The 66831-nt window shown below is 32.7% G+C and overlaps 4 protein-coding genes, 1 long non-coding RNA gene and 2 pseudogenes across 5 annotated transcripts; 5 read left to right on the top strand and 2 right to left on the bottom strand.

The window, feature by feature from the left end:
- Nucleotides 1-1646: 1646 nt before the first annotated feature.
- Nucleotides 1647-3250, top strand: LOC120191844 (geraniol 8-hydroxylase-like). The gene is made up of 2 exons (XM_039194736.1): nucleotides 1647-2566; nucleotides 2639-3250. The coding sequence occupies exons 1-2, from the start codon at nucleotides 1679-1681 to the stop codon at nucleotides 3248-3250; spliced, it is 1500 nt and encodes a 499-aa protein (XP_039050667.1). The 5' UTR covers nucleotides 1647-1678.
- Nucleotides 3251-10322: 7072 nt separating this feature from the next.
- Nucleotides 10323-12366, top strand: LOC120191982. The gene is made up of 3 exons (XR_005522746.1): nucleotides 10323-10376; nucleotides 11235-11341; nucleotides 12179-12366. It is a non-coding gene; the product is annotated as an uncharacterized LOC120191982 (long non-coding RNA).
- Nucleotides 12367-36990: 24624 nt separating this feature from the next.
- Nucleotides 36991-43145, top strand: LOC120191843 (annotated as a pseudogene).
- A 1243-nt stretch (nucleotides 43146-44388) lies between these two features.
- Nucleotides 44389-45249, top strand: LOC120191665 (zinc finger A20 and AN1 domain-containing stress-associated protein 1-like). The gene has a single exon (XM_039194573.1). It carries the CDS (start codon nucleotides 44474-44476, stop codon nucleotides 44984-44986), a length of 513 nt encoding a protein of 170 aa, XP_039050504.1. The 5' UTR covers nucleotides 44389-44473; the 3' UTR covers nucleotides 44987-45249.
- A 3334-nt stretch (nucleotides 45250-48583) lies between these two features.
- On the bottom strand, nucleotides 48584-50320 carry LOC120191930 (annotated as a pseudogene).
- A 5955-nt stretch (nucleotides 50321-56275) lies between these two features.
- Nucleotides 56276-63315, top strand: LOC120192079 (kinesin-like protein KIN-UA). The gene is made up of 19 exons (XM_039194932.1): nucleotides 56276-56652; nucleotides 57472-57572; nucleotides 57733-57855; nucleotides 58088-58273; nucleotides 58424-58645; nucleotides 58720-58876; nucleotides 58967-59116; nucleotides 59249-59337; nucleotides 59552-59755; nucleotides 60209-60304; nucleotides 60478-60612; nucleotides 60715-60846; nucleotides 61140-61275; nucleotides 61366-61458; nucleotides 61731-61856; nucleotides 61947-62072; nucleotides 62403-62546; nucleotides 62671-62799; nucleotides 62887-63315. Exons 1-19 carry the CDS (start codon nucleotides 56430-56432, stop codon nucleotides 63045-63047), a joined length of 2733 nt encoding a protein of 910 aa, XP_039050863.1. The 5' UTR covers nucleotides 56276-56429; the 3' UTR covers nucleotides 63048-63315.
- Nucleotides 63316-65250: 1935 nt separating this feature from the next.
- LOC120191729 (AT-hook motif nuclear-localized protein 24-like) lies at nucleotides 65251-66471 on the bottom strand. Its single transcript, XM_039194648.1, has one exon. The coding sequence runs from the start codon at nucleotides 66346-66348 to the stop codon at nucleotides 65455-65457; it is 894 nt and encodes a 297-aa protein (XP_039050579.1). The 5' UTR covers nucleotides 66349-66471; the 3' UTR covers nucleotides 65251-65454.
- Nucleotides 66472-66831: the final 360 nt, after the last annotated feature.

Below are 66831 nucleotides of genomic sequence, written 5' to 3'. Positions count from 1 at the left end.
GGTCGCTCCGGTGTTTGAACTCAAAATCTCAAGAGAAAATTACACTCCTTTTTAGTTTTTACTATTAAGATCATTCAATGAGTTTAAAAAATTATATTTTTAAATATTAGTATGAGGGGACATTTGGTTCACGGAAAAGATAATTACTATGGAGAATAACCTTTTTTCGGAATCACATACACACGTTTGATTTAAGAGCGTTCCCTGGGTAATGAACCTAACAAGGTAGTACATTATTCATAGTAATATGTCAAGTAATGTTACATTTTGATAATTTTATTCCCAAAAGTAATCTTACAATCCATAAACCAAATGATCTCTAAGGATCAAAGTTAGAAATTTTTATTCGAGGTCAAAATTAAATTATAAATTTTTAATAAATTAATGTCAAAAAATTAATATTAAACAGACTAAATTGAATTAATGATTTCCAAGGGGATAAAATAATAATCTTGTCATTTTATCTAAGAGGGCCAAGGTCTCTCTATGCTTCCTTTAGACTCATCATTCTTGTTTCCTAATTTTAAATAATAATTTTTCATTAATTTTTTTTTATTAATTATAAGGGTTGTCATTTTTAATTTCAGTCTATATAATTTTTTTAATCCCCAAATTTAAAAAATAATGATTGATATTTGATCATTTATAATATCAACTCATCTTGTTTTAATCATTGAGGGGATATATCCTCTCCTTAATTTGATGATAAAGTCTCCAACTTTAATAAAAAATGTGAGATACAACAATGATAACACAACCTAATATAAAAATCTAAGGATGTGAAGAAAATAAAATAAAAACCTTACCATTATATGCTTAACCATACCAAAAAAATTATTAATAATCTTCATGTCTTCATTCAAAACTAGATGCAATATAATCAATCAGACGTATTATTTCATAAATTATTATGAATGTATTGACAAACTGCAGTGAAACGATATAACTATGAAAGACCGTCGACTTTTCCTGATTAAAAAGCACATCATAAATACAACACGAAACTAAGGAGGGGCATGGGTTGGGTTTTGGCCAACCCTACCTAACCAAAAAATTTTACATCCTTCACTCGACCCGACCCGATCCGAAAAATATATACCCTTCTCCCAACCCGAACCCGACCCGACTTTTTGAGATAAAATCTGAACCCGATCCAACTCGACCCGAAATAATAAAAAATATTATTTTTATTCAATAAAAATAGTTATTTAATTGAAAAAAAATTATATATAGAGGGTATTATTGTAATTATTTCTAAATATATATGGTAAAATTATATTTTTTTAGGTGGAGTTTTTCACCCTAAACCTGAATTCAACCCAACCCAAATATCATATTTAAAATATCCGATCTGAACCCAATTTTTTTAAAAAAACTCGACCCAATCGATCGGAACCAGCCGGGTTCGAGTCTCATGCCCATCCCAAAACCCTAAATTTTAATAATTGGTCCCATTTGGAATAACCGTGTATGACTAATTTTTACCAACCTTACCAAGCCTATTAAAAATCATTAATACCATAGGTAATTAGTACATCAAACATCAATGCTACTTTTTTCTTGTGAATTACCATTGGGTAGGAAAAAAATCAACATAACTTGTTTCTGTTAGCTTTGGATCGCAGACACACATTTACGTCACTCACATAGCTTTCAAACAGAGACGAACTTTGGAGAAATGGACTTGTTTACAAGTTCTTTGCTATGTCTGCTTTTCACATGGCTCCTTCTTCAAGCTTTCAACTCATTTAGAATTGGAAGAGAAAGCAAGCTCCCACCCGGTCCAAGGCGGCTGCCAATTGTCGGCAATCTCTTCGATCTCGGCGATAAACCCCACAGGTCTTTTTCTAAGCTTGCTCAGATTCATGGCCCCGTTATGAGTCTCAAACTCGGCACCTTGTTCACCGTCGTCGTTTCATCGAAAGCAATGGCCAAAGAGATCCTTCAGAAACAGGACCTCAACTTCTGTAACCGAACCATCGTGGATGCTGTTCGAGCCAGCCAACACTATGAATTCGCGCTGCCATGGATACCCGTGTCGCCGCTTTGGAGAACTCTTCGCAAGGTATGTAATACTCATATTTTCAGTAACCAGAAACTCGATGGCAATCAGTACCTGCGTCGGAACAAGATCCAACAACTGATTGCTCATGTTCGCGAAAGTTGTCTTAAAGGTGAAGCCGTTAACATAGGCCAAGCTGCTTTCGATACTACGATTAATTTGATGTCCAACACTATTTTCTCTACGGATTTGGTTGATCCAAATTCATCTATTGCTCGAGAATTCAGGGAAACAATTTGTAGTAGCATGGTAGAGGCCGGGAAGCCTAATTTGGCTGATTATTTCCCTTTGCTTCGAAAGATTGATCCTCAAGGTATACGACACCATATGACTGTTTATTTAGACAAGTTACTTAATATTTTGGGTAAAATGTTCGACGAAAGATCAGAATTAAGAAAATCCCAGGATTCTACTGCATCAAATGATGTTTTGGATACTCTTCTTGACGTTGTTGAAGAAGGAATCGAGGAGCTTAATAAAACTCACGTCACACACTTACTTTTGGTAATCTTTTCATCTTCTTCCTCTTTATAAATCAACATGTTTCTTGTGTCGTTTAACCATGTTAGATGACAGGTTTTATTTGTTGCCGGAACTGATACAACATCAAGCACATTAGAGTGGGCAATGGCAGAACTAATTCAAAACCCACATGTTTTACTTGAAGCCAAAAAAGAATTAGAGCAAACAATCGGCAAAGGGCATCCAGTCGAGGAATGTGATATACATCGTTTACCATATTTACAAGCAATCATTAAGGAAACATTTCGACTTCACCCGACTGTCCCACTATTACTCCCTCGCCGAGCCGGCTCCGATATCCACCTTTGTGGTTTCAAAATTCCCGAGGGTTCACAAATGTTGATTAATGTATGGGCTATCGGTAGAGATCCAAGAATTTGGGAGAATCCTAACAAGTTCATACCAGAGAGATTTTTGGGATGTGAAATTGATGTGAAAGGTAGGGACTTTGAGTTGATTCCATTCGGAGGTGGACGACGACTGTGCCCAGGGTTGCCTTTGGCGAATAGAATGTTGAACTTGATGTTGGGATCTCTTCTAAACTGCTTTGACTGGAAACTTGAAGGTGGAATCTCATCAAATGAAATGAACATGGAAGAAAAATTTGGACTCTCAGTTCATATGGCAGAACCTTTACGGGTAATTCCTGTTCTTGTCTTGGAGTAATATTTAAAATCATAGTAAAAATCTTCAAAAGAATTTGCTTATGTTATAACAGTATTGTTAATTTCCATTCAAATGATAAAAAAACTTGTCTACTATTAAAAATGAAATACTAAATAATAATGAATCAAAATCAAATATTTAGAATTGCTTGAATCTCTTCTTCACTGTAGATTCTCTTTTCATCTATCATATACATGTTTTGGAGGTTGTTGATACAACATAAAGGGTTACGTCGGCCGAAACGATTCACCCTTTTTAGTTAGAACCAAAAATCGCATTCGATTGTTGGTCGACCGATAATGTTACATTCCTTTCATATAAGTTGGGTCATTGCATTAATAAGTGAGTTGATCGAATGGTGAAGACTGATAAATGCATCGTAACACTTTATGATATCGTAAACAATATTAAAAGATATATTAATTATTTAAACTTATATATTATTAAAAATACTATATACTTATAATAAAAACAATAGAATTATACATAAAACATATATTAATTTAAAATATTAATCATTTAAACTTATATAATATTAAAAATATTATATACTCATAATAATACTAAATTAAAATAATTAATATTAAATAAAAAATATATCGATATTTATCGAAACTCAAACGACTCCTCGATTTTCTTCCGTATAAAGTAAAGGGTAAGATAATCTGTTTAATTGTTTGCCTGTTTTGTACTAGGATGGGATGATTTTATAGGCGGAGAGGGAGAGACGAGAAAACGCGAGAAAATGTTATTTAACCGTTAAAAAGTTAACGATAATGCTCACATATCAACATAAAATAATGTTACATCATTATTTAAAAAATAAAAAATGACACACCAGTGGTTTTATTAATCTTTTAACGTCTAATGAACAAAATAAATCAAAACATAACGTTATATATGATTTTTTAAAGAAGAAAAAAAATCAAAATTAAATGACCAAAACGAAACAAAAGTGATAGTTTGGTACTAAATTTTTTAGTTTACCCTAATATTTAAGTAAAAATATCAAACTAATTTTAATTTTTTGGGTAAACTACACGGTTAGCACCTAAACTTTCACTTTTGATCCGATTTAGTACCTAAACTTCCAATTATTTTAAAAATGTACCTAACATTTAGTTTTAATTTCATTTTAGTACCCCGTCATTAAAAATTTAACGACATAGCTGACTTGGTATTTTTGTAATTATTTTCTTAATTTTTAGATTAAAAAATAATTTAAAAAATGTCACGTTAGCTCTGCCGTTAATTTTTAATGGGAGTTACTAAATTGAAATTAAAACTAAATGTTAGGTATGATTTTAAAATTATTGAAAGTTCAAGTACTAAATCGAATCAAAAGTAAAAGCTTAGGTACTAACCTCGTAATTTACCCTTATTTTTTAAAATTTAAATATATTCTTTAAAATTTCTATTGATAGTCGTGAAAGACATTTTTGGTATTACTTGTAAAAGCTTCTTAACTTATAATGGAGTTGCTGACTAAATATCAAATGCATTAAAACCGTTGTTTAACAATCAATTTATTTCTTCAACTATACCTTCTTTTTTATATTTAATTTTTTCTTAATATAGTTTATAATTTATACCGTCAAACGATATTATTGATAAAAATAAGGGTCCGTTAGTTTCATTGAAAACATTTTTCAGAAAATGTTTTCCGTAAAAATGAATTACATCTTCTGGAAAATATTTTATGGTGTTTGGAAAATGTTGTGCAAATCATTTTTCACTTGTTGATAATTTTTTTAAAAATTATTTATTGCAAATATAAAATATAATAAATAATATTATTTATTATTAAAATATTATTTCTATACTTTTATAAATAAAATATTAACTTTAGTATATTCTATTAAAATAAAAATATGATAAATTATATTGAATATCTATAAAAATAAAAATATTATATTATATTTTAAAATTATTAATAAATATATTTTAAGGAATTTTATAATATTATTAGGCTATTATATTAATATTAAATAAATAAATAAAAGAGTTCACTATTAATAATTCAATAATATTATTTTTAAGAAATTAATAAATAATATAACTTTTATTAATAATTTATTATATATATTATTAAAATAAGAATATAATAGTATCATATATTATTATAATATAATTGAGTATATTATTGTAATAATAATATTATTATATTATATTATTAAAAAATATTAATAAATATATTTTAAATATGTTAATAATTAATATTTTTATTAAAACGATATTGAAATATCATATTAATATTAAATTTATAAAATAATATTATTTTGAGTATTTATGTTTTGAAGTGAAAAGTTTGGAAAATGACTTACGGAAAATTAAACCGTAAGTCATTTCCCATAAAATGCAAAGGAAATTTTGTTGATCAGAAAAATGTTTTATATTGATCAATCTGTTTTCCTCCAACCAAACACTGAAAAGTGAGGAAAACGTTTTTCGGAAAATATTTTACGTGAAACAAACAGACCCTAATTATTGATTTTCTTAAATGTTTTAAGTTTGAACAACTACGTCTATATGATTTTTGAGAATTGTTAATAGATTAAGAGAGCTCTAGAAAAATATTATCTTATAATCATCTCGGTCTATTAAAAAAAATTAATTCAAATGATTTATACCCTAATTTTGTCTAAGCAATTCAAATTAGATTGAGAGCGATGGAAGAGGAATTTGAAGATTGTTCATGAGTTGATACTGGACCACATCAAGCGGCATTGATGGCATAAGCGAAAGTAGTTCGTGGAAGTATGCATGTAATGGGAGCGCAGAAGAAATTTGGTTGTGAATGATGAATTTAAGTGTTTGCTTATTTAGGCTTGGTTGGACTTGGAACCATACATGATCGTCATGGGCATAAACCCTAAATTAAACCAAAAACTCAAATGATTAAATTCATTCCAAGTTAAATGTCTATTTATAACCAAAAGCCCAAATCATTCATTTCATATCCAATACTCATTACAAATTAAATTCAAATATCCACCCAATATCCAAACCCATTTACAACCTAAGACCAATTACATCAGGCTCGAAATATTAACCAAAGCCCTAAAACTGATCAGCCCAAATGCCGCTCCATCTTCCACGCCAGCAGTTCCCCACCAGCAACTCAGTCACGCACACAACAACCTCAACAGTCCACGTGAGCAGCACCAGCGACCCCTCATGGTCCAAGTAGCCACGACAACCACCACGCATGCAACCGAGTGGTCCCAAGCCATGAATCTGACCTCCAAATCAGCCTCCTCATCACCCATGCAGCAACCACACGTGAAAGACAAAAACAAAAGCAATGTAAATTTTATTTTTCATTGTAACAGCAGGGTTACAAAAACCCAAAAAATAATGAAAAGTGGTTCCTCCCCTTCGAAAAAAACGATTGTTCTTCCCCCGATTAGGGCTTCTTCTTCTCTCGAAAACAAAAAGAGTGTAACAATTCCGAAGCAAAGAACAAATCAATAGCAAAGAAAAAGTTCCTCTTTTACCTTCATTTTCCATGTTTTTTTGGTGTTATTTTCAAACTAAAAAACAGAGTAAAAAGAAGAGAGCAAAGCGTTAGCCTTCGCCTTATCGGCAGGAGGTCGCGCGGGAGTTGGGTGTCGTGGGTGAGGAGTCGGGTAGTCGGTCTCCCTTAGGCGTTCGTAGTGGCTTGCATGAGCTTTAGTCTCGTCGTTTGGGTTAGATAAAGAAAAAACGCTGACCTACAGCGTTTCGTGGTGGCCGGTGTCGATTTTGGGCTCCTTTTGGGGCTTGGTTGAAGGAGATGAAATGGGAGAAAGGAGGCGAAGAATTTATGGTCACTTAGACCTTGGTTTGGGGTGTCTTTGATCGGGTTTTAACACCGGTCAGTGACAGAAGGACACCAGGTCCGGTGGACGGCGATGGGGGCCTGGAGACCTTTGTATGAGCGCCCGCGTGTATGAAGGCGAAGGGAGAGAGTTAAGAGAGTTTTTCCTTTTTTTTCTTAGGTTTTGGTTTAGGTTTAAACATACTAAATCTTTTACTAAACCTATCATTTTTTTATCATTATATTTTTTCTATTTTTTATTAAAGCTTTTTAGACAAGTATAATGATTATGTAATGATTATTTTTTTTATTAAAATTTTTTTATTATTAAAATTTTTTATTAAATTATTTTTCATTTTTTTGATAACGTAGGACCTCCTAATGTTAGGTTAAAGAATCCAACCCTACAAGGCAACCTCCGGAGGGACTCAAAGAACCTACCACTCTGTCTCCCCTTTTTTTTCAGCATTCCAAGCCAACGCGGTTTGAACCTAGTACATGAGACCAGCTCATAATCCCAAGAGCCATTACTTTGCCAACTGGGCCTCGCCTGCGGTGGTAAGTATTTTTCATTTAGGGTTATTCTAAATATATCAAATCTTTTATTAAACCAATTATTTTTTTATCATTATGTTTTTTCTATTTTTTTATTAAAACTTTTTAAATATGAGTAATGATTATGTATTTACTTTTTTATTAAAGTTTTCTTTTTTTATTATTAAAGTTTTTTATTAAAGTATTTTTCATTTATTTTTTCAACATGGTAATAACTGTTCAAATTTATTTTCTCTGATCCGTTTGATTTTTCAGTATGTTGTTTATGTTGGACTTGCGCAACTTTTCACCGTTCGAAACGTTGATCGTAGATCCCGATCTCCATAAAGAGACCAAAAACTGTTCAGATTTATTTTTTCTGATCCGTCGCTTTCCAGCGAACGATCGTCCTGATTTTTCAGTATATTGTTCGTGTTGACCTTACGCAACTTTTCACCGTTCGAAACGTTGATCGGAGATCCCGATCGTCGGTGAAAATCCGACAGAATGCAAGAAATATTTTTTTTTCTCTTTTTTCTCTTCAATTCTTCTCTCTCCTATATGCTCCTCCTTATTCTCTTTGATTTTCATGATGAATTTTAGTATAATGTAGTTGATGATTTAAAATAATAGGTAATGAATTTTTTAGTGGAGTTTTATTTAATGGGTAGTGGGATTTATTTATGATGAATTTTAGTGTAGTGGATGATTTAAAATTTTAAGTAGTGAGGTTTGACTTGGTAAGTTTAATAGAGTGGGGGTTGACTTGGTAGTTTTAGTAGTACTTTTTTTTAACCTAAAATGATTAAGTATTAGCATTTATTAGAATTTAGTGGTTTAATCCTCCTTAGGCCCCCGAAACTTAGAAGATTTTTTACAAAACATACACCTTTTTATCCTCTTTTTCTATTTGTTTCGATTTTGACCTAATGATTTTATTTTTTTTATTTTGGTCATTTTTTGATGCTTTCATATTTTGGATTGATCTGCTGTTTTTACTTATTTATATTTTGGTCATTGATTCATGTTTTGTTTATTTTAATTTTGATATGTATCTTTTGTCAATTTATATTTTAGTCACTTTTAATTACGTTATTTCATTTATTTCTAATTTGGTATGGTTTTTTTCTTTATTTTATTTTAGTCCCTTATTTTAAAATGTTATTATTCGAATGTTAATATGACCTTGTGGTGACTCTCCCTGGGGTATGATGCATATTATTTATGGTCCAGGTAAAATTCTAACTTAACCGCTAACTACTAATTTACTAACCCCTAAATTTTTATAAAAATATATTCGAATCATCTTACGACCTCGCAACGATCCACCCTGGGGTATGACTTACGTTATTTATGATCCGGGTAACAATTAAAAATTAACCTTTAACTTATAATTTTATTCGATTGATTTATTTTCTGTTATTTATATTTTCCCCTTTAAATTTCTATTATTTTAATTTATGCCTTTACTTTTCAGCACTTACATTTTAGTTCGTTAATTTTTTTTAATAATTATTTTGACTTTATTTTCTATTTTATTTTGTTTTAGTCACTATGCTTGCTCTATGATTCTAACTATTCACTTTTAAATTATTTTAGTTTAGTCCTTTTATGCATTTTAATTGCTTTCAATTTTTAGTTGATAATTTAAATTTCTTTAAATTTAGTCCTAGAATCTTTTATTTTAATTTAAATCCCAAAATATATAATATTTTTTAATTTAGTCCTTGATATATCACTTTTTCTTTTAGATTTAATCCTTAAAAGTTAGACTCTTTAAGTTTAGTCCCTAATTTCATAATTATTCGATTTGTAGTTAGTCTTTAATTTAGGGAATTTTTAATTTGGTTCTCGCTTTTGCTTGAGGTTTTATTTTAATTATTCGATTCAGTAGTCAATTAAAATTAACTAGGTTAATAATTAGGGCCTCCATTTTAGGCTTAATTTCAAACTTAGTCCTTAAAATTAGAGAAATTGTTAATTTGGATCTCGTTTTTTCTCGAGTTCCATTTTAATTATTCGAATCAAATGATTGGTTAAAATTAATTAGGTTAATAATTAGAGCCTTCACTTTTGGCCTAATTTCATATTTAGTCCTTTAATTTAGGAGAATTTGTGATTTGGTCCTCACTTATACTCGAGGTTCCTGTAATATCTCAAATTTTAGACTGGTGGTTGGAATGTATAATTTGAAAGTTTAGAGACTAAAGTGTAATGTTTTAAAATTTTAAGGGCTAAAAATGTATATTTTCAAAAGTTAAATTTTGGATTTTTAAATTAGTAGTTAGCTCAAGACAATTATTTTAGTGGGTTTAAGAATTTTGATCTGGATTTTGTATAAAAGCCTATTAAAGGATAAAGTTCGATATATTATTCGGAAAATCAGATCGAATCAGAAGTTTATAAAAATTTCAAGGAAGGTATATTTGGGTTGGAAAAATTATATGGATATTTTTAAAATTTTAAATTTAAGTTGGATCAGTGGAATTTGGTGAGAATTGCACTATAAAGTGAGATAGTGCTATTTAGTGACGAAAATGAAGTTTTGGAAAGTTGGAGTGTCAAAAAGAAAAATTGAGAAATGAGAATTATACAGTTATTTAATAATATTAAAATATAGATGAAGGAGTGGCATGGAGGTAATTTTGGGAATTCATTAAGGGTAATTTTGACTTTTGAGCTAAAATGAATTTTTTAATTAATTTTAAGGTGGGTTTTTAAAAAGATATTTTGTGAGAATATCAAGAAGTCTCGGATCATCTTCTCCATTCTGTCGTGACTCCATAGCCAAAGGTGAGTAAGTTTTTATTTTTCATTTTTGGTACATTTTAATTAAGATTTGGACTAAAGTGTGAAAAATAAAAATAATCACTATTAAATTCTCTTTCATTTGGTAGTAAAATTACATGGTTTCATGCTTGTGTTGTGGAGTTTGTGAATTTTATGGATGAAGGAAAGATATGGATTCAATGAAATTAAGCTTGATTTTGGTGCTAGGAGTGTTATGGAGTAAAATACAAGCTTGAAAGTTGAATAAAATTTTTAGAGGGACTTGTTTAGCGAGTCGGCCATAAGGGAATTCATAGAGGAAATATTAGTTTTGGTTGTTTTGACGTGGGATTGATGGAATCAATTAAGATTTGTTGAGCAAAAATAATGGGTTTTTGTATCTGTTGCTCAATTACCTGCGTTTGCAATGGTATATTTCGATTTGTATTTTTTTTAGCTTTTGTAATAAAAAAAATGCAAGGAAATCATGGAAATTGGAGAAGCTGTTAGGGCGCACCACTTATTGCAATGATGAAACAATTCTTAACATACTAATATTGATCACAAACGAGAATCATGAATTGATTGGGTAAGTTTGAGTAGATCGGTGATAATGTTTAGTGGTAGAAGCGTTGGTGTCTGTGGGATTGAGCTTCTTGTATTCGATTATTGTGTGACTAAGATTGTTGTTGTTGGGTAAGCACATCTTTGTTGTTATTGAGGCGAGTTTGTTGATTAAATTGATGAAGTTCAAGTTAGCTTTTAGTAGGGTGATAGAATCTTTATCGAATGTGTTTTTATGGTAATTTTGGAATTTTATTTGGATGTGAATCTATTATATTAGTTAAAGTACTAATTCGTATTCGAAATTGTTTATGTTAGAAAATTGATGATATGAAGATCGTGATTGAAAACAAATCGAACCAAAAGAAAAGGATTAAGTTCGAGGGTGCAAGGAAGATAGTAATTAAAGTGCAGTGAGGCAACATGTGAGTGCAACTTATTTATTTTATATTCGATATGAGGACGGCTTGCGATGATCCTACCTCGAAGATTTTCGATTGAAAAAAATTTGAATTATTTTATGAATATCTTTGTAATGATTTACTGAATGGGTTTTATATATGATTTTGGGTTTGAATGACCTAATACTGATTATTATGAGATTTTTATTTGTTTTATATTCGACTATATGAATGATTTATATGGAGAACAATATATGATTTTGAATTACGCCCATTGTATGAGATTGAGAGTTAGTGGTACAAATGACATGTCATGAGGTGGAGTGATTACTGATTATTGTTCATTGATTACTGATACTGTTACTATATATGCACCGTGGGTTCACGATGTTGTGACATTGTGAAATACGTATCGGATTACTGGTACAATGATGTTGTGTTTTACAGTTCCTGTACATTATTGTTACTGGCACTGGAAGTGCAAACTGTTAATGATAATAAAATTGCAAATAGCAGCGCACACACTCGTTTACTGACTCGCATATTTTATATTCTCATAATGATATAGTGGGTAATAATATGAATTGAAATAGAGTAGTACAAAATTGATGTGACACAGTACTGTTGATTGTCAGACTCTTAAGTAAAATTTTTATTACGAGTTTTGAGCTGATAGTTAAATTTATAACTGCCAGTATATGTAAATAATTTTATTGATCGCAATTGGATTCATAAATGTTTAATTTTCATAATATTTTCTTTATATATGATATCACATGTTCTACATATTAAAGGTTTTGTTTGTTTTATTATGTTGCTTCACTAAGTAGAAAACTCAGTGTGTGATTATTTTACATGTAGGTAAAGGGAAATCAACAGAGGAGTACGGAGCCAGGTAAAGCATCTCATATTTTGAAATGCAGTTTAGACGACAAGAATCAATATGACATTTTTATGATATATTGATATTTCTTAGTTGACATGTACATATTTATATTTTGATTCTCTAATTTGATATGTTTGAACTGCTTTTGATTTAAACTCTATATACGCTAGTTTATTAAATGAAAATTATCAGATATCAATCGTATTTTATTTTAGTTTAGATGAATATTAACTTGACTAGTTATTTTTCTTATTTTATTTATATTAGTTGACTTTAAAAAAAACATATTTTTTCTAATTTTCTAACAATATTTGTTTTGTATGACTATGTGACATTTTTGACTCGTATACGGGTACGTATATGAGTTAAGGGTGTTACAGTTCCATTTTGACTATTCTACTCAATAACTTATTAAAAATGATTTGGATTAACATTAGATCCTATATTTTAGGTTTAATCCCCATCGGTTTTTTAAATCTCATAATTTGACACTTTAAGTTAGAGAGAAGCTCTTGATTAACTCATTTAGATAATTCTGTTCAATAATAGATTGTTTGATTGCATTTTGATTTAAAAATAAGACAATGTACATTTATTGGGGGTTAATAGTGTATCTCCCACTTTTGCCTGGAGGTGGCCGTTATTGATTATCGAAATAGATTAACATCCTTTTAAAAAAACTCACATCATGATTTTTAAATTATTAAGGCAATGTTCATTTATTGGGGTTAATAATAAAGCTTTTTCTTGGGGTGGTTGTTATTGATTTTGGTAAATCGACATCCTCTTCAAACTTTGCATACATAATGATTTTTAAGTTAAATAAAATTTCGAACTCAAAATTCTCAATTTTAAAATATAGGCTAATTGATTGGGTACTAATTTTGGGTGTTGTGAGGATGCTAATCTCTCCCCACAAGTAATTGACTCCCGAACTTGATTTATGATTTTATTAAATTACCTGATTTTAGATATTCAAATATTACCTTAAAAAATGATTGTTGACGACTTCCATCTTTTCATAAATTTATATTTTTTTCAAAACATCAGATTTGTTTTCCCGCCAAAAATCGATTACGACAATAATGTTTATACTTTAACAATAATAAAATATGTTTAAACAAATATCACCTTTTAATTATATCATATTATTAGGGGAAAAAGTTACATGAGAAAGTGAGTGGAACTTATAGGGGTGTTCATTTTTCGGTTTTAATCGAATTAATCGATCGAACTGAATTAGTTTGATTAATTCGGTCAGCCACCGAATTAGTTCGGTTAATTCGGTCGGCCACCGAATTAGTTCAGTCGGGGAACGATTAATAAATTTTTTAGAATTTGATTAACGGTTAATTCGGTTCAAAATGGGTTAATTAACCGAATAATCGAAATTAAATTTTAAATTTTAAATATTTTATATATAACATATGGGATTAGTCCAAACCATTTAAAATCGAATTAATAATTTAAGATACAATAATTTTTAAACATAAATAAATATTAATTAATTAAAAAATCTGTATAAAAAATTTATTTTATAATTATATATTTTTTAAATTAATTGTAAATTATTTTTTTTAATTAAAAAATATTCAATTTTTATATAAATTAGAATTTTTTAAAAAAAAATCGGTTAATTCGAAAATTAATCAAATTAACCGAAATTTATTCGGTTCGGTTAATATTTTCAAAAAAATATTTGGTTCGATTAACGGTTAAAGAAAGAAAAAAAAATCGGTTAATTTGGTTAATGGTAATTCGATTCGGTCGGCCACCGTTTTAACTAAATGAACACCCCTGAGAACTTACATCCCTTTCCTGCTTGTGATGTAGACTTGTAATTAGGGATGTGTATGTGACTCGAGCCCGATTAGATCGGGTCGGGTTTTTTTTTAATTTGGGTTTGGGTCGGTTTTTAAAAAAAATAGGGTTCAGATCGCTTTTTTTTAAAAGGTGATGCTCGGGTCGGGTTGGATTCGGGTTTAGGGTGAAAATACCTGATCCGACCCGACCCAAAAAAAATATAATTTTACCTTATATATTTATGAATAATTACAATAATAATCTTCTATATATTATTATTTTAATTAAATTACTGTTTTTATTGAATAAAAATAATATTATTATTATTATTTCGGATTGAATTTATATTTTTTTCTTAAAAAATTGAGTTGGATTCAGGTCAGGTGGAGAATATGTATTTTTCGAGTCAAGTTGAGTGAATGATATAAAATTTTCGTGTCGGGTCGGATTGGTCAAAACCGACCTATGCCTATCCATACTTGTAACTTTGTAAGTAACAAATCTTAGAATAAAGACTGATGGTGACGTTGACAAGTTACATTTCGCCAAACAGCAAATGCATTAAAACATTGTTTAATTAATATTCAATTTAGTTATTAAATTATTAAATAATTACACGTTTCGTTACACATTTAGTATCTAAATTATTATTTGTATTCTATTTTGATATCTAAACGTTTTTCAAAATCACATCTAACGTTTTATTTAAGTTTTATTTGTTGTACCCATTGTATCAATACCAGGGATGGGATCAAAGCTTGGTATATAACGTTTAGTTTCTAAATTATTATTTCTATTCTATTTTTTGTACCCATTGTATCAATACCAGGGACTGAATTATATATTTTTAAAATTCAAAGCTTGGTATTAATACCAGGGATGGGATCTGATTTCAAAATGGGACACCCAATATCAATACCATTGGTTTTGGTACCAAAATCCATTTTGAAATCACCAATTTTGACATCGAAGATTGGATTTCTATATTAAACCCCCAAAACCTTACAAATCAATTTTTTTTTTTAAATTTGAGGACACCTCAAATCACTTACCATCAAGATTCGTGCTTTTAAAACCACTCCCCCATTAGAAAATGTACTCATAAAATTGCACAAACATACCATAGATATTCCAACGTATTAAAATCCATATAAAATAGGAAAAAAATATTAGTAATACATAAAATTTAAATAAATTCATAACAATTTCAGATGCACAAAAGTACATTTTAAACAAACAATTTCATATACACGAAAAACCGAAATCGAGAGGAAATGATGGGAATACTTACAGTGGGTTCCTTGAAAAACAACAAAGAGAGCAACGACTAATGGTGATCACGAACAGTTCGAATCGTAAGCCTCCACGAAAACATGTCTTGGCCTCTACTTAGTTCACCCGATTGAGAGCAAAAATTTACTTTTCCAAAAAACAGTTTTGAGAAAAACAACTAAGATAAATGGCTGTTAGACCTTACACCACTTTAAATATCCGAGTTACCCTAACATATTAGGGATTTTTTTATTTCGAATTAATTACATTCTTATTTAATTAATTCAAATTAAATATGCATTAAATACTTATAATCTGAATTACACTCTTTAACGTTTATTCAATCTCTTATTTAATTATTACGAATTAAATATTCATTAAAAGAGTTGTAATCAGAATTATATTCTTTTAATGTTTACTTACTATGTTCGGGATAATTAAAATCATATGTATATCAAATATACTTATATTAACTCTAGATATATTTTAGTAACGTACAACAAATTGTACATCTTTGCTCATTTCAATCCTAGGCACAAGTCAGCCCATATATATATTGTTTCTTGATATCTAGAGTAGACTATAATTAATGAATAATTTGTGATATCTCATATTAACTTATTCGAGCATGACCATGAATTTATAGTCTCACTAAATTAAGTGGTCTGTGATATATTTATTATTATGTAGAAAGGACAAATCCTATATTAATCATATACACCCCACTACATATATCGAGATATATTCAATATCAGTCTTTATAGTACAACAAGTTACGGAGCATGTTTAACTATATCAAAACATACAACAATATATGTTGGGATAACATTGATCTCAAGTCTGAGGGTCATACATATAGTCATCGCCATGAGCAATGTTATGACCGTCATATAATAATCAAAGACATATGCTAATGGTGGGTCAATCCAATATATTATTATTTAACAATATAATAATGTATCAATTCTGACATCTCTATGTCAATGACAACTCGTTGTCATCAATCAATAACATGCTAGTCTTAAGCATATTATTATTGTCCATGCCCATAATAATACTTGACTATGGATCTTTTAATAATAATAATAATATGTTATTATACAAACTTTATTATCTTTCAGTTTATGTTAAACACATATATATAACTGAAAATAATAGTGACAATGTCTTTATTCAATAAAATCGATAAATAAAATGTATCATTACAATCATCATATGATTGATCTTTGGACATACTCTAACAAAATTACTATAAAAATTATATAAAATGTGATGAAATATACAATTCATACACTTCAAATACAATTAAAAATGAATAGAATCTAATTTAAAATTATATAACAAAAAGAAACTGTTCATACAATATTTTTTATTAAATAAATGTATTATATTAAAATTTGAACCTACATAATAAGATGAAATAATGTGAATATTGTTTAACTATTCAGTCAATTAACTAATTTATATTCTTATAACATTTTAATATATCTATAAGGCATAAACCCAAAAAAAAAACCTTATAAAAATTTAAACGAATTTATTTTCTCTGTTTAAAAATTTTCAGAATAAAATTAATAAATTTTCTAAAAGAAATTATACACACGTTATTTATCGAAAATATGTGTTAAAAAGAAAATAATCAGATAACAACAACGATATAAATGTGTGTTAGACCTTCACTCCATTATTCATTGAGAGAGAAAAAATATATTTAAATTCCTTAAAAGCGTTTTATCTTTGGGTAAACTATAAGTTTAGACTTAAACTATTATTTTTGTTCTGTTTTGGTACTTTAAACTTTATTTATTTTTTCATAATTATACCCTATGTTTTATTTATGTTTCATTTTGATACTCACCGTTAAAAACTTAAGGGTGATGTTAACTTGTCACCGTAAGATAATGCCACATCGTCAGTTCTTTTAATTTTTTAATTGCATGATACCAAATTGAACGTAAACTAAACGTTAAATTTGATTTTAGAAAAAATAAAACTTAAATATTAAAATGGAATAAAAATAATAATTTAAATATTAAATGTGTAGGTTATCCTTAGATTTATTGGATTAATTGTACCCCACTAAGATTATTAAAGTTTCATTTCCACATCATCCTCACACTTTTCTCACCTTTTTCTTTTCTCTGGAAACTTGCTGATTAAATGTTTTTCATGGGAAAAAAATTAAGAAAATATTTGTTGAATTAAGTGAGATACATAAATTAAAAAATAGGAGTCTAAAATTTTAATATTCATTTTCTTTAACAAAATGAGTATACAAATTTCTTTATTTTTTCTACTTCCCTTAACATATTGAACTAAATTTAATAATTTATCAAACAGGGCCAAGTGAATCCGCCCCTAATTGAATTCATTGAAAAGTCTCGGTTATAAAGTTGATTATCATTTTCTTTTGATGATTTTGGTTTGAGCAGTTGCGTGTATGTTATCAATGACTAAGAAATATTTTAAACAAATATTACCTTGTAATCACTCAAATGATTTAGAAAGAAAAAGAGTTTATTTCAAGATTAATTTTGGAGAATAATACTTGTTTTATGTTTATTCATCAGATTAATATCTAAATTATATTATTGATTAATATGACACTCAAATAATATTATTGATCACAATGATATTTGGCAAAGACACATTATGACACTCAAACTTGACGATGTAGGGTTGTGAGGCAAAAATCCATATTCAAGACCTCTTGGATTTAATATCCTTAGGGCAGGAGGTTTGCTCTGCGATTAACAAGGCCAAGTCCTTCAAAGAGGAATGCACTGAGGTAAGGAAGTTGGTGAATCAACTTGGCCGTTAACATAGGCCAAGATGCTTCCGATACTACGATTAATTTGTTGTCCAACACTATTTTCTCTAAGGATTTGGTTGATCCAAACTCATCTATTGCTCGAGAGTTCATGTTGAGTTAATCGATCGATGGAATCGGCTAAGAGGGGGTGAATTGGCAATTAAAATTTCGGTGGAAGCTTTTACAGAAAATTGAAAGTAATTGCACAGCGATTTAGAGTGGTTCGATTTTCTTAACCAAAGTCTACGTCCACTACCTTAGCTATCCACACTAAGGATTTTCCAACAAATTCACTAATTTTTTCTTTCTTTTGAGGCCAAAGAGATAACCTTACAACTCCCTCAAGAATATACCACAATTCTTGAGAACACTCTTTCTCAAAGAGAAGATTACAAATTCGCTAACTTAATGAAAAATCTCACAAGGTAAATGTGTTTGCACAATTCTAGAACAAAGAAAAGAACACTAAAAAATGAATACAATTGAGTACAAGTAGTGTTCTTGAAAGCAAAATGAATATTGAATGAAAAATTGGCTTGAAATGCTCAAACTTGAGGTTTGATGCTTTCTCTTTGATTCTCTCTTAATTCTTGATTCTTGTTGTTTCTTGTTAATGATCAATGCTTCTAAGCTTGTTTAAATACTACTTCAATTGATTCTGAACGTTGGGGATGATTAATGGAGTCAATGGAACCGTTTAAGTGTGAAAACAGCTAATAAAATAGTTGGGAGCGTCTGGTGCATCGATGCATAAGGCTAGTGCATCGGTACACTATGTGTAAAATTCAAATATTTCAACCGTTGGACCCTTAGTGCATCGGTGCACTAAGAGTGCATCGATGCATGAAGTGCATTCGATGTTTCAAAATAGCCTGAGTGCATCGATGCATGGCTTGTGCATCGATGCATAAAATGCATTCGATGTTTTCATAAAAACCTGAGTGCATCGATGCATGGTATGTGCATCGATGCATAAAATATATTCGATGTCCAATTTATTCAATGGTGCATCGATGCATGGATTGGTGCATCGGTACCCTCTTTTGAAAATTTGATTTTAGGCTTATTTTTTGTTCGAAATACTTTGTGAAAATTATTTCAAAAATATTTTAAGATTAAAACACAATTTTACACTTGAGTAAGGATTGAATTTGATCTTTGAAAGACTTGGAGTAATATTTTGATATTCGAGTAATTAAATCGAATATACTTAGAAAATCATTTGTAAAATCTTAAAATTCATTTATACTTAATTTGTTATATCGAAACATCAAAATGTTTTCAACAATCTCCCCCTTTTTGATATAACAAAACATTTGAGTAATTTTAAGATTTTCTTTGAACATAATTTTTGTAAACAATTTTGAAAATTGAATTTACTCCCCCTTAATATATTCTCCCCCTTTTTGTTAAATCAAAAAGACTCTAAAACGCTTTTAAACAATATTTTTTTTAAAAATAAGCCAATTTTTTCTGTATAAAATTAAAGCTTAAGCTGCTAAGATCAGAAACAAAAGAGAGATTAACAATTACTTTTCATAATAAATATTCATAAACATGTAATGGATAATTAGTCATATATGTCTAATGATGCAAAAATAAGTATTAATATCAAAAAGAAAAATTCAAACCAAACATATATATATATATATATATATATATATATATATATATATATATATATATATATATATATATATATATATAGATTTAATATCCAAAGCAACCAAAATATAAATCCAAACAAATTCAAACATCCAACAATCAAAGTAAAACAATCCAAAAGCATTCAAAATGTTTTAACAATTAAAGTTCTAAGTAGATCCAAAACAAAAACAAAGTAAGGTCTACTCGTCCATAGAAGGATCGGGAGGAGGAGGAAATCATGTTTGCATCTCAAGAGTAAGAGCATCCATACGTGCAAGCATCTCTCTTTGAAACTCCATTTGTTGAGCTTCCAAAGTGTCTAAGCGATGATTCACCGCTTCGTTGTGTACAGTTAAATGAGATTCGATGGAAGCAAACCGTAGATCAAATGTCTCAAAAAACGAACAGAAATATGGAGGCACTTGATCCTCTTGTTGTTCCGGCGCATTGTCAGGATCGTCAATATCATGGAATAGCCCTTGAAGCTCGGGATCATCGTCTGCAGCCGGTGCCAGTGGAGGTTGAGTATGAGAGGAGCTAGGAGCAAGAGGTTCTCGTGAAGAACTCGCTCCCGAAGTTTGCTTAGAGGGTCGATAAACCCATTGACCAGTTTCCTCATCATGTTTCCAATCAGCTTTCTTCAAGGAGGTGAGATTGATTTGGTTTTGAAGATGAATGGGATTGTCAAGAGAGACGTTAAAACTGAGTTTGATAAAAAGATTACTAAGTAGACACCCATAAACTAAAGTTTCGACATGTTTAGAAGGGACAACATTTATGGTATCTACTAGTTCACTGAAAATGATTTGTGGCAAATTGATTTTCCTATTATGTTGGATACAATGTATCCACCATAAATCCCTAATACGAAGAGTTGAGTACCTACCTCCGGATGGTCTAAACCACCAAGAGATCATCAAATGGAGAAATTGATCGTGATGAGATCGTAGAGTACTAACACTAGCATTAGGAAGATAGGGATATGCCATAGTTTCTTTTTCATTATATAAACCATTGTCATCTAGCCCAAATTGCCTAGTGATAGACTCGGAGTCAATATGAATATATTATCCTAAAAGGTAGGATCTAATTCCTATAGTCCCACATTGAGTCTGGTTTTGAATACATACCGCATTAGAGTAGAAAATGCGGACTAACTGATGATAGATGATTGGTTTTAGGTGAAACAATTTATCAAACTTCCAGGATTTGAGAGTTGGAAGATATTCGAAGTTAATATCTGTCATGGCTTGAACAGAAGGAATACGCTCTTCCCGGATTTTATAAGATTGAAAAGAATTTATGTACCTATGGTAGAGTTCGTCTCTACGACGTTCAGGCATATTAAAACATGAACTTATAATGGTCATATCAGGATTGTTTGGATTTGAAGGTTGAGGAGGAATGAGAGGTTGGTTTGAATGACTCGATGAAGTCCTAGGCATTTAGGGTTTGATATGGTTTAAGGAATTGGCATTAGGAATGTAACGTGCAATTATAAAACACATGTATGCAATATAATCAATCCCAAAACTCAATTGAGTCTGTAATAATTCAAGGTTCTCTAAATCGAATCCTAATGGGCAAAGTTTTTGAAAATAACATTTAGAAATATCATAATTCATATAGTTTTCATAATTTTTGAAAATAGCATTTTTTTTAATTTCAAAAATTCAAAGACAAAAAAATTGTTTGTTTTTGACGAAATTGATTGTAAAATCTAGTTTAGAATCATAATATAATCAATGACCGATATAATGTTCATCATAGAACTAATAAAAAATAGTTCTAAGTTCAAAAATCAATAAAACAGAGGTTTTGAAATATTACCTTGAAAATTTCAGATTGAGAGGAATGTGATGTTTAGCACGATTTGATGATGAAAGCAGGATTATGAGTTGAAGAATGAAAGATTTTCGATTAAAAACTAAGGATTTGGAGCAATTTTGAGAGTGAAGAGAGGGATATGAGAGGCGGCAGTGAGAGTGTTTTAAGAGAGTTTTGAGAAAATGAAGAAGAAATAAGGTTTTTATCCAAAAACCTGATGGATGCATCGGTGCATGGCCTTGTGCATCGATGTACATTCAAGGAGTGCATCGGTACATCTTCATGATGTATCGATGCACATTCAAGGGGATGCATCGATGCACTATTCAGTGTATCGATGCATTATGCACAAAAATGTCAAAAATCCATTTTAAACACTCAACATGCTAAATTAATTAGCTCTAGTGGTATTGGAAACTCATATATTGAAAATTAATCATATTCAATCAATCAATTTAATTCTTAAACTACATTTGAACATAAAATTAATTTTCACCAAAGAACATAAACTCCTCCTAACTAATAGCAAATAATGCAATCAAAAATTATTATTATAAGCATTTTTCATTTATTTTTTAAAGTGCTAAAATTAATTTAAACACTAAGTGAAGATATGTCAGTTAAACCTAATTCTCTTCTAAGTTTCTAAAATCTTTCTTTGTCTAAAGGTTTTGTAAAGATATCCGCTAATTGGTGCAAAGTATCAACAAATTCTAGAACTATATATTCCTTAGTGACATGGTCTCTAATGAAGTGATGTCTAATTTCAATGTGCTAAGTTATAGAGTGTTGGATGGGATTTTTAGTGAGACAAATAACACTAGTATTATCACACTTGATTGGAATGTGTTAGGATTTTCGGAAGCTCGAATCGACAACCGAAACGGTTTGCAAAGAGGGGTCTGAACGGTTTTGTGTTTAGGGAGTAAGGAGATTGAAAGATAGAAAATTGCACAGCGATTTAGAGTGGTTCGACTTTCTCAATCAAAGTCTACGTCCACTACCTTAGCTCCTCACCAAGGATTTTCCAACAAATTCACTAATTTGTTCTTTCTTTTGAGGATAAAGAGTAACCTTACAAACTCCCTAGTTTTTCCGGGCTAAACTAGAACCTTTCCCTAGCTTTTACACGGGCTAAGCTAGAACCTTTCCCCTTTACAAAAGGATAAGAAATGTAAACAAGAAAACCTCTCTAAGGTAGGTGTTTACAAGATTGAGCTCTCAAGAACAAAATATTTACAAGAGAAAGATGAAATAAGATTGAAAAACTCTTCTCTTGTGTTTGATTGCTTGGATAATTGTTCTCTTTCTTCTTCAAGTGTCCTCAGCTTGTATTTATAGCTTGGAATGAGTTTGAAGTCGTATATAGCCGTTGGGGATGTTTTGGAGCCGTTTGGGGATGATTTTTTATACTCAAAAAGGTTGCCCAGAATAGAGGGAATCGGTACCTCTTCATAGGGAATCGATACCCCTTCATAATATTCAAATATTATGACCGTTGGGCTGTTGAACAGGGGGGAATCGGTACCCTCTGGGGGGGAATCGGTACCCCCTGGACATTCTGTTTTTCTCGGAGGCAAAAACCTGCAGGGGGGTATCTGTACCCCCTGGGGGGGTATCTGTACCCGGGGTATCTGTACCCCTGGGGGGGAATCTATACCCCCTGGGCAATCTTGAAACCCCTTAAAATATTTTTGGCTCAAATCCAAATTTTAATTGATTTTGAATTATTTTTGAAACCTTTTAAAAACTTTGAATAAATTCAATTAAGTCCAAAAACATTTTGTAAATTCAATTCAAGTCCAAAAACCATTTTGCCTTAAATTGTTATATCGAAACATAGTTCAACAATCTCCCCCTTTTTGATATAACAAAACATTTGAAAAATTGTTTTTGACAAAACTCCCCCTTAGTAAAATGTTTAATGAAAAAGATACTAGTTGTTGGAAAACATATTAAAATGTTAAGCTCCCCCTTTTCTCCTTTTTCATTAAGAAATTGAATTTTTCAAACCATAACCTCTTCCCCTTTTTGTTATATCAAAAATAATTCAATCTTTGAAGTTCAAAATAACTTTGGAGAGTAAGTAGTAAATTTGACATTTTAAAAATCATTTGAAAAATCAAAACTCCCCCTGAATAAATGCATTCCAAATAAAATTAAGCTTTTAAGTTCATGACACTTAAACAAAAATATTGAATTTCTACAAATAATAACAAACATGTTAGAGGCACATGAAATTCAATATATCCAAGTCTAAAATACTTTATGTAATACCAATTGTTGAAATTTGATATTAATACCAATTGTTAAAATTAAGTGCATATGCATAAAGTTTTCCAAAAATGTTATGCATTTGAAAATTTTGATATCAATTGTTAAAGAGATATCATTTTCATTTAATCCACATGCATAAACATTCAAATTTAGGTCAAAAATTTTTAAAATTTGTAAAATCAAAGTATTTGAAAAATTGATATCAATTGTTAGAGAGATATCAATTGCATTACAACCAATTTTGACCAAAATTTTATTATGATGAACTAAAAATTTTGAAAAATTATTAAGACATTAAAATGTTCATCATAATTTCTTTTTAACATACATGAGATTAAAAATAATACATAATTACTTAAAATCAAAACTCATGCATGCATAAAATTAAATGAGCAACCAAACAACCAAAATTAAAAGCATTAAGCTTAGAGGTTACCCATTCCTTTTTCATGTGTGGCTAGAGCATCTTGAATATCATCATCTTCATCACCATTGCTCACACACACCTACAAGAGACATTCATTTCGATTTTGGTATCCAAATTGCTTTGGATCCTTGGACGTTAGTTTCAATGCCCCTTGTTCCTTTTGGAACCCATACTTGTCTAATTTTAAAATGTTTTCCTTTCTTCAAAGGACAAGTATGTTCCAAATGACCATGAAAATGGCAATGTGAGCATTTTGCCATTTTTACACATAATAGGTTATTTTTAGAAATTAATTCCTTTTCTTTTGTTAAGCCTTCAAGCTTAACTTCTAACTCAAAATTTTTCTTTTCTAAATCATTTATTTTGATTTTTGAAAGCTCTAAATCATTTTTCAAAATTTGATTTTGATTTTCAAAATCAACTTTTGCTTTCAAAATCAAATTATCTTTAATTTTGAGTTTTGAAATTAATTTCGTATATTTGGAATTCATGGTCTCAAATCCAAAATACAACCTATTATAAGCATCTTGTAACTCATCAAAAGTAAATGAATTAAATTCATTTGAGTTAGAAGATACCTCAACTTCTTCATGAGTGGCCATGAGGCATAGGTTAACTACTTCATCTTCATCATTGGAATCATCTTCATCACTCCAAGATGCAACAAATGTCTTCTTCCCCTTTTTCTTTAGAAGAGGACATTCATACATGACATGCCCCTTTCTTTGACAATCGAAACAAACCGGGGGACTCTTATTCTTGGTTGATTCATGTTTCACTTCCTTGGAAATCATGAATCTCTTGAGTTCCTTCAAGAGCTTGACCATTTCTTCTTTTTGTTCATCATCGTCTTCATCAACCTCATCACTTGAATCTTGATAGCTTTCATTGATGCCTACGTCCTCATTCTTCTTCTTCTTCTTCTTGTTTTTCTTCTCTTCCCTTTCTTCATCTTCCTTCACCATCATCTCATGAGTGAGAAGGGAACCAATTAGCTCGTCGATAGTGAGAGACTTTAGGTTTCTTGCTTCGATAATGGTCGTCTTCTTTGATTGTCACTCCTTTGGAAGAGAGTAAATCATCTTCCTCACAAGCTTCTCATTTGGGATTACTTCTCCATATCCCTTGAGACCGTTGACAATCATAGAAAATCTATCCGTCATAGCTTTGATGTCTTCATCGGGTTTCATCTTGAAGTTCTCGTAGCTATGGTTGAGAAGACTTTTCTTTAATTCCCTCACTTCGTCGGTTCCTTCATGAGTGACTTGGAGCTTATCCCAAATTTCTTTGGCACTGGAACAAGATGAGACTCTTCCATATTCATTTGGGCCTAAAGCACAAAATATAATATGTATAGCCTTAGAATTAAGCTGAAAATTTTTCTGCTCTTCTCTACTCCAATCGTTGTACTTGCCGGGTAGAAAGGAGTAACCGTCCATGATTGAGTACCAAGCTCCTAGATTGTATGATTGAATGAAGTACATCATCTTATTCTTCCAATGTGCATAATTTGCTCCATTGAAGAAAGGTGGCTTGTTGACCGGTTGTGAATCCATAATAGGATATTCTTCAAGATAATAAGCACCGGAGGTGGAAGCCATCTTCTCGGTCGTATCGGGAATTGGTAGAGCTTCTTCGAGGATCGTCTCAAGGTGGTTAAACCTTCTTAATGAGTTAGGCTCTGATACCAATTGTTAGGATTTTCGGAAGCTCGAATCGACAACCAGAACAGTTTGCAAAGAGGGGTTGGAACGGTTTTGTGTTTAGGGAGTAAGGAGATTGAAAGATAGAAAATTGCACAGCGATTTAGAGTGGTTCGACTTTCTCAATCAAAGTCTACGTCCACTACCTTAGCTCCTCACCAAGGATTTTTCAACAAATTCACTAATTTGTTCTTTCTTTTGAGGATAAAGAGTAACCTTACAAACTCCCTAGTTTTTCCGGGCTAAACTAGAACATTTCCCTAGCTTTTACACGGGCTAAGCTAGAACCTTTCCCCTTTACAAAAGGATAAGAAATGTAAACAAGAAAACCTCTCTAAGGTAGGTGTTTACAAGATTGAGCTCTCAAGAACAAAATATTTACAAGAGAAAGATGAAATAAGATTGAAAAACTCTTCTCTTGTGTTTGATTGCTTGGATAATTGTTCTCTTGCTTCTTCAAGTGTCCTCAGCTTGTATTTATAGCTTGGAATGAGTTTGAAGTCGTATATAGCCGTTGGGGATGTTTTGGAGCCGTTTGGGGATGATTTTTATACTCAAAAAGGTTGCCCAGAATAGAGGGAATTGGTACCTCTTCATAGGGAATCGATACCCCTTCATAATATTCAAATATTATGATCGTTGGGCTGTTGAACAGGGGGGGGAATCGGTACCCCCTGGGGGGGAATCGGTACCCCCTGGACATTCTGTTTTTCTCGGAGGCAAAAACCTGCAGGGGGTATCTGTACCCCCTGGGGGGTATCTGTACCCCCTGGGGGGGAATCTATACCCCCTGGGCAATCTTGAAACCCCTTAAAATATTTTTAGCTCAAATCCGAATTTTAATTGATTTTGAATTATTTTTGAAACCTTTTAAAAACTTTGAATAAATTCAATTAAGTCCAAAAACATTTTGTAAATTCAATTCAAGTCCAAAAACCATTTTGCCTTAAATTGTTATATCGAAACATAGTTCAACAGAATGGTACCTACTTCAATTCCATAATCAAAAAGTTGTTGTTTCATCCATAAAACTTGTGCACAACAACTACCAGCTGAAATGTTTTTTCGCTTCAGTGGTAGATAATGCAACACAATTTTGTTTCTTTGAAAACCAAGAAATCAGCATATTTCCAAGGAATTGGAAAGTATCGGATGTGCTTTTCCAATCTGATTTGTATCCACCATAATCTATATCAGAGAAGGCATGCAAGCTAAACCTAGAGTCTCTAGGATACCAAAGTCCTAAACTAGGAGTGTCCTTAAGGTATCTAAAGATTCTCTTAACAGCTAGTAAATGTGATTCCTTAGGACATGATTGAAATCTAGCACATAAGCAAACACTAAACATAATATCCGGTCTACTTGCAGTTAGATAAAGCAAAGAGCCAATCATTGACCTATATAATTTAACATCCACACATTTACCTCTTTCATCTATGTCAAGCTTTGTTGATGAGCTTATTGGAGTGTCATGAGGTTTCCCATTTTCCAGTCCAAACTTCTTGATCATATCTTTGACGTACTTAGCTTGATTGATGAAGATGTTATCTTTTCTTTGCTTGATTTGGAGTCCTAAAAAAATGAGAGCTCCCCCATCATGCTCATCTCGAATTCACTTTGCATTAGCTTAGAAAATTCTTGGCAAAGAACATCATTAGTAGAACTAAAAATTATATCATCAACATAAATTTGAACTACTAATAAATCTATACCTTTATGCTTTAAAAAAAATGTAGTGTCAACCTTCCCTTTTCAAAAACCTTTTTTGATTAAAAAGTTTGACAATCTTTAATACCAAGCTCTAGGAGCTTGTTTTAAACCATATAAAGCTTTTGCCAATTTAAAAACATGATCTGGAAATTTTGAATCTTCAAAACAAGGAGGTTGTTCTACATACACTTCTTCTTTTATAAAACCATTTAAAAATGCATTTTTAACATCCATTTGATATAATTTAAATTCATGAAAACATGCAAATGCTAATAACATTCTAATTGCTTCCATCCTAGCTACGGGAGCGTATGTTTCATCATAGTCTATGCCCTCTTCTTGAGTATAGCCTTGAGCAACAAGTCTAGCCTTATTTCTCACTATATTACCACTTTCATTAAGCATATTCCTAAATACCCATCTAGTACCTACAGTAGATTTATTACTAGGTCTTTCAACTAATGTCCATACTTTACTTCTCTCAAATTGATTTAACTCTTCTTGCATAGCCATAATCCAATGTTCATCTTTTAATGCTTCTTTAATATTCTTAGGCTCTATGCATGAAATAAATGCAACATAATTACAAATATTTCTAAGAGAAGATCGAGTAGTTACCCCTTTTGATGGATCACCTATAATTTCACCATCCTTGACATAGTTGTACTCTCTTAGATAAGATATTTCCCTTTTTTCAATGGTTGAATTCTCGAGAGGATCATACGTTTCCTCATATTTTGTTTCTTCTTTTGATGATGATTCTCCAACGTCATATCTACGTCATTTGCTTGTATAATACCTACATCATCATCAACACAAGAATCATTCCTCGGAAGGGGATTATCATTGAAAACAACATGTATAGACTCTTCTACAACTAAAGTTCTTTTATTAAATACTCGATAAGCTTTAGAATTTAAGGAATAACCCAGAAAAATTCCTTCATCACTTTTAGCATCAAATTGACCAAGGTTTTCTTTACCGTTGTTTAAAACAAAATATTTTCATCCAAAAGAATGAAAATAGCTAATGTTAGGCTTTTTATTTTTGAAAATTTCATATGGAGTTTTCTTTAAAATTGGCCTAATCATTACTCGATTTACAACACAACAAGCGGTATTTATGGCTTCCGCCCAAAAATATTTTGGCAAATTATTTTCACAAAGCATGGTTCTAGCCATTTCCTCTAAAGTTCAATTTTTCCTCTCAACAACTCCATTTTGTTGAGGGGTTCTAGGTGCTGAAAAATTATGACTAATACCATTAGAATTACAAAACTCAGTAAATCCAAGATTTTCAAATTCAATTCCATGATCACTCCTAACACTAGTGATAGAGTAACATTTTTTGTTTTGGATTACTTTTGAAAATGTGATGAAATGTTCTAATGCTTCATCTTTAGTACTTAAAAATAGAACCCAAGTATATCTAGAATAATCATCTACCAAGACAAATGCATATTGTTTTCCACCCAATCTAGTAGTTCTAGTTGACCCAAAAAGATCTATATGGATCAATTGTAGTACTCTACTAGTTGATACGTCATTAATGGGTTTAAAAGAAACTCGCTTTTGTTTTCCTTTAGCACAAGCATCACAGATTTTATCATTATCAAATTTTAGTTTAGGCAACCCTCTTACTAAATCTCCTTGAATTAACCATTGCAAAACACTCATACTAGCATGTCCTAGTCTCCTATGCCATAACCAACTATCATGTTCATCCTTAGCAACTAGGCATAAATTAGTCATATTAATAGAGTCTAAATGTACCATGTATATGTTTCCTATTCTATGACCAACAATCATAATCCGATTAGATGCAATGTCAATGACTTTACAACCATTAATATCAAACATGACATTGAATCACTTATCACATAATTGACTAATACTCAATAGATTATGTTTTAATCCATTCACATATAAAACATTCTTAATTTGTATGGAAGAGGTATTATCTATAGTACATATACCTTCAATGTGACCTTTTGAATCATCACCAAAAATCACTTCTCCTTCATTTTTAGCGTTAAGCTCAATGAACCGGCTTTTTTCTCCGGTCATGTGTCTCGAGCATCCACTATCAAGGTACCATGAATTTGAATTTGTTTCCCGTGCCTTGTAGCAATGCTCCTTTTCCTACAAACATATATTAATTTCTAATTTTTGGCACCCAAATTCTTTTGGGTTCATATTCATTAGTTTCCAAAATCCTAGTCCCCTTAGGTATCCATTTGTATAGGATATCCTTATCTTTAGTAGTAATGAGTTCTTTAGGAACCCATATACTTCTAATGATTTTTCCATTTAAGGTTTGTTGAGGACCTCTATGATTGTAGTTTCTAAAAATTTTTCTAACAAAGTTGGTTTTTGAATTCTCCTTTTTCAAAATGTTTTGATCCAACTTTATCAAAAGAAGCTTTAAGATCATCAATTTTCTTTTGATGGTCATCATTGACCTTTGAAAGTAAATTATGCAAATCAGAGTTTTTCTTTTCAAACTCTTCTAATTTGATTTGCAAATTTTTTATTTTACTTTCAAGATCATTGTTGGTATTGGATATGAGATTATTTTCATTTTTCAATTTTGAAATATCATTTTTATATTTTAAAAACAATTTCTCATAATCTGAAGCCAACCCATTATATTCCTCTAATAACTCATCATAAGATAAATCATCTAAATCAATTGAGTTAGAGGTTACCTTAGAATCTTCCTCGAATGCCATCAAGCACAAGTTTGCTACTTCTTGTTCCTCTTCATCGGAACCTTCTTCATCGCTCCATGTAACCACATGAGCCTTGTGTTTATTCTTTGATTGACATTTTCTCTTCAATTATGGGCAATCATATTTGACATGCCCTGGCTTTTTGCATTCATAGAAAATGATCGAGTCCTTTTCTTTTGGTTCATTTTTAAAGCCTTCATTTCATTTGAATTTTCTTCCTCGGCAAGGTCTCATCATTTTTCTGAATCATTTGGCAAACAATGTCATTTCCTCTTCATCGTCATCTTCATCTAAATCACTCTCATCTTTTGTGGATTTGAGAGCAACTCCAATATTTTTCTTCTTCTCCTTCTCCTTTGGTGTCTCGTCAATCTTATCGAGGTCCACCTCATCTTCAAGCATCATTTCATGAGTGAGGAGAGAACCGATTAGCTCTTCAAGAGTTAAGGACTTTAGGTTCTTAGCCTCGATGATTGTCGTCTTCTTTGATTGTCACAATTTTGGAAGTGAGTAAACTAACTTCCTCACAAGCTTTTCATTTGAAATGATCTCTCCATATGATTTGAGACCATTAACAATCGTTGAAAATTGATCCGTCATAGCTTTGATATCTTCAATTGGTTTCAACCTGAAATTTTCATAGCTATGTGTTAGAAGACTAATTTTAGATTCTTTTACCTAGTCGGTGCCTTCATGAGTGACTTATAGTTTATCCCATATTTCTTTGGCGGTTGTACAAGATGAAACTCTTCCATATTCATCTAGTCCAAGAGCACAAAAATGATATGGATGATGAACAAATTTAGAAAGAAGAAAAGACTCTTATTTCTTCGAATAGGAGTACACCCTTTTTAACATAGCAGAAAAAAATAAAAAAGGAAATAATCACTAATATTTACAAGGAAATAATCTCTAATAATAAACATATCCCTAAAAATAAGTAATTAGATTATGACTAATATTTACAAGGAAATTCCTAGAACTAAGGTAGAGAATCTCCTTAATTTAAGGATTTCTAACACTCCCCCTCAAGTTGGAGTGTAGATGTCAATCGAACCTAGCTTGCCCATAATTTCTTCGAACCTTTTTCTGCTCAACCTCTTGGTTAACACAAATGCTACTTGTTGTCGAGTAGGTAGATATGAAACACAAACTTCCCCTTTGTTAATTTTCTCTGTAATAAAGTGGCGATCGATTTCCACATGCTTGGTGTGGTCATGGTGTACAGGGTTGTGAGCTATATTAACTGTTGTCTGGTTGTCACTGTTCAGTATTATAGGTGTTGTATAGGATAATTTTAGTTCTCCCATTAGCCGTTGTAGCCACATTCCTTCACATATACCTTGGGACAAAGCTCGATACTTAGCTTCAGCACTGCTGCGTGCCACAACCGACTGCTTTTTACTCCTCCATGTCACAAGATTACCCCAAACATAGCTACAATAACCACTTATGGAGCGCCTATCATTAATAGAACCTACCTAGTCTGCATCAGTGTATACTTTTATGCTTCGATTTACATTTTTCTTGAAATGCAACCCCTTTCCCGGAGTCTCTTTTAAATATCTCAATATCCTGTAGCTAGCTTCCAAATGTTTCTCCCTAGGAGCATGCATAAATTGACTAATAACACTTACTCCAAACGCTATGTCTAGATGAGTATGAGAAAGAAAGATAAATTTTCCCACTAACCTTTGATATCTCCCCCTGTATACCTCTTCTCCATCCTTATCAGTTCCTAATTTAAGGTTGGGTTCCATGGGAGTCTCGGTTGGTTTGCAACCCAACAGTCCAACTTTAGAAAGTAGATCAAGAACATACTTTCTTTGATAGATTGAAATACATGCCTTTGACCTTGCTATCTCCATTCTAAGAAAATATCTAAGATTCCCCAAGTCTTTTAGTTGAAACTCAAGACTTAAGAATTCTTTTAGTCTTTCAATTTCAATAGAGTCATCTCATATCAATATTATGTCATCAACATATACAATGAGAATACAACACATCCCATTAGCTGAGTGTTTGTAGAATAAGGTGTGATCAGCTTGACCTTGAATATGTTGTCTACTCGTCATGGCTTTGGCAAAACAATTAAACCAAGCCCTGGGGGATTGTTTTAGTCCATACAAAGACTTCTTCAACTTGCATACTTGGCCCTTGCTTCCTTCGAATCTGGGCGGAAAATCCATGTAGACTTCTTCATTTAATTCTCTATTGAGAAAAGCATTCTTTACATCCAATTGGATCAAAGGCTAGTCTAAATTGACAGCAATTGAGAACAACACTCGAATAGTATTTAGCTTGGTCACTGGTGCAAATGTTTCCTCGTAGTCTAATCCCTATGTTTGAGTGAGACCCCTGGCCACAAGTCTAGCCTTGTATCGATCAATGCTCTAATCTGGTTTAACTTTCGTAGTGAAAATCCACTTACAACCCACAGTCTTCTTTCCAGTAGGTAGTTTAGATATTTCCCACGTTCCATTATCTTCAAGAGCCTTTATTTTTTACAACACGGCTTGCTTCCATTTGGTTGACGTAAGAGCCTCTTCTATGTTCTTTGGAGTTTCTACAGAGTCAATATTAGAAATAAAGGCATTGCACGATTTAGACAAGTTCCCATAGGATACAAACCGAGAAATGGGATGTTGAGTGCAGCTTCTCGTGCCCTTTCTGATTGCAATTGGAAGATAGATGAAAGGCGAAGGAGGTGAGACTTCTTCCTCAGGACAGTCTTTGGGTAAAGATGGCATTGGCACTGCTATTTTAGTTTCTGGCAGCTGATGTTTTCGAGATTATACACGAAGTTGCTGAGTTTTTTCTTGTTGTTTTTCAGAAGGAGAGGGTTGTTTTTCTTTATTTGTATGATTAATCGCCCTTGTTTCTTGTTGCTGTACAGTAGAGTCGAGTAAAACGGGGTCCAAATCAGGAATTATAATGGCTGTAGGAATTTTAGCAGTGGCTGTAGGATTTTCAGTAGTGGCTATAGGATTTTCAGCAGGTTTTATAGTGGTAGTAGGATTGATAGAGTCTTGAGGTATAATGAGAAGGTTGTTCAATGCCTCATCTTCACTAAATATCTCCCCCTGAAGATGAGAGGCTAAAAAATATGGCTCGTTTTCGAAGAAAGTAACATCAAGGGACACAAACATCCGGTGTAGGGTTGGAGAATAACACTTGTACCCCTTTTGTGTAGGTGAGTATCCAAGAAATACACAAGTGTGGGCTCTAGGATCAAGTTTAGATTGGTTAGGTTGATGATTGTGGACAAATGCTTTACAACCGAAAGTTTTGGTTGGGAGATTAAGAACACGAAACAAGGGAAATATTTTTTGAAGAGTATGTAAAGGTGTTTGAAAGTTTAATACCTTTGATAGGAGTCAGTTTATAAGATAAAAAGTAGTGAGAACAACTTCTCCCCATAAATACTTCGGTATACCCATAGTAAACATAAGAGCACGAGCCAAGACTAAAATGTTCATGTCTTTCCTCTCAAAAACCCCATTTTATTGATGGGTGTCAGGACAAGAACTCTGATGTATGATTCCTTGCTCAAAAAGATAAGGGCTTAGGATAGAATTGAAGTACTCTCTCCCATTATCAGTTCTAACGGTATGAATTTTGGAATTGAACTGAGTTTGAATCATTGAATGAAAACTTTGGAAGACTCTAGAGACTTCGGTTTTTTCTTTGAGAAGATAGATCCAACAATCTCTAGCGTGGTCATCAATGAATGTTATGAACCACCTAGCCCCTATGACATTTTTTACTCGACTGTCTCCCCATAGATCACTGTGGATTAAAAAGAAAGGTTGAGATTGAACATAAGGTTTCAAAGGATAAGGGACACGAGTATGTTTAGACAGTTGACAAACTTCACAATTCAAGGAACTTATTTTCTTATTTAGAAATAGTAGACGAAATAGTTTTTTCAAGTACGTAAAATTAGGGTGTCCTAGTCTACGGTGCCATAGCATTATAGATTCTTCTTTCGATGTAGATAAGGTCATACCTTCTTGTGAACTTTTTTTATTCCAAATATATAAGCCATCATCAACTTTAGTAGTGCCAATCATCTTCCCCGATTCCTGTTCCTGAACCACACAACCGAAAGTAAAAAATTCAACAAGTACTTTCTCATCCTTGGTAAGCTTGCTAATTGAGAGTAAATTACAAGAAAGATTTGGAACATATAAAACTTTATCAATGGAAAAATTTTCAGTAAGTCTGATCGTTCCAATTCCAGCCACCGGGGAGTAAGATCCATCAGCTATGCGAATTCGGGAGTGATCATGACAAGGTAAATATGTGTGAAACAAACTTATATTACCTGTCATGTGGTTGGATGCACCCGAATCTAGTATCCAGATTGGTTCATGTGTAGTATTTAAGGCAGTACCTTGAATAGCTAGTGATCCAATGGTTGTAGGAGTCCCGAGAAGTTTATGAAGAGCCTCAAGTTGAGTTTTGGTGAGCCGAACATCCTGGGCATCTTCTTCAGTAGTAGATATCATTGTGTCCTTGTTTTCTTTATGATATTTTTTAGGATAACCATGGAGTTTAAAGCATTTCTCATTGGTATGTCTAACCCGGTTACAGTGGCTACACCATGGCCTATTTGAACCGAAATTAGAGAGGGTTTCATTTATATCACCCATGAGAGAAGAAAAAAAGAAAAAAATGTTTAGGAAGAGAGATGAGAGACAAATGAGTAGGATCGAATGAATCCTATGGCTCTCGATACCATGAACAAATTTAGGAAGAAAAAAAGTCTCTTATTTCTTCGAATAGGAGTACACCCTTTTTAACATAGCAGAAAAAAATAAAAAATGAAATAATCTCTAATATTTACAAGGAAATAATCTCTAATAATAAACCTATCCCTAAAAATCAATAATTAGATTATGACTAATATTTACAAGGAAATTCCTAGAACTAAGGTAGAGAATCTCCTTAATTTAAGGATTTCCAACAGATGACTTTGGAGTTGAGCTGGAACATTCTTGTCTCTCATTCACTCCTCAATCTTGGATGAGTGAGAGGCTTGATATATCCGTCTTCTACAATATTGCATGCTCCCATGTCACTTGCTTGAATGAAATACATCATCTTATTCTTCCAATAGGCATAGTTAGCTCCATTGAAGAAAGGAGGCTTGTTGACGAGCATCGAATCGAAACCGGAGTCGACATTTGAAGTAGAGGTCATTGATGACTTGATAATCGATGTAATTCTTCCCGAATCAACTCAAGAGGCGATTAAACCTTCAAATGAGTGAGGCTCTAATACCAACTGTTGAGTTAATCGATCGATGGAATCGGCCAAGAGGTGGTGAATTGGCAATTAAAATTTCGGTGGAAGCTTTTACAGAAAATTGAAAGTAATTGCACAACGATTTATAGTGGTTCGACTTTCTTAACCAAAGTCTACGTCCACTATCTTAGCTATCCACACTAAGGATTTTCCAACAAATTCACTAATTTTTTCTTTCTTTTGAGGCCAAAGATATAACCTTACAACTCCCTCAAGAATATACCCCAATTCTTAAGAACACACTTTCTCAAAGAGAATATTACAAATTCGCAAACTTAATGAAAAACCTCACAAGGTAAATGTGTTTGCACAATTATAAAACAAAGAAAAGAACACTCAAAAATGAATATAATTTAATACAAGTAGTGTTCTTGAAAACAAAATAAATATTGAATGAAAAATAGGCTTGCAATGCTCAAACTTGAGGTTTGAGGCTTTCTCTTTGATTCTCTCTTAATTCTTGATTCTTGTTGTTTCTTGGTATTGATCAACGGCTTCTAAGCTTGTTTAAATACTCCTTCAATTGATTTTGAACGTTGGGGATGATTAGTGGAGTTAATGGAACCGTTTAAGTGTGAAAACAATTAATAAAATAGTTGGGGGCGTCAGGTGCATTGATGCATAAGGCTAGTGCATCGGTACACTATATGTACAATTCAAATATTTCGACTGTTGGACCCTTAGTGCATCGGTGCACTAAGAGTGCAACGATGCATGAAGTGCATTCGATGTTTCAAAATAGCCTGAGTGCATCGATGCATGGCTTGTGCATCGATACATGGCTTGTGCATCGATGCATAAAATGCATTCGATGTTCAATTTATTCAATGGTGCATCGATGCATGGATTGGTACATCGATACACTCTTTTTAAAAATTGATTTTAGGCTTATTTTTTGTTCGAAATACTTTGTGAAAATTGTTTCAAAAATATTTTAAGATTAAAAAATAATTTTACACTTTAGTAAGGATTGAATTTGATCTTTGAAAGACTTGGAGTAATATTTTGATATTCGAGTAATTAAATCAAATATACTTAGAAAATAATTTGTAAAATCTTAAAATTCATTTATACTTAATTTGTTATATCGAAACATCAAAATGTTTTCAACAGTTCAGGAAAACAGTTAAGGGGATCATGATAGACGCAAGGAAGCCTAATTTGGCTGATTATTTTCCTTTCCTTCACAAGATTGATAATCAAGGCCAAGTCTTTCAAAGAGGAATGCACTGAGGTAGGGAAGCTGGTGAATCAGCTTGGTCGTTAACATAGGCCAAGTTGTTTCTGATACTACGATTAATTTATTGTCCAACCCTATATTCTCTAAGGATTTGGTTGATCCAAACTCATCTATTGCTCAAGAGTTCATGGAAACAGTTAGGGGGTCATGATAGACGCATGGAAGCCTAATTTGGCTGATTATTTTCCTTTCCTTCACTGTTGCGAAATACGACTATCGGATATAGAAAAATCGCAACTGATAATTTGAGAAAATAAAAAATAGAGATAAAGAATACACAAATTTTACGTGGAAAACCCCTAAATAATATAGGATAAAAACCACGGGCAACGGTAGAAGAATTTTACTATGAGAAAATAGGAATTACAACCTCTCTCGATCTACCAAGGAGAAAACAATGATAATTCTCTCTTGATAAAAAGGAGAAAATAACTCTCAAGAAAACTCTCTAGTATTGGGAGAAAGCTAGAATGATTTGGGATGGTTTTGAAGTTAAATGGGTTAGGGTATTTATAGTTGAAGCTTAAGGACTAATCTTATAAATATCCTAAAGTTTAGTGACTAAAGTTTGTAATTTTACCATTTTAGTTTCAACTATTGCTGCCACCGAAAGTTTTGGATTTTCAACAATTTTGCAACAAAATTGTTGGCCACCATTATTAACTTTTCAACAATCTCACACTTGAAGATTTGATTGGAACAATCATATCTTCACATCATTCTTTCTACCTTGTACCTTTATGTTGCTTACGTTTCTGACAGGCCACAAGAGGATTGACACCAGGTAAATTTATCAGCATTGATCGCCTTCGTCATGAAATTTGTTATGCTGTCTTTGGTATGGATCTTCTGCAAATCTACCATCCATTCTTCCACATTTTCACGAATGAAATGGTACTAAACTTGTATGTGCTTTGTTCTTGAATGAAATGTTGGATTCCTTACTAAATGCAAGGTGATTTGACTGTCACAAAACAGAGAGACATACACTTAATTGTGCTCAAGCTCCTCCAATAGCATCTTCAACCAAACTGCTTCTTTACTGGCTTGTGTAGTTGCTACATATTCTGCTTCTGTTGTGGATGTAGCCACAACTGATTGCAATTTTGAAACCCAGCTTACAGCTCCACCAGTAACTTTGAACACATATCCTGTAGTAGATTTGCTTTTATCCAAATCCCCTGCACAGTCAGAATCGACATACCCATTGATAAGTAAGTTTGATCATCCGTAACATAATGCAACATTTGAGGTCCCTTTGATGTATCTCAGGATCCTCTTTACTGTATTCTAATGCTCTTTTCCTGGATTCACCATGTACCGACTAACCACTCCCACTGCTTGTGCAATGTCTAGTCTTGTGCATATCATAGCGAACATTAAACTTCCCACTATCGATGCATACGGTACTCGAGACGTATTCATCCTCTCTTCTTCACTGCTAGGACTCATACTGGAGGATAATTTGAAGTTAATTGGAAGAGGGGTAGAAATTGGCTTACAATCTTGCATATTGAATCTTGACAAGATCTTCTTCAAGTAATTCTTTTGTGAAAGCCAAACATTCCTATTACTTTTGTATCGGTGAATTTATATACCTAGAATCTTGTTTGCTGATCCCAAGTCGTTCATTTCAAATTCCCTAGCCAGTTGTGCCATCAATTCGTCAATTGATCTTTGTTGGGTCCTGCAACCAACATGTCATCCACATACAACAACAATATAACAAAATCATTATCACCAAACCTCTTGAAATAAGCACAAGGGTTTGTATTAAGTCTGTTGTATCCAAGACACATAATAAAGGAATCAAATCTCTTATACCAACACCTCGGCGCCTGCTTTAGACCATACATAGATTTTTTCAACCTGCAAACCAAGTTCTTTTTTTCTTCTTCTTCAAAACCTTCAGGCTAGAGCATATAAATCTCTTCTTCAAGATTTCCATGAAGAAAAGTTGTTTTAACATCTAGCCACTCTAGTAATAAGTTCAATGTAGCACACATTGCCAAAACTACTCGAACTGTTGTTAGTCGAACCACAGGAGAAAAGATTTTATTGAAATTAGTACCTTCTTTTTGAGTATGTCCTTTGACCACCAGTCTTGCACGATACCTCTCAACTTGATAGTCACCATTTTGCTTGGTTTTGAAGACCCATTTGTTACCAATTGGCTTCCTTCCTTGTGGTAGTGGCACAAGGTCCTATTTATTATTTTTATGAATGGCTTCAATTTCTTCTTGCATCGCCATCATCCACAGTAAAGCATCTGAGTTGTTGATTGCCTCTTGGTATGTTGATGGCTCACCGTCCTCTGTTAAAAGACAATATGCAATATTACCTTCTATAACATAATCTGAGTGCCAATTGGGATGTATTCTTACATGATCTGATTGACGAGTTGTTGGAGATTCAGAACTCTCTGGTTCTTGTTCATCATGTGCTGGTTTTGCTTCAAAAGAATCTCCTTGTTCAAACTCCTTTTCCACATGTATCTGTGTAGTCTCTGACTTTTCAGCGATATCATCGTCTTCTTTTCTTTGTAGTTTATCTTCTACAAATATAACATCCCTGCTGATGATCACTTTGCGGGCAGTGGGATCCCATAAGCGATACCCCTTTACTCCATCAGCATACCCCAAGAATTTGCATTTCCTGGATTTTGGATCCAGGTTTGAAATTTCTTGGGAGTTGTACATCACTTACACAATACTTCCAAATACATGGAGGTTTGAATAATCAGTTGGTTTACCAATTCACATATTCATTGTTGTCTTCAGCTCTATTTCAGTTGATGGAGCTCGATTCACCAAATAACAGGCGATATTGATTGCTTCTGTCCAGAATGATTTTTCTAGGCCTGCATCCCTCAATATTTCTCTTGTTCTTTCTAACAAGGTTCTGTTCATCTAATCTACCACTCTATTTTGTTGAGAAGTGTTCGCCACTGTGAACTATCTTTTGATGCATTCTTTCCTACAAAAGTCATTAAATCTTTCACTTGTGTATTATCCTCCATTATCTATTCCGAAACACTTGATCTTATTTCCAGAATCAAGTTCCACTCGCGCTTTGAAGTTTTTTTAAAGTTGAAAACACATCTAACTTCTTCTTAATAGGGTACACCCAACATCTCCTGGAGTAGTCATCTATAAATGAGACAAAATATTTTGCTACGCCTAGGGATGTAACTGGTGCTTGTCATACGTCAGAGTGAACCAATTCTATAACACTTTTGCTTCTAGAATTTGATGTGTTGAATTTCAACCGGTACTGCAATGCTTACACAAAGTAAGTGATACATTTGTTAAGTCTGGAAGTAGCTTTTGCTCCACAAGGACTTTCATTCCTTGTTCTGATATGTGTCCAAGTTTCTGATGCCATAGCATTGCAGAATCTGAACTACATGAGGCAACAGAGGCTCTGCTTCTACCAAAGCCTCTCATTTCAGCATGTACAAGTTTGCTGCTATCTTTTCTCCTTTCAACACCACAAGCGCTCCACAGAATACCTTCATGATTCCTTTCCGTGTTTCAATCTTGCATGCATTATTATCCAACAATCCATAGGATAATAAATTTTTCTTCAAGCCTTTCACGTGCCACACATCTCGAACAACTTTAATTGTTTCATCATACATCTTCAATTTGATGGTTCTCATGCCAACGATCTCTAAGGCATGATCATTGCAACTATACACAGATCCTCTTGAGACAGGTTCATAATGATGGAATCATTCTCTTCTTGAGGTCATGTGATATGTTGCTCCCGAATTAATGAGCCATATATCTGTATATCTCTTTCTACCTTCCACGGTGGTTGACGCTTCACAGCATAGAGCATCTCCATCATCTAAAGTGTTTGCAGTATTGCCTTGTGGATTGGAGTTTTTATTTAGACTCCAACAATCCTTCTTCAAGTGACCATTCTTTCTACAGTTGTAGCACTTTAAATTCTTCTTGCTTCTCGACTTTGATCTACCATGTTTATGACTGCTGCTTTGGCCACGTTCTGTTGATCTCCCTCTCATCGTTGTCAATGATTCTGCTTGTTGCAGATTTACTTGTATGTCTTCCTTATTCTTGCGCCGATTTGCTTCTTGTAGAACAGCAGCTACAATGTCATCGAAGACTAGACTGATGACATTATTGTTTGTCAAGTTGATGATGAGTTGATCATATGAATCAGGTATACTTTGAAGTAGAAGTTCAACATGTTCTTGTTCTCTTATTGTACATCTTAGGGATGTAAGCTGATAAAATAAAGTATTCAGCGTGTTTAAGTGCTCCGTCATTGAAGTAGATTCTGGCATCCGGAGAGTGTATAATTTCCTCTTAAGGAAAATTTTATTGTGCAATGATGTGGCCTCCTACAATTTGGTGAGATGATCTTATATCTCCTTAGTTGTCTTCTTCTCCTCGATGCTTGACAATACTTCATCTGCTAATGCTAGATGAAAGTTTGTCATAGCATTTCCGTCCATTTCGATCCATTTGTTATCATCTGTGAAATATACCGTCCTTTCACTGATAGCTGCTAGACAACCGTCTTTCCTCAGGATAGCCTTCATCTTCAATTTTCACAATGAGAAATTTCTCCCATTGAATTTTTCAATATCAAATTATATTGTCATAGCTTCTATTACGGATAGCTCTCATTATTTCACTATCGTGAATAGTTCTCTGGAACCTTCAAAGAATGGGTAATACATTCTTACTTTCTTATGTTGGAGGATCCACCTTTTGGTGGCAACCACAAAGACAATAAGTAGATATTACACACTCTAATCTGGCTCAAATACCAATTGTTACGGAATACGGCTATCGGATAGAGCAAAATCGCAACTGATAATTTGAGAAAATAAAAAATAGAGATAAATAAGACACAAATTTTACGTGGAAAATCCCTAAATAATATAGGGTAAAAACCACGGGAAACGGTAGAAGAATTTCACTATGAGAAAATAGGAATTACAACCTCTCTCGATCTATCAAAGAGAAAACAATGATAATTCTCTCTTGATAAAAAGGAGAAAACAACTCTCAAGAAAACTCTCTAAATTCTCTAATATTGGGAGAAAGCTAGAATGATTTGGGATGGTTTTGAAGTTAAATGGGTTAGGGTATTTATAGTTGAAGCTTAAGGACTAATCTTGTAAATACCCTAAAATTTAGTAACTAAATTTTATAATTTTACCATTTCATTTTCAACCATTGTTGTCACCGAAAGTTTGGTGGCTGTTGAAAACTAATAAACCACCGAAAGTTTTGGATTTTCAACAATTTTGCAACAAAATTGTTGGCCACCATTATTAACTTTTCAACATTCACAAGATTGATACTCAAGGTACACGTGGTCGGATGACTGTTCATTTCGAGAAAATGCTTAATCTTTTCGATAAAATGCTCGATGAAAGGCTGCAAGCAAGAAAATCTCGAGCATTTATTTCTACTTGACATTCTTGAAGGCGGATTCGAGGAGTTTAATAAAACGCATGTCTCACATTTGTTATTGGTAATCTTTTTATCTTTCCATTTGTTTAGATAAATGTTGGATCTTTGGATTAATCATGCTACATGTCAGGTTTTATTTGTTGCTGGAACTGATACAACGTCAAGCACATTAGAATGGGCAATGACAGAATTACTTCGCAACCCACAAGTTTTACTTAAAGCTAAGAAAGAGTTAGAACAAGCGATCGGTAAAGGAAATCCAATCGAGGAATATGGCATACATCGTTTACCATATCTGCAAGCAATCATAAAGGAAACCTTTCGAATGCACCCGACTGTCCCACTATTACTCCCTCGTCGAGCCGGCTCTGATGTCGACCTTTGTGGTTTCGAAATTCCAGAGGGTTCACAAGGTTGGTTTGGGCCATCGGTAAGGACCCAAGCATTTGGGAGGATCCGAATAGGTTCATGCCGGAGAGAGTTTTGGGGTCTGAAATTGATGTCAAAGGTAATGATTTTGGACTCATCCCGTTCGGAGGTGGACGACGAATATGTCCAGGACTACCTTTGGCAAATAGGATGTTGCATTTGATGTTAGGGTCTCTTTCAAAACTCCTTTGATTGGAAACTATAGAGTGGAATCTTATCAGATGAAATAAACATGGAAGAGAAGTCCGGGCTCGCACTTCAAATGGCAGAACCTTTACGAGCAATCCCTATTCTTATCTAAAAATTGAAGTAAGAACGTTCCTTGATTGTGATGTATCTTTTAGTAAAAGACTACTGCAGAATAGTTAATAATTTTGATAAAAATAACATAATAAAATTATTGTTTCGTGTAATGGTTTCTTTGAAATAATAAAATATAATATCGATAACATATGATCGAGGTGTGTGGTTGAATTTTAAATTCAATTGGAGATAACAACAGAGTATTATTAACTTATAATATCTATAATATTATAAAATTAAAATTAAAATTAAATGTTAAGTATGGTTTTGAAAAAAAAATTAGATACCAAAATAGAATAAAAGTAATAATTTAGATACTAAACATATATTTTATTTTCAAAGTGTTTTCAACTTTAGTTTAAAAATTAATTTTTAAAAGTTAAAATTTCTAATTTCTAGCTTTTTTAATTATTTTCAAAAATGATATTTAAAATAAATATTTATCTACTTAAAATCTCTTTCAACAAAAATACCAAATATTCAAATTTAAACTAAATAATTCAAAAACAAATCTCATACATACTTCTTAAAATACTTTTTTTACTATATATTCTAAGAATAATATCAGACTGACTTTAATCTCAATTAATTTTGTTTTAGGCTTATTTAAGCAACTTATTTAATAAAAACAACCACCAAATTCTAATTACTTCTTTACTTTTCTATTAAAAAGTACTCATTTCAAATAATTTATTTAATTTATAAAGATTTTAATATATTTAAATTCTTACTCATACCATAGATTACAATATCTTAAATTTACAACAATTTTTTTTAAATTCTATATTTATCTACATAAAAGTTAAATGTGATATAAAATTTTAATTTTGATAGAAATTAAAGTCTTATAATAAAATATATTATCAGAAGTATTATCTTAATAAACTATATGCAAAACAAGAACAAATATTTGTATTTAAAATATTATATACATAATTTTCAAATTTTAAAGAAACATAAATTTTCTCCTAATAAAAATTATCCAAATATCTTACGTTTCTTTCCATACAAGTTCAATTGAAATCTTGTATATAAATTCTCTCTCCAAAAAAAAAATCTTATATGTGAAGTAAAGGTCCAGAGTACCCTTCTAGTCGGTTTAGGCCGTATTCAATAACATAGTAGGTAGAGGTTATATTCGTCAATATAAATAAGGAGATTAATAGAAAAATCTATATATTTTGATTCGAAGTTCGCTAATTCTACTCGGACTGTTTCAGATTTTCCGTGAAAATCAAGAAGAAAATTGAAAACAAAACCCTAATCCCTAATCCTGTCTCTTCGTCTTTGACCGTTGAAATCAAAGCAAACGCTCATCTGGACGACATGGGTTCTGAACAGAATCAAGGAACCAGCTTTACCCAATCGGAGCCGAAGCTTTGCGCCAACGGTTGCGGGTTTTTCGGCACAGCGGCGAATATGAACCTCTGCTCCAAGTGTTACCGCGACCTCCGTGCCGGGGAGGAGCAAGCGGCGAAGGCGAAAGCCGCCATGGAGAAATCTCTTGGTGTTCAAGCGAAAGATGAGGTCATCGTTGAAGCGATTAGGCCTGTGGAGGAGCTGCCTCACGAGGGTTCCTCATCGACTGAGGTTGAGGAACAACCGGTCGTGGCCCTCGCCGGAGACGAAAACCCAGAGCCGAAGTTGTCGAACAGGTGCTTCATCTGCAGAAAGAAGGTGGGGTTGACTGGGTTCAAGTGTCGCTGTGGGAGTACATTCTGCGGAGAGCATCGGTACCCGGAAAAACATGAGTGCTCCTTCGATTTCAAGGGCACCGGGCGTGATGCGATCGCCAATGCGAATCCCATCATTAAAGCCGACAAAGTGGAGAGGTTCTGAAAGTTTGCCTTCATTTCTTTCCCTCACAGCCTTTTGAGAGTTCTATTAGGGTTTAAAGTCAGTAGAAAATTGAGTGTTTTTAATGTTCTTGCTAGTGTTCTGTGAGGGGGTCGAAATGATTTGAGACAGTATTGGGGTTGGCTTAGGTTGATTCATAATAAAAAAAATGGGTCAATGAATGTTTCTGGTTTGATCTTCATTATATCCATATTTGTTAAATATATATAATATATATTGAAGCTATCTATTTTATATGCTTGTTGAATACTTGTAGTGAAATCTGATCAAAATATCTATTACTTGATTGATATAAGGTTGTAGTTCTTATGAACAGCTTGCCATGCTTGTCCTCTGGTTATGTATATTTGTGTCTACTACTCTTCAAATGCATAAATTTGTGGATGTTGTTTCGTTCAATGTATGTTTGTTGCTCTGTCATTTGAGTCCAATGCATATACGAACATGATTATGGGAACATATGTTGGAAGGAATATCGCATACTACACTTGCACATGAACCCGAGTAACATAAGTTTTTCATTTCCTTTTTGGAATCTTTTACTGTTCCATGTTTCTGTACTGGAATCTGCATTTTGTTGTGTTCCTATTGTAATCCTAGTGGATGTTGTTTTGTTCAATGTTTGTTCGTTGTTTCTGTCAGTCGAATCTGATGCATATAAAACTTGATTATGATTTATGAGAACATATGTTGGACAGATATCACATCCTACACATGCAAATGAATCCGAGTAACATAGGTTTTTCATTTCCTTTTTGGAATCTCCTTTTAATGTTCTATGTTTCTGTACTGGAACCTGCATTTTGTTGTGTGCCTATTGTAATCCTAGTGGATGTTTTGTTCAATGTATGTTTGTTGCTTTGTCATTCGAGTTCGATGCATTTACGAACATGATTGTGAGAACATATGTTGGACAGATATTTGCATCCTACACTTGCTCATGAATCCGAGTATCATGGGTTTCTCATTTCCTTTTTGGACTCTCCTTTTACTGTTCTATGTTTCTGTATTGGAACCTTCATTTTGTTGTGTGCCTATTGTAATTTCTTGATTCATGAATCAAGTTCTGAATTTTTACTCTATAAATTAATGGAATGGAATTGGATTTTCCAACATTCATTTCTAGAATCACCTATTTCTCTTTGTTATATAAGGTTCTTGCAGTTAGAGCTATAAACAAGCTGAGTCGAGCCTAAAATTTTCAAGTTCGAGTCGAATTCAGAATCATGAATTGAAGTTCAAAAAAAGTTTGAAATCAATATATATATATATAAACCTAATTCGATTAAAGCTCAATATCAAACTTGAACTTGAATTTTAAGTACATGAAAATCTTATCAATATGTATAAAAAAATCAACACTTATGTGTTAATATTATTAATAATTTTATTTTTTTCAAAAATAAAATCTTAATATTTTATTATTTTTTAGTTGTATTAAGTTTTTAGAGTCAAGTATAAGTAGATTGTTTTTGTTTGTTTAACTCGAGTTTGAGTTGAGTCCACTTGAGTATTTATTAAATTTTAATCGAATGGAACTTGAATAATTCACGATCTATCTCATCTTATTTATAGTCCTACTTGCAGTTAGACTGTCAGTTTAACATAGGGATGTACTACAAGAGGCTCAAGTTTGAATCAAAGCTTAATTCAAGTTCAATTCAAAGTTCGACATTCGAATTCGAACTTAAATATTATAAGCTATTCATGGCACACCACGTGCTCGCTGCACGAAAATCCTGCAACTTGGTCTACTTGAATATACCCAAAATGTTAGACACCAATATATTGAATTAAAATCACAAAAACAGTAATCATAACACCGCGTTGCAATCGTCCCGGTTTCCATCCATTATTTTGATTAAAACATGGATGGAATAATATTTCGGTGTTCATGTGGAATGCAGTGCATCCCATTACGAGTTTTACTCCATTCGAGGGGTTCAGGACCACCATTTGTGTGAGCTTTCCGTTGAAGAGTCTAAATCAGAAGGGGTTGGGGGGACGATTGAATCAGGCCCCCGCCGTAAGGCCTGCAGTGGTGGAGCATACAAGATGTTTGAATGTAAGATTACCAGTGGGAATGTAAGATTACCAGTGGGAATGTAAGATTACCAGTGAGAATGTAAGATTACTAGGGAATAGGATTACTGGAATGTTACATTATTGTGTTTGGTTTGTTTGGCAGGAATGTATGATTACAGTGTTTGGTTGAATGAATATGAGATTACTGGAATATATATTTTACCAAATTGTCATTGTGCTATATGTGTTAACAAGTGGAATTCTAAATATTTAAATTAAAATATTCATATAAAAAAGCATAAAAATATATTACTTTATTATTTTAAATTTATATACTTTTTAATAAAATTTATATATAATTTTTTATAAAATTTAAAAGATAAATGGGTAGAATAAAAGAGTAAATATATCATGTCTTATTTTAATTATAAATAATATTATTTTTTACATTAATTATCTAAAAATATATTAAAATTTTATATAATGATTTAACTAAATAAGCATATGAAATTTTTAATAGATGAACTATTTTACTCCTAAAGATAACAAAAGCTAAATTTTATAATTTAAACATTTTTTAAAATCAGAACAAAAGCTAAAATTTATATTTATTCATTCAATAATTTCAGCATTTTATTTTGAAGTTTTTGATTGAGGTTGTTATTATCATTCTCTCCTAGAGTGGTCTTCATTGTTGTTTAAAATTTGCTCTAGTTTGTGGTGTCGCATAGTGGATTTGGAATTCCCGAAGATTGAAGTTCGATTCGAAAATCTGACTATTGAATATTTTGTCCATGTTTGAAGCAGAGCATTAGCAACCATTCCCAATTTTATTTTTAACATTGCCGAGGTAACAATTAATCCCTTTTTTAGGAATGCCCTGCCATACCAATATAGTAAAACAATTTAAACCAGGCTTACATGGAATAAGGATCAACCCGGTATAAAGAATTAAATTGAGAAGTAAATAGGTGTTCGGAACATAATTAAGGGATAGTTTTCTCCTATCCACTTAGTTATTCTAATGTTGAACAAAAATATCTTACAAGTATGGAGTTAAATTTCCCATGGAAGCTTCAAACTTTCATAAATACCCCATAACTCAACATCCAATATCGAGCAACAACCTATTGACTTTGCAAGACCCTTTTTATTACAACACATCAGATTCATTTTATTTTGCAGACAAGGCTAGATGAACACAAAACATGTGGTATTCTTGATACCCATTACGATGCAACATTTATGAGAAACACTGGGAAGCAACAACAATGTTCTAAAGTCAAAATGAATAGTAAAAGTGCAAACTGAAGGATAAGAGATAAGCTTACGTTCTTTGTTTAGCTTGCATAACAAAAATAAGTATAACATTAACCATCAAAAGCAACAACAATGTTCAGACTTACAAAAGATAATAGCCATGACATTCTAAACTTAATCATATATGTTGGCTATATTATATACACAAAAAATTCTTCAGTGAAAGAGCATTAAGAAATTCATTAAAGGAGGGTAGCACCCAATACAACAAAGATGTAGCAACAATTGAGTTTGACCTTAAAGAAGCTCTCCTTTTTTTATACGATAATTTCTTGAGATCTACAACGGTTGCTCTAAGAATCTTGAGAACTTCAACACCTTTTGAAGCAATTACAGATTCTTCAACAAACTTATGAAGTATAGAAGAAAAGACATTATAGATTTTTGTGACGTGCTGTCTCTGCATATGCGAACTTCACAAGCAGATGAACTCAGAGAGTTTGTCCCAAATTATGATCTTTGCAATGCGCCATTGCTTATCCCCACTTTGTCTCCCAGGTAAAGAGATCGGAGCATCATCAGTAGAAAGTAAATCTCTATCTAGAGCTTCCCTTTCAATTTTGTCACGATCTTCCAATACTGAAAGAATTTGAGATATAAAGTTATTTCGGTATTCTTTGGTCATTGAAGTGAGAGCATACACCAGAGAGGACTCTCTGGTAATGGTTCGTCGAGACAAAACCTGAAAAAATGGTAATGAACAAAAAGATGAGTTTGGGGAAGAGAATCATGTTTCTTCATAACAATGCATAGATAAGCAATACCAATAATAAGAAGAAATAAGCATTAGAGGCAATAAAGTGCTATTTTTTTTTATCATAATTACCTCATTACAATTCCGTGTGTAACGTTTAGTGACATCATAAACTCCATCTTTTGCAATAGCAATTACATAATTTATTTTCTTTTTCCACCTGTAGAAAGGAATCATTTACTATAACTGTAGTATCAAAACAAAAATAAAAGATTTTTTCCCTGAAAAATGGATAATAACACAAATTAGAGTATCCTTTTTCATATAATAGCAGTCTGTCATAGATTGCTTCACAAGGATCAAGATGCATTAATCTGTACAAAAATGAATGAATAATTAGTTCGTGAAATGACCACATAGTTTAGCCTCTTTGCTACATAATAGGGATCCTTCCCAATTGAAGATTAAAAGGCATCAATTTGGGTTTTTTTTTACCTTCCCGGGGCTTCTGAATAACACTATGTCCAAACATGGTCTGTAAAATCAAGGACCTGGAAATGAAGAGTTGGTGCAAATAAAACATCATCTCAAGCAAGCAAATTATCCAAAGTCCCATGGAATGTCATCTTTAAACAACTAGAGCTAATTAAAATATATGCAATTATGCACGCATTTGTTGTTAAAGTACACAATTCTAGATACATTCCATGCCACCATAAATATTGGTTTCATATATTGCAGAATCAATAACTTCAATTTATACAATTATCAGCAAAGGAACCAGTGAACCACTTATTTATAAAGCTAAAAATGGGTTTCATTTACAATGTCAAAGACATCAAAATATTATACATAAACAAACATACCATTTCAAAATTCTTTAAATCTATCTTGAACATGTTCTTTGTTTGGCAGACAATACAGAATAAAAATAATCCAGGTCAAACATTGTCCTAATATCAAATAAAAGGTTTATCTTCACTGAATTTCCAAAACCTTCTGTTTAGTGGACTAGATATTACAGATATCATGTCATCAAAAGCTTCAGATCGAAAGAATAACAATTCCAGGTCCATATATACCACACATATATATTGCAAGTACAGCAGTCAGAACAAATTTCTTTCTTATTATAAATTAGCTTAACCATCTTCTTTTTAACGATAGAAAGAGTTGTGTTTTAGTCAGTTGAATTTGGAGTTTGAATTGGCATATAAATGACTAACCAGACGAGAGTCATAGCCAAAAGCACGACAGTACAATGTGAAGCAATTGGCCTACTCTCCACAACTCCCCTTTCTTGTTTCTACAAGCTGCAAAAAGAAATGGAGAAAATTCAACAATTGATACTTGAACCCCACACACAGAGAAAAGAAAAAAGAAGATAATGGTAGAACGAAGTATTACAACTTCATACCTTCAGTGGGTCATTATAGCAAGGGAACCGTGTAACTCTTGAACAGGAATTGCAACTGCAGTTTTTCACCCCAAGAATTAACTTTGCTTTCTAACAGACAATTATCAGAAACCAAGTTATGATGTAAATGCAACAATGGAGAGAATGGGGCTCAACCAAGACTTATCAACCTCCTAAATTCCATCTAGGTGATGTATCAAGACCTCCATTTAACCCAAAAAAACCCACTAAATAATGGAAGGATAGGACATGATGCTAGGAAAATAACTCAAAAGAATCACTGAGAAAAATGATTAGTTACGTTTAATGAAAATAACTCAAAATAACCCGAAACCTTTATTTCCCTATACCATGAAAGAAAGGAAACAATTATTTCCCTAGACCATGAAAACCCAATTTTCAAATTCAACCATCAAGTCGATGAATCAAACGAAATAACTAAATTCGAAACCAAAGACCCATCAAAGCCCAGTTCAAGATCGAGTGCTAGACAAGACAGAACTTAGAAGACAAAGATGGAGGAGCAACCTTTGAATAATAGAAACACGTGGATTTAATAGTACTACTGGGAGGAACAAAAACTACAAATAGGGAGAGAGAGAGACAAACCTAGCAACAGATTAGCAGATAGAGCTAGAGCACCACAGAAGAAGTCCATTGGAGAAGTAATGGACAAATCCTCGCAACTCTTGCCAAATTGAAGAAGAAGAAATTTTGTTTCAGCCAGAACCAAGCTAATGGGGAGAAGAGTATTTTAGCTAACAAAGGATGAGAATAAACAAATACCTAAGGGAGATGTGGTATTTTGATTCCCAGTTAAACAGAACAAAAAAACGATTGTTGGTATTTAGTTTTTACCCTCGAATATGACCTATCCAAGCATGGGTATCTTAATCCGGGGAAAAAAATTCCTCCCAAGAATGAAGAAATCCGTGAACCAAACGGACTGTTAGCTATTTCTTTTTCTATCAGTGAATTCAACAAAAACTTGGTAGGTTCCATGATTTTGTAATGGCTTTCAGTAGCCTATCAAATTGAGGGGGGTTGCTTGCTTTACTGCTATTTTTTGCACTGTGCCGCTGTCTATTTTGCTTTTAGATAAAGGTCGTCTCTCTTTCCGTAAATTCATTGGAATTATGAAAGATTATTCCACTGAAAATTTGTGTTCTTGGTGACCCTGCCCCACCTTGGACCACTTTTTGATGTTTCAGTGTTCATATTATGAAATAACATTTCAATTCCAGACTTTGATCCATTCATATAATTGAGATAACATTTAATGAATTTAAATTTAATATTTATAATTTTAGGATATTTTAAATTCTTAAATTTGTATGATCCATAAAATATAATTTTACTAATTTGTAAATATAATTTTACTAATTTGTAAATATACCATAATATATAAAAGCTTTAAAACTACTATTTATATGCTACGTTATGTTTAGCATGTAATATGGTCATTCATTATTCTTAGAAAAATATAATTTTTTGACATCCACATTTTCAATGTTTAAGAATAATGAATCTTAATCATTTTCACATAAACAGGTATATTTTACATATTATATTATTGTTAGCAAATCAAATAGATAATATTATTTCAACCAGACAAGAAATATAACTAACATGAATCATTTAACAACAAACTATAAAATTATATGGTTACAAAATATTTTTCCCACAAAGTATATTTTCGATCGTTATAAATTATGCTTAAAAATAAATAATAAATAAACTCTTATAAATACATTTTTTCATTTCTCTGTTGATGAAAAAATGGATGTAAGTACGGATAGGCATGGGACTCGGATTCGACGTGTTCTGACTCGACTCGACCTGATCGGGTCAGTTTATTTTTAAAAAATTCGGATTTGGGTTTAGTGTGAAAAACACTCAATCCGGCCCGAGAAAAACATATAGTTTTTTCTTTAGGGATAGTTACAATCATGCCCTTCTATATATATTATTTTCCCCCAATTAAATCATTGTTTTTATTGAATAAAAATAATATTTTTTTAATAAATATATTATTTCAATAGGGTCAGGTTGACCGAAAATCCGACCCGACCCAAACCATGCCCATCCCCAGATGTAGGCACACGTGCCTATAATTCTCAAGACAGTAAAAATAAAATCATAAAAATGGCTGTCCATTGTTCCCATATGTAATGGGATAAGGGGGAGGTAAGATAGTAGGCTGCCCCCAACACCAGGTTGAGAGCAGCTTCCGTAGAAGACCTCCGAATTATAAAATGCTCTCCGTGAAACTCGATCCCAAGACCTCAAGGTTAATAAGATGAAGGAAAATGTATTGAGATAAAACTACTATCTTAGAAGTGATACTACTGTCTTGATAAATGTGATCAGAAACGAATTTCGTTTTTTAAGATTAATACTCTATACTTTTATTTCTCAATTTCAAAGAGGAAAAATAGTTAAGGGAAGAATACTTGACTGTTGGATTCAACCAAAAAAGAAAAATAATTAAAAGCAAACTATACTTTTTTCTTAGCCCCTTTTCCCACTTTTTTCAAAGCCAAATGCATTTGAGAGTAAGGAATTTGAATTTGTTGTTATGCATATAAATAATGTATAAACTATTTACAATTTTTTTTAAATTAAAATTTATTATATATTAAAATTTATTTGAATCGATAACCTCTAAAGTATTATAACAATAATAGTATTAATTGAACTAAGATTTAGTTGACGTTACTTTAAGTATATCATATATAAAATTCGAGAAAATATTAATGCTTACAAGTATGATTCTCTACAAAATATGATATTTAATTTTTATTTCATTTTATATTTAAAATAAATAATTACATAAATTTATTTTTGTATTGAATAAATAAAACGTTTGTACGGGGAGGGGGCATTCGTCGTCCTGAAAATTTAAAATTATCATATTTTTAGATTTGTTCTATGTATTTTTCTATTGAAAATCTGTTTTCGTCCCCCTAAAATTTTATAAGTACATACCCTTCTAAAATTTTAGAAGTTCGCCTCCCTGACATAAAATTATGTGTTCATCCCTGAATATGTGAACATAATATAGTGTTAAATATATAGCGAGAAATCCATTAATTGGTCGAGTAGTCAATGATACTAATGTTATCTTATCTTATATGAGTTCAAATCTTGATATTTACCTTGAAAATATAATATTTATGTAATTAATTCTATATATATATATATATATATATATATAGTGGTGTTAGCGTTTTGAAAGCGTTAAATCAGGTAAAAATTTAAAAAAAAAATTGTTATCAATTTACACATGTTACTAAAGTTAATATGTAATTTTGAGATTTAACCACAAATGTTTGAATGCTTGTAATGCAAAATGCAGGTAGATTTTGGAAGGGTTTCGTCTTCTTCCTCTGCCCTTCCCCCACCCTAACTTTTATTTGCTTTTCTTTTACACACAAAAGCTTACTTCCACCGTCTCTCTCTCTCTCTCTCTTTCCACCTCATAATTTTACTCTGCAGCCTTTGCATTCCCTTTCATTTCAAACCCTCCTTTATGATTTTTGGCATAATATAAAAAAATCTTAATGTTCAATAAAATAATCACTTTACTCTTATTCTTTTTTAATGTATTTTGGTCCTCAAAATTTTATTTTGGAATAAAATGGCTCCTATGTGAATGGAAAATGTTATGTTAACTATTAATGCTCTAGAATATGGTTCTTTTCACCTTAAAATAAAATATTTGAGGATCAAAATGTTAAAAACATAATTAAAATAACTATTTAATCAAATATTAGGAGTTTTTTTTGCCATTAAATAAAACATCAGGGTTAAAATACTTCAAAAAAAATATGAATCAAAATGATCATTTCAATAAATATTATGAGATATTTTTAACATTATGCATTTTCTATGATGACGATATTTGAGTTCTAATACTTATTATAGTATTAATGAATAAAAATTAATTGAATTATTTCATTACGGCTTCTATGATTTTATTCTATTAACGACATAATATTAATTTATTCACATATTATCTTTTCAATATTAAATAAATTATATATAAATAAATAAAACACACAATTATTTCTTAATATTATTTGGGAAGTAAAAATACTTTATAGTTACCAATAACCAGTTGGTCTAGTGAGATGAGGTACTAGGTCTCTTAAGCAAAGTCAGGGGTTCAAATTCTGGCGTTTGCGAATGGAGCTAACTGGGTTGATAGGGTCACCATCGTCTCTATAGTATCCAATCTGGATTAATCAGTCAATAGATCGAATACCAATGATTAATTCAAAAAAAAACTTTATAGATAATGTACTCAATAATAATACAAATATATACCCATACATTATGCGACTTTATTACTTGCCATGTTTAATTTGTGTTAATGTTTGATTCGTTACTTAAATTAGAAGTTTGAGTTTTATTAAAATTTTGTTTCTAAAATTCAATAATGCATTAATAAAGTTATTTATTTATTTAATGTTTATATAATAAATTAGTTTCAGTCTAACTAAGCGATAATTAAATAAGTTTTAGAGTTAAATATCTTCTAAATAGATATCTTCTTAAATTTTTAAATAAGAGTAATATTTCACTCGAAAGTTCATTTAATTATCGTCTGATTTAATAGGAGTCAATTTATTATATAAGTATTTTTTAAATAAAAAATGAGTTCAATTTTCTATTTGAATTCAAATTTAATTGCCCATACTCAAATTTCAATCAAAATACTTAATTTTGATTTTTTTTTATTTTAACACGATCCGTGATTTTAGTGATAAAATTAAATATTATTCTTTTTAGAATACTCAAGTTTGGACAGCTGTGTTTGTAGAATGCGTGTTATTGTAAGTTTAAAAAAAATTCTAAAACTTACTACTTTACAATCACCCAAAAGTATTAAAAGAAAAAAAAAAACTTAACTCAATACTAACCAAAATCGAATTATTCTTACAAACTCAACCAAAATGGTTTACGGTCAAATTTTTAATGGGTAAAGTAACTTTTAGTATACAAATCTAATAAAATCTACAAGTTGGTTATTAATTTTTTTTTCTATATTAGTCCATTTGAATTTTTTTGTCATTTTGATATCTAACACAAAATTTAATGTGGACCAATAACAAATTATTATATCATCAACTTATTTTTTTTGAACATATATCAACAAAAGAATTAAATACAAAAAAGCTGCAAAATTTAGATATTAGTGCGTAAAAAGAAGGTTGTGGGACTAATTTAGAACAAATATTAAATCAGAAAAGAATAAACTATGTAGTTAGCCATCCCCTTATTATTGTGATTCTGTTTTGGTCACTAATGATTTTTTATTTCAAAATCATATATAACATTTTATTTTGGTCACCCACCATTAAAATTATCAATGATACTGATGTGTCACCGTAATATAACACCACATCATTATTGAAAAAAATAAAAAAGCAATTCTGTTTATTTTTTAATGACAGGTGACTGAAACAGAACTACGGAAATATATGGATGACTAAATACGTAGTTTACCCTAGGAAAATTACCATTTACCAAACGGAAGGGCAACTTGGATCAGAGAGGCATAAAAGTAATTTAAGGTTTCCAGACGCGCGACACACCTCGGCTCAATTCCCGCATTTAAACACCGTCACGAGGCGCATTTTAGTAAATATACGTACCATTAATGTTTCAAAAGGGCATTTTAGTAAAATCAATGCCATCTCTCTCTCTCTATCTCTCTCTCTCTATCTCTCTCTCTCCCACTCCGTTTTATCTTACAAGTCACGTCCTCTGGTTCTCTCTCTCAAACACAAACTCAAAAAAATAAAAAAAATCCTTCATTGCTTGCACTCTTTCTGACAAATTGCATTTTCTCGGCAAACAAACACAGTATAAGCAAAGAAATTGGAGTTCAAGTTGGAATGGAAAAGTGGGCACTCTAAAGATTGAATCTTTGGTATTGGTTTTTTTTTTTAGTTTTTCAAGAAATGGCGAGTGGTGGTGGAAATTATAGGAGTGGGACTCATAAGAACTCTCTCAAAGGAACAACGACAACAACAGCAACTGATAGGCCGCTCTCTGTGAACACCAACCCTTCCAAGCCCACACTCAAAAACAAGTCTTTGTCTTCTGTTGGTGCATCTTCTGGGCTAAGGAAGAGCAGCCCTGGGTCACTTGGAGGAGGTGGAACTGCCAAAGATGATGCTGGGGGTTAGTTGATTTTATTTATTTTACTTTGGGTTTTTTTTGTTTTGAGATCTTCGATGATACATTTTTTTTCTTGGTTTTGTTGTTTCATGTTTGTTTGCTTTTGGAGTGTCGGATGTCTGAATTTTCAATTGAGGTTGTCGGGTATCTTCTTTTGATTGTCGATGATTGTAACATTCATTGTCTGATATTGCATCTTGTAAGTCATGTTTATGTGTGTTTTTGGATGGTTACATGTGTGATTTATCTTAGCTTTGTGACATGATAGATCATAGAACAGAATTTCTTAGATTCTTTCCGATTAAAGCAATTTGATAATTTATGCAATCTAAATCTGGTTAAATATTAACGAATTTAGCCAATTAAGTTTAGCTCGACTGTCATAGATGCTTAAGTGCTCAATGCCCTCCGATTTTGTGTGGGGAGTGGTCTGGTAATATATGCATTGTATAAAAAAAATACGTCAGATCACTTAAACAGTTCATTGGTAGTAAACTCGAGTGCTGGTTGGCGCTGAGGTTTAGCTTTACTCGATTTTAACCGTCGGAATCTGATTTTTTTTTAGTATTTTTATATTTTATTGTGAATCTTTTAGTGTTGAAAGTATAGACAGTATAGTGCTTTTTGATCTTTCAGTGCCCTCATCAGTTGCTGCTTTCAAACGTTAGATTCTTAGGATTTTTATTCTTTGCAAAGAATTAGGGATTAGACTGAAGATTTTAACTTTAATGGTAGTGAGTTCTTCTTGACAAGTGCAATGTATATGCATGCCGGTTCTGTATTTTGAGTTGTTAATTTGATGTTTTTTTCGTTCCTCTTCAGTTCCTGGAAGAGTTCGGGTGGCTGTGAGATTAAGGCCACGCAATGCAGAAGAGTCAGTGGCAGATGCTGATTTTGCTGATTGTGTAGAACTTCAACCAGAGGTATTGTGATTACATTCGACGGTTATATGTGCTGGTGGGCCATTGCTTTTGCATGCTGTGGCTTATCTAGTTAGTTTTCAAATTACTTGAATTTAGGTCCTATCTGATTTGTGCAAGTTTCCTTTTAAAGGGGAACTGATGCTCTGTTCATTTATTTCAGTTTAAGAGGTTAAAGCTTCGAAAAAACAATTGGGACACAGACATGTATGAGTTTGATGAAGTGCTCACAGAGTTCGCATCACAAAAGCGGGTGTATGAAGTTGTTGCAAAGCCAGTTGTGGAGGTTTGTGTACATGACATATAATTCGACAACAATTTGTTCGAAATTCACTTGCATTTAGTTATTTTCCTTTCCTGCTACACGTCAAAATTTCAGTCTATCATTGTGTTTCATTGTTTATTTTTTCCCCAAGTTATCTTTTTCTTTTCCTGTCTGTTACTTTTTCTCCATAACTTTTTTTGGGTGCGTGGTTCAAATTTTATTAACAAGATCCTTGTGTAATTTTTCTTTATAGAGTGTTTTGGATGGTTATAATGGTACAGTCATGGCTTATGGTCAGACTGGTACCGGCAAAACATATACGCTTGGACGACTTGGGGAGGAAGATACAGCTGATCGTGGCATAATTGTCCGTGCTATGGAGGATATCTTAGCAGATGTTTCATTGGAAACTGATTCTGTTTCAGTCTCCTATTTGCAGGTTGTTGCATTTTAATGCAGATCCTGGTGTTTGATTTATGATCATTATCATTGCATTTATGAAATTTCTTCTAGAAATTTATTATCATTTCTTTAAATTAATAGACGTTTTAATGTGCCTAATAATTCTGCTCTTTGAAAATTTGTGCAGCTCTACATGGAGAGCTTACAGGATCTTATTGATCCTACGAATGACAACATTTCAATTGTGGAAGACCCTAGGTCCAGAGATGTTTCACTACCTGGGGCTACCCTATTCGAAATAAGAGATCAGCAGAGTTTCTTGGAATTGCTCCGTTTAGGCGAAGCTCATCGCTATGCTGCAAACACAAGATCGAATACTGAATCTTCTCGTAGTCATGCTCTTTTGATGGTGAATCCATTGAATTAATCTGTTCTTGTACTAGTTATCTTATCATGCAATCAATTGATCGCTTTCTGCTATAGGTACATGTCAAGAGGTCTGTCAAAGGAAGTGATCTTGCTCATTCAAGTCAAAATGGTAACACTACCAACATGGCTAAATCTCTTAGGCCTACACTCGTTCGAAAGGGAAAGCTAGTTGTTGTAGATCTCGCTGGTTCTGAGCGAATCGATAAGTCAGGTAATTAAACTGGAAGCCCTAAGCTTCCACCCCTCAGTTTGACTGTTTCTCCTTAAAGCATAACTTTGTTGTTTTGCTGTTATTTTGCAGGGAGTGAAGGTCACACGCTAGAGGAAGCGAAATCTATCAATCTTTCTTTAAGTGCATTAGGGAAGTGCATTAACGCACTGGCAGAGAATAGTGCTCATGTTCCAATTCGTGATTCAAAGCTTACCAGGTTACTTCGTGATTCATTTGGAGGTGAATTTGATGCAATGACTTTTTCATTATGTGCTATTTATTATATTACTAAGGGTGTTCGATAAAGTACCGAACATTTTCAATGCATTGAAAAAATATAACATTTTAAAAAAAAAATTATTTCTTTAACAGGCACAGCAAGAACATCACTGGTTATAACTATTGGTCCATCCCCACGTCACCGCGGAGAAACAGCTAGTACTATAATGTTTGGACAGAGGGTGGGTAACAAATTCCATTATTTTACTCATTTCATCTTAATTTATGGTTTAAAGAGGCACCTATGGACTAGTTGGTTCTATTTCCATGTATTCAATGATATTATTTTCTGCTAACATATAATGGAATCAAATCTTCACCAAGAGCATAAGCGGATTATATTTATACAGCTGCTCGATAGCTCAAGATATGAACCCCTTTTTTTACTTTATATAGGCTATGAAAGTGGAGAATATGTTGAAGCTCAAGGAAGAATTTGATTATAAAAGTTTGGCTAGAAAGCTTGACATACAGTTAGATCAACTGATTATGGAGCATGAGCGGAAACAGAAAGCACTTGAAGATGAGATTGAAAGAATAACCACGGATGCGCGAAACCAAATTTCTGAGGCTGAACGAAATTATGCAAATGCAATGGAGGTAAGGTTCTGTCCCCCCTCCCCCCATTAAAATTCACTTTTACTTCATGCATATTCTAGCTTTACCTGGAAAGTAGTGTCTGCTAATATGTTTAATTCCATAAAGCTTTCACGGTCATAATTTTCATGAACTTGTAACACTTGATCTAAATTTCTTCATGGTTTCTGAAAACATGAATGTATCAAATTTGTAACACTTGATTGATCCTGTAAATGATTTGGAAAAGAGTGCTTTGACCAATTGTCATAAACTTCATAAGTTCAGTCTAAAGGTCCCGGGTGAATGATATGAAAGGATATGAAAGGGGGTTTAGTTGAGGTGTAGCTAAGCAAACAGTTATTGGTGGACCCTTTGATCTTTTCGATGATAGAGATAGATCATGCTTTTGTCCACTGCCTTGAGTTAATCTACTTTCTACTTGAATGCGTATTGATTCATATCTTCTTGTTGCAGAAGGAAAGATTGAAGTATCAGAAGGAATATATGGAATCAATAAAGAAGCTTGAGGAGAAATGGATGATGAATCAGCAAAAGAACAGTGAAAGAAAGGTGGAAATATAATCTTGTATAGAGCTATCTCCCTCGTATTGCATGATATTGATTTCTTATACTATGAAAAATTAATATTTTTTTCTTCATTCTCTTCATTACTATTTTCTTTAGTTTCTATCACAGCTAACTTGAAACTCGCTTATAATGTCTGCCATTTTTATTCCACCTAGGATCAGATTGCCTCCTCTGCTGAGGAAGTTGCTGAGCTAAAACGGTTACTTAACAAAGAAATTTCTCTAAGGAAAATTGCTGAAGAGGAAGTCCATAGCCTTAAAAGTCAAATTGCTCAATTGAAAATCTCTGAGGCATATCTCGTGTTCCTTTTTTTTTTCATCTTTAGCTCTTTTTGCTGCTACTTATTTCGCATATAGACTGCTATCTCATACTGCCACACTTCCGTTGCATAGGTATCAGCAAGTTCTGAGGTCTTGAAACTGCGAAAGATGCTGGAAGATGAGGCATATCGAAAGGAAAAACTTGAAGGGGAAATATCAACACTACAAACACAGTTATTGCAACTAAGTTTTGAAGCTGATGAGGTATGTTATCAAATTTCAACTATGTCCCTCTTTCGTTTCTCTTACTTAGTTCACTCAAAAGTGTCCCTCTCATGAGGAAATTGAATAAATGGAGCATATGGTAAATGTTAAAATTGTTAAACTTTGTCCATGTCATTGTAACTAATAACAAATTAAATATTAAATTATGAGATTAAATGGCCTTCTAACAACCAGATTTCAAGAAATGAAAAATTGTGGTAGAAGGTGGGGCTTGTAATTGCTTTAATTGTTTATATATCAAATTTTAACCAGACGTGCATTATTTTTTATAGACAAGAAGAAGACTTGATTTAGATGGTCCCGGAATCGTCCCGGGAAGTCTAGAATCTCTCATTTCTCAAGCTAGACCACAGGTAAATGATTTGGGAAATGGAGAAAAGGACTCTATAGCAAACCTCTTCGAACAAGGTAGTAGTAATCCCTGAACTGGTATTTATTGATCAAAACTTTAATAGACACTAATATATTTATAGTGGATCTCTTTGCTTTCTCTTATAGTGGGATTGCAAAAGATCTTGTCATTGCTTGAAGCAGAAGATGCTGATGTGCGGATTCATGCTGTGAAAGTGGTAGCAAATTTAGCTGCTGAGGGTATTGTTTCTGCCTGTTTGATCCTCATTCTCTTTTTGTTGTACCACGGACGTACTTTGCTCTAAATTTGATTTGATTAAATTAGAGTTTTTTAAGTACTGTGAATCTTGTAGGAAGCATTTTAGGACTAAAATCGCTAATTCTAGATTATTGAGGATCTCCGTATGGATGTATTATCTATTTCCTCCCTTTTCTTCTATTCAGATAATAATTTCGTGATGTTTCCTATTCATCCGTCAATGACTGCATAAAAATTCACCTCCATTGTGCAGAATCAAATCAGCAGAAGATTGTAGAAGCTGGAGGTCTAACATCCTTGCTGGCTCTGCTTGGAAGCTCCGAGGATGAGACCATTCATAGAGTCGCAGCTGGTGCAATCGCCAATCTTGCGATGAATGGTAAAATATTCGGCTCCCTTTTTTGACATATGAAGTCTTTTTGCTTTCAATCGCTCTTTATTTTACATGGTACACCTTTTATTTTGTCAGAAACCAATCAGGAACTCATAATGTCTGAAGGGGGCATTAGCTTGTTATCAATGACAGCAGCTAATGCCGAGGATCCTCAAACATGTAGAATGGTTGCTGGTGCCATTGCCAATCTCTGTGGCAATGGTAAATTACTTGACCTCTTCGATTTTTATCTGCAGGAATCCTTGTATTTGACTTCATTGTTAAGTTTATGAGAAGTTTCTGCATGTTGATCAACTTACACTTCGAATGGCAATAAACTTGAAATAATAAGCTTGTTTGATGTTGCATGGACCTTTTTACAATTTGTTTTTGCTTTTTAAAAAAGTCGAAACGGTACATTCATGATAAAGAACATTATCAGTGTAGGGCTTAAATGAATGTGTCATTCTACTGGTTGCGTTCTTAAAGTTTCATGTAAGTTTATCAGTTGGTTTGCCATTTCCATCAGTAATTTTCGATTACCTTCTTCAGATAAGCTGCAGAATAAGCTAAGAGGTGAAGGTGGCATCAAGGCGTTGCTCGGAATGGTAAAATGCGGACATCCTGATGTTCTTGCTCAAGTTGCTCGTGGTATAGCGAACTTTGCTAAATGCGAGTCGAGAGCATCGACTCAAGGTACACTTCTTTGAGGAGAACTTCTTGAAGTCTTTTCAACTCGTACATCTTACGTAACCTTCCATGGATTTACATTTCTATGATTTATGTCCATTGGGGTTAATTTGGTTCTCAAATTGTACAGGAAATAAAACCGGAAGGTCTCTTCTGATCGAGGATGGAGCACTTCCATGGATTGTACAGAATGCTAACAATGACGCCTCGCCAATCCGGCGGCATATTGAGCTTGCACTCTGCCACTTAGCACAACATGGTAAGCTTGTTTTATCTTCTGTAAATTTTCCGAGGTTCTCTCTTTAAAAATATTTATATAATGAAACTCCATCTCACCACATTGCAGAAGTGAATGCTAAAGACATGATCACCGGAGGTGCCTTATGGGAATTGGTTAGCATCTCCCGAGACTGTTCCCGCGAAGATATAAGAAATCTTGCGCATCGAACGCTTACATCGAGCCCCACCTTCTTAGCCGAGTTGAGGAGGCTACGAATAGACTATTAATAAAATTTTGGAAGATCTGATTGGAGTAATGGACTTGGAAGTGTAGGAACCATGTCAATTCCTGGAACCAATTCAGACTATAGAGGACTGAAACTCCAGATTGAAACCGGAGTCCGAACAACTGTGCTTCTGTTGAAGTTTGTCTGGAACTCGGAGTCCGAAATCAGTTTGCAGTCGGAGAATTTTGATCGAATTGTTGTATAATCTCGTATTCGTGTTCATCGGATCTTTATAACCCGGAGTAAATCATATGTACACACCACAAACAGATTGTCTCTTGAAACCATGTACCGATGGGCTGAACACTAGAGAATTCACATACAAATGTATAGTGTGTTATTATTTTATTTATTTCGTAATTTACTTTTTAATATGTAAAATGTTAATTAATACACGCATCAAGAAAACACGCAAGTTTGCTTAAACATTCGATCAACTAATAGTTATCATGTGTTTAAATGTCCTTGTGTACAACGACAGACATATAATTTTATTATATTAAGGGATGAATTTTTAAAATTTTAAAGAAAATCAAATTTATAAAATTTATAGTAGACGAAAATAAATTATTAATAAAAATATTTAAAATATATGATAATTTAAATTTTTAAAGAGGTGACAACCTCATTCACGCTTCTCTCTATCTATCCCTAATTGTGTACTGTAGCAATATTTATATTGACATGGGTTAGTGTCGCAAGAAAAGGTAATATTCCCATAGTAAATGATAACTTTTAACGGTTTAATTTTATGTCGAATGTTTGATGGTAACATTATCTGATCAAATAGTGACAAGAGTAACATTTTACTATTCGATTTTACATTAAATGGGGGTATGATCTCACTTAAGTACTTTTAATGATATCGATAATACTAGAGTAATTTTTTAGTATTTTTTTTATAAAAAAAGTTTAGGTCAGGATAACTTTCTCAGTCTACGGCCAGAACATACCTTAAATACAATTATGATTTACATAGAAATTTATAAATTTTCTACCAAAAATGATGGTGGTAAAATTCGAACATAACCTTACAAATTCAAATTCCCGAATCTTAATCACTCTATCCCTCAAACGTCTTTAAGTGGGATATGAATTACTTTTAATGAGAGAGACCAACCATGACAATATTAGTAATGAGGGGATTATAAAAGATACATTGAATTAGAAAAAACCCTAACCGCTTTTTTCTCAAAAAAAAATCTTAATATCATACCTCTTTTATTTTTAATTGAAATTTATCTTTTTTTTCTTCTAAATAAGTCGCACTACAAACATTTTAGATCAGATTAATACGAAATTCAAGCCACAAACTTTAACACGTTTTATAAGGCCAGGTTGGGCTCAAATTATCATCCTTAAAAGATAGTTAAATTTAAAATATTGAATGGTTAACAATTGAAATTGAGTCTAAATAATAAGATTGACAAAACACATATTATTTTAACAATAATAAACCAACAATTCTATATATAGTTGATTGAACTCATACCTAACTCAATCTAAATTAATATGAAGATCTGAAGTTTGAGCCAAACTAAAAACTAACTCATCTGATATTTACTCGGCTTGAAATTGAGTCGTCTTAAAATCAATCGATTCAACATTGAGTCGACTAAAAAATTGATTGATCTAATATTAACATGACCGAAAAATGGACCTATCCAATATTAACTAGAATCGGAAATCGTCCAATCTAATATCTACTGAATTTAAAAATTGATTGATATGATATTAACTTGATTCGACCCGACTTATCATATACCCGAATTAAATTTGAATCAGATTAATCCGATCCAAATCAAACTTAAACCAAATACAATCTAAATTTAAAATAGCTCGATCTAAAATAGTTTGACATGAATCCGATCTAAACGACTCAATTATCCCCTCTAATTTATCCCATGCAGGGGGGAGGGAAATGAAAGTGAGACTGTTGGACTTATAACGAGTCGCGCTATACGTGTATTAGTGGGTATATATTCGACATTAAACATATTTGAAACAACAGAGCCTGTATCTTGTATTCCGTGGTAAATTACCTCGAAAAGGAGCTTGTTCAGATAAAACCCTAACAACAAAATGCCTAACAAAGACCGTCTCTACATATGTCTTTGACCTTGTATGATCGTTTCCATATATAAACAACAAAATGATGAAATATGTTATGTATATATGCTTAGTGTTTGATCTAATCCGAAACATACTGGAAAAACTTATTCTCATAAAATCAAATGCACCAAGAATCCATGAATTTACAGTCATTCAATCAACATGCAAGCGCTTACGATCTACTCATCAAATTCAATTCAAAAAGAAGAAAAAAAATGGAAACAAAACCTGGAAAATGTTGCTCCACAAACCCAGATTTTCTAGCTATAAATAAACTCCTTCCTGGAAATTGTTAGCTAGAATGGAGGGCGACCACCACTTGCCCAAAATGCCTCATTTGGTAAAGAATTGAGAAGATTTGGTGCCAGTCCATGAAAAAATGGTGCATTTGACTCGAGCGGCACTTGTTGTTGTTGTCCGCCCATTACATCCGGCGATGATTCGGTCGCCCCGCCTTGCATCGGTAGCCGCGGCGGTTCTTCTTCTTCATCCAATGGAAGCCGCTCGTAAGCCGCGTTACTAAATGAAGCTGCCATAATCACAACAGGACCTGAACAAGTTAGTGTCCCCACAACGCTGCCACCTACGACCTGGCCTTGTCCGCCTGCCAAATATATGGTTAGCCCCGTTGCCGAAGGCGGTGCCGGGGGAGGCAAGAACGAACCCGACAACGATAATATCTCGAAACGCCCGTGTAAGCTCACAACCGCACCGGCCGAGGACGGTTGCCGAAGCGTAACATTGGTGACGTTCCCAGTCCCACTCATGATGCAAACGCCTCTCTGGCGCCGTCTGGCGAACGTGGCAACGCTCTCGACGATGTCGCATCCGTCGCCGATCTCCATCACGTGGGAGCGCAAAGCGTTGGCGCTGTCTCGAGTAATGATGATGGGTGGTTTAGGCTTGTTCTTGGATCCAGCTGGCCTACCTCGTGGCCTTCTATTCATCTCACCTTCACCAACATGGATGCCGAGCTCTCTACCTTCGTCTGCACGGCGGCTGCCGTAGTCGTCGCGATCCCGTTTCTTCGCGCCGCTGCTGCTGCCGCTTTGCTCGTCTTCTTCCGAGTTTTGGTGGTGGAATTGATGATGTTCTTGCTGCTGCTGCTGCTGGTGGTGGTGGTGAAGATTGAAATCTCTTATGTTAAACGGGGGAGGAAGAGATAGACCATGCGATGTAATTGGATCCATTACTCGAAGCTCAAACAGCCAGAAAAACCTCAGCTTAAAGCAATGATTAAAACATCCAGAAGAAACAAAGCACTAATTAAAGGATGAAAAGAGGGATCGACTTTTTCTTTCTTTCTTGTTGAATGAACAACTAGCAAGCATTAACACACAGCAAACCCTAAACCATAACCCATAACCCAGAAAACTGAGTTGATTTTAGGGTTTTGAAAAAGATTTTTCCGTTGAATTCTCCATCTTTGTCCTTCTTCTTCTGTCTATAAGAAATCTTGTATGTCTTAGAGAGAGAATATGGGGTTGCTAAAACTCGAGGAGCAAGGGAGGATTAGGGTAAAGGAATATATAATGAAAGATGATTATAGATGGTTAAATTATAATTGGGTAAACTAACGTTTAGTACCTAAACTATTACTTTTGTTCTCTTTTGGTACTCAAACTTTATTTTCTTTTAAAATTATACTTAATGTTTAGTTTAAGTTTCATTTT

The sequence above is a fragment of the Hibiscus syriacus genome, unplaced genomic scaffold (assembly GCF_006381635.1).
Source record: "Hibiscus syriacus cultivar Baekdansim isolate YM2019G1 unplaced genomic scaffold, ASM638163v2 tig00116971_pilon, whole genome shotgun sequence".
Lineage (NCBI taxonomy): Eukaryota > Viridiplantae > Streptophyta > Magnoliopsida > Malvales > Malvaceae > Hibiscus > Hibiscus syriacus.
Note: the sequence above shows the minus strand (reverse complement) of the source record. Positions and strands in the feature narration are given on the sequence as shown.

Excerpts from the sequence above, each read along its gene's own strand:
- LOC120192079 (XM_039194932.1), top strand. The coding sequence starts at position 56,430 with ATGGCGAGTGGTGGTGGAAATTATAGGAGTGGGACTCATAAGAACTCT. Across the intron at positions 58,646-58,719 it reads GTAGTCATGCTCTTTTGATG|GTACATGTCAAGAGGTCTGT; the intron begins GTGAATCCATTG and ends TTTCTGCTATAG. Across the intron at positions 61,276-61,365 it reads AGCAAACCTCTTCGAACAAG|TGGGATTGCAAAAGATCTTG; the intron begins GTAGTAGTAATC and ends TTTCTCTTATAG.
- LOC120191729 (XM_039194648.1), bottom strand. The coding sequence starts at position 66,348 with ATGGATCCAATTACATCGCATGGTCTATCTCTTCCTCCCCCGTTTAAC.
- LOC120191844 (XM_039194736.1), top strand. The coding sequence starts at position 1,679 with ATGGACTTGTTTACAAGTTCTTTGCTATGTCTGCTTTTCACATGGCTC. Across the intron at positions 2,567-2,638 it reads ACGTCACACACTTACTTTTG|GTTTTATTTGTTGCCGGAAC; the intron begins GTAATCTTTTCA and ends GTTAGATGACAG.
- LOC120191665 (XM_039194573.1), top strand. The coding sequence starts at position 44,474 with ATGGGTTCTGAACAGAATCAAGGAACCAGCTTTACCCAATCGGAGCCG.